This window comes from Cibotium barometz, chromosome 37 (assembly GCF_041138505.1).
Source record: "Cibotium barometz isolate CiBa-2024 chromosome 37, ASM4113850v1, whole genome shotgun sequence".
In the NCBI taxonomy this organism is placed as follows: Eukaryota; Viridiplantae; Streptophyta; class Polypodiopsida; order Cyatheales; family Cibotiaceae; genus Cibotium; species Cibotium barometz.
The window spans coordinates 17,439,967-17,498,949 of NC_141082.1; the positions used below are offsets into that span (position 1 = coordinate 17,439,967).

The 58,983-nt window shown below is 42.3% G+C and overlaps 1 protein-coding gene across 2 annotated transcripts; it reads right to left on the reverse strand.

The window, feature by feature from the left end:
• Window positions 1–22,798: 22,798 nt before the first annotated feature.
• On the reverse strand, window positions 22,799–47,776 carry LOC147617015 (K+-H+ exchange-like protein). 2 transcript variants are annotated; one of them, XM_086776642.1, is made up of 9 exons: window positions 47,395–47,776; window positions 47,190–47,254; window positions 46,594–46,692; window positions 46,350–46,397; window positions 45,327–45,396; window positions 38,981–39,052; window positions 26,037–26,150; window positions 23,453–23,598; window positions 22,799–23,344 (listed from the first exon to the last, which is right to left on the reverse strand). In XM_086776642.1, exons 1-9 carry the CDS (start codon window positions 47,593–47,595, stop codon window positions 23,341–23,343), a joined length of 819 nt encoding a protein of 272 aa, XP_086632768.1. In that variant the 5' UTR covers window positions 47,596–47,776; the 3' UTR covers window positions 22,799–23,340. The 2 variants fall into 2 exon arrangements, with proteins under 2 accessions (XP_086632768.1, XP_086632769.1); XM_086776643.1 differs by having other exon boundaries at window positions 47,190–47,264; window positions 47,395–47,531.
• Between the last annotated feature and the right edge of the window lie 11,207 nt (window positions 47,777–58,983).

The window sequence follows — 58,983 nt, forward strand, 5'->3', positions numbered from 1 at the left end:
TGACCTATTTGTAAATGACTGTTTTATGTAAAGAATGCTAGGGAAGCATTTTGACCGTCTTGTGATTAAGGTCGTGGAGACCTAACTGATAAAGTTGCAACTGCTACTGTGAGACGGAGAGTCAATGGAGGACGTCTCACGTAGCAAGGTTGGCCGAGGTCTTGACCAGCCTTGGTTTGATTAAAATGGTGAGCTTCTGGTACAGTGGATGAGGGACCAAGGAAGCGGTCTATGAGTGAAGCGCTAGGTGACCTGCGAAGGATCCTAGAGGGTACCGACCATACAGTGCTCGAGCTCTGGGTCATCGAAGATACCCACAAGTACGTCGGGGAAGATATTGGAACAAGGAGTAAGAGTTGTTTTCTGAATTCGGGTGTGGATCTAGTTGATTGACCTTGCTGGTGCTCAACGGATGAGTCCATGACGCTTTTATATGGATCTGTTGGTTGATCTTGCTGATCTTCCACGGAGATTCCATTTTGTTATGTGAATATATTGCTGGTTACTATGAGCTAGGAACTATCGAAAAGGCCCCTGAGTGAACAGGTGGTGAGCGTTCTGGTGTTGCCAATGATGCCATAAGTAAGTGGTGTGACTAGTTTTATGTTTGCATGAACATCCGCCTAGGGGGCCTGGGAACTCTTTTCCCTGGTACTCGGGACAAAACCTAACCAAATTCCTAATTGGATCCCATCACTACAGTGGTTGGGTGGTTGGCTAACCCATGGGACTGGATGGGGTTAGGCTGGACTGATGGATCCGTAAATCGAGACTCAATTCCTGTTTAGTTCGATAGATGAAGTAAATTCCGGACAAAAATTGTTCTATGGAAAAGAATCAACGGCTGTGCCTCTCAATGAGGAAAAAAGCGTTGGTCTCTATGATCCAAGTGAGGATCAACCGAGAAGCGAAATATGTCAAAAATTTATCAAGAAGCACTAAAAAGTTATAATTGTGTGATAAAATTCATACAATTTGATATTCAAACTAAAATTCGTAGATTGGTAATTGGGTCTTCAGATGGAAGTACCGCAATTGTATGGAATCCCTGACTTGCTTGAGGCCTAGACATGATGGTATTTACCTTATAGTTCCAAGAACCATGACTACCCGTATATACTGAGGATATAACTGCAGCTCTTTACTGGCAGTATATACGAGTAAATCTAAGACTTGAAATTATAAGCATTAATGCTATCCAGATGATGAATTCGAATGTGGTTGATATGATTTTTAAATTCTGGTTGAGAACTGATGAGTTGATTTGGATTTTGATTGAAAAATGATGATTCCTGAAATTAAGTTGAAATGTAGTAAGCTGAGCAAAACCACAATGAGGATGAATGGGACGAGTCCTTGTGATGATGTTCATAACTGGAATGACATTAATGACTTCAGCAAATCACTATGAGATTAGTGGATTGTGCTGGCAGGTTACTACTGTTAACTTTTGATCATCAATGGATCAAGTTAAGGGATGATAAATTAAAAATCTGAAAAATTGAAATCCCCATGGAGGACTGTTCACATGGAAAAATTCAGTCTGATGGACCATTATTGTGTTAAAGATATGAATGAGATATTCTGAATGAATTGTTATCTGATAATGCGTTCTATATGAGTATCTTTACCCCATGATTATGTGGGAAGCTGACCTGTATGAATCAGAAATCGGATTGAATCATAAATAAAGAAACTTAACAAGAATTTTCCTATTGATAGGAACATGGATCGAGGTCCTCATGGTAGAAATGTTAACCCCCAACTCGATGAAGAAGAGCTCGACCTGGATGTTCGTAAAACTCTTCATAGTTCGCAGCTTGGTCCCTTTAAGGGTGAAGGGGAACAGTTAGGTGAAGTTGTAGAAAAGTGGATTGAGGCCATGGAGGAATATTTTGATGTAACTGGCTACAATGGGAGAAGCAAGATGGCTCTCGCCAGGTTAAAGATTGTGGAAACGGCTAGGGTTGTGTGGAGGAATCACTACGAGACAAACCATCTCGACCGAAATACCCAAACCTGGACCAATGTCAAGGCTTACCTCAGAAAGAGGTTTTGTCCCCCAGGCTTTCTTGAAACTAAGATGAATGAGTTCTTGGAACTAAAGCAGGAAAACCGGACAATTGAAGAGTACCATCAGGCTTTTGCCCTTCTCCTTAAATATTCCCCTCAATTGGATGAAGAGCAGCTGATGACCAGGTTCATTCGGGGGGAATGAACGAGCCATTGGATACTCTAGTCAAGAATGCCAAACCTATCTCAATGGCGCGAAGGAGTAAGAATGGCGAAGGATTTTGCCAAAGCCTTTGATGTCAAAGTCCCGCCAAAGCCAGCATCGTCACCTTTCCAGAAGGTGATTCCAACCTTCCTCCGCCTAAGAGATATCAAGGTCAAACCCAGGACATAGGAAGTTCCAGAATGGAAGAAATGTCCTTTTCCTGAAACTCAATCCCCTGGATTTCAACTTCAGAAGTTCCACCCTTGAACAAGAGAGTGAAATGCTATAACTGTCAAGGAATTGGATATCGCAGTATGGATTGCCCAACTCCTTTTGGATCAAGGTTTCAGGGCAAGGAAATCAGGGATCAAGATTCCAGACTCCAGCCCCTTTCGTCAAGAGTAATCAGGGTTCTATCTGCCAAAATCAGGGAAATCCCAGAGGTAGACCCTCTATCCAACCTGGAGTTTCAATCCAAAGTAATGCAAGACCTCCACCTCAGAATAGGGGAAGTCAAAGAGAGTTATTCCCAAATCGGCCGTCCACTTCCAAGGCAGTAACGCTGGAAGGGATTGAAGAAGAAGAAGATGATGAAAGAGATCATACTCCACCTGCGAGATGAGGGCATCTCGCGTTTTTTAAGTGGGGTAGAATGTAAGATTCCTCCCCAGCCTCTCAGGATGTCCTGTATCTTTCCCTATAGTCAAATCCCTCTTCAGAAATATAAAAGATGTTGTTTCTACCTGTTTTGGCCTAGAGAGAGAAAATATTCTAGAGAGAGGTTATTCAGATTTTGGATATTTTTAGATGGAAAAATATCTCTTCATATTTAAATAAGTTCCCCTGAAACAGAAGTTCAAAAAGATTTTCAGAAGGTGCATTCGAAATATATTATAATCTGTTCAAGAGGCCTTATCCTAGGGGTCAAGATTTTTTTGAAATTTTACATTAAGGTTCCTATGGACCAATAAGATTCATCCAAATGTAGGGAGGAGATAAATGGAAGAATAAAAGGAAAATCCCCCAAAAATGAGTAAATACTCATATAAGATGAAGAGTTGACTAAGGACAAGGTTAATAGTTTAAAAAAAAAGAGAGATATTTAGAAGAAATGATGCATTTTTGACACCTCAGTATGGGGGAATTCCCCTCATGAAGGAGGTGCCTATTTCACTTGTGTGGGAGAGTTTTAAACTCCCAAATAATGAGATATTTTTATCTCTCCTCTCTCATGTTTCAACTAGATCCAAAAAGTGAGCTAAATTGACCTAAAATGGTCAAAAATTGACCAAACTGATCTGGAAAATTCTAGAATCAGTTTGCTTGGTTAGAGGCTCACTTTTTCCTATAAATAGAAGCCTCCCCCTTTGTTGAAGCTTAATAGTGTTTTTTGCACCGTTATCCTGCTTCTCTCACCAAGAGCCAAAAACTGTGAATTTACTCATAATTCATTAGTTTTTGACTCAAACCATCAAGCCAAAGGAAAGCTCTCAAATTCTCCTTGTAAGTTGGAGATTCTTCTCTTTTCTATTTCATTTTATGGTTTTTTATGATTTTTGTCTTCTCTAAAATGATTATAATGTTATGCTTCATTAAAAAAGGCATTCCCCTCTCTTCTTTAGTAAATCCAACCATTCTTTATCCTAGATGAATGATTAATGGATAAAATCAAGTTTTTCATAATGTTTCTCTTTGATAAGTAGAAAATGTTTACATTAGAATGATTTAAATACTCTTGGTGAACTTCTAATTAATTTTAGAGAATTAAAATTAAAAAATGGTCAGCCATACAAAGGAGGTTATGGCGAAATTTTCTAAAATTGTGAAAAATAAGTTTTACTTTTTTTATTCAAAAAGAGTAATTCCCATCGTATATGTATTCTTAAAGTGTTAATTTTCATCCTAGGTATAAGAAAATGCATACTAAAAATAATTTATTAAAAAAGTGTTATCTTCTTTAGAATTAAATTCTATGCATAGAAGGAAGCAAATTGAAATTGTTATTTTGATTATTAAAAGTGTGATTTTCATCATAAATGATTTTTATGCATAAATGGATGCATAAAAGAAATTCTTTTATATTAAAAGAGTGATTTTCATCATAAATGATTTGTATGCATAAACATATGCATAAAAGATATTTTTTTTATATTAAAAGTGTGATTTTCATCATAAATGATTTTTATGCATAAATGGATGATATTTTTTTATATTAAAAGAGTGATTTTCATCATAAATAATTTCTATGCATAAAAGATATTTTTTTATATTAAAAGTGTGATTTTTATCATAAATGATTTTTATGCATAAATGGATGCATAAAAGAAATTCTTTTATATTAAAAGAGTGATTTTCATCATAATTGATTTGTAGCATAAACATATGCTTAAAAGATATTTTTTATATTAAAAGTGTGATTTTTATCATAAATGATTTTTATGCATAAATGGATGCATAAAAGAAATTCTTTTATATTATTAAAAGAGTGATTTTCATCATAAATGATTTGTATGCATAAAAGATTTTTTTTTATATTAAAAGTTTGATTTTCATTATAAATGGATTTTATGCATAAATTAGATGCATAAGAGAAATTCTTTTATTCTAAAAGTGTAGTTCCTACTAAATTGGATTTATGCATGGAAAGATGCATAAAGAATTTATTTTAATCCAAAAGTGTTATTCTCATCAATTTTGATTTTATGCATAGAATGATGCATAAAGAAATCTATTTTTATTTTGAAAGAGTTATTTTCATCAATTTTGATTTTATGCATAAATAGATGCATAAAGAATTTTATTTTTAATTCAAAAGAGTTATTTTCATCAATTTTGATTTTATGCATAAATAGATGCATAAAGAATTTTACTTTTAATCCAAAAGAGTTATTCTTATCAATTTTGATTTTATGTATACAAAGATGCATAAAAGAATTATTTTATTTCGAAAGTATTATTTTCATTGAAATTGAAATTATGCATAGATAGATGCATAAAAGATTTATTTTTATTTTGAAAGTGTTATTCTCATTAAAATGGAATTTATGCATAGTAAAATGCATAAAAGGTTTATTTTTAATTCAAAAGTGTTATTTTCCTTAAAATTGAATTTATGCCTAAATAGATGCATAAAAGGATTTTTATAAAAGTGTTATTCCTACTAAAGTTGTCTTTATGCCTAATTAGATGCGTAAAGAATCTTTATATCAAAAAATTAGAATTCTCTTACATTCTATAAATAGATGTGATGAGATGTGATAGGAATCAGATAGATGTAAATGGATGGATGGAAGTGATACGAATCAGATAAATGAAAATGGATGTGATGTCCTATGAATTAGGATGTGAATGAATGGTATAGGATCTGAAGGAATGTGATGGCATGTGAATCGTGATATGAATGAATGATAAGGGATGTGAATGAATGACGGCATATGAATGCGGATGTGGAAGTGGATGTATGAATGTAGATGTGGATGTGGATGTATGAATGTGGATGTGTATGTATGAATGCGGATGTGGAAGTGGATGTATGAATGTGGATATGAAAATGGATGTGTGGATGTATGAATGTAGATGTGGATTTGGATGTGGATGTGGATGTGGATGTATGAATGTGGATGTGGATGTATGGATGTGGATATGGATGTGTATGTATGAATGCGGATGTGGAAGTGGATGTATGAATATGGATGTGGAAAAGGATGTGTGAATGTATGAATGTGAATGTGGATGTGGATGTATGAATGAGAATGGGGATGTGGATGTGGATATGGATGTGGATGTGGATGTGAAGGTGGATGTGGATATGGATGTGGATGTGAAAATGGATGTATGGATGTGGATGTGGATGTGGAAATGGATGTATGGATGTGGATGTGGATGTACGAATGTGGATGTGGATGTACAAATGTGGATGTATATGTGGAATAATGAATGCAAATGTGTATGTGAAATGATGTGACGTCGAAATGAGTGAATGGATGAGATGTGATGACATGTGAATTGGGATGTGAATAAATGATATGTGATGTGAATGAATCTGATGTGATGAGATGGAAAATGATGTGATTGGATGAGAATGAGCACACATATGAATGGAATGTGGAATAAGTAATGTGGATTGATGAGGAATAATGTGGAAAGACGAGAGTTCATTATAGAAACTGTATTTATGACCTGTTTGTAAATGACTGTTTTATGTCGAGAATGCTGGGGAAGCATTTTGACCATCTTATGATTAAGGTCGTGGAGACCTAACTACTAATAAAGTTGCAACTGCTGTGACGGAGAGTCAATGGAGGACGTCTCGCGTAGCAAGGTCCATCGAGGTCTTGACCAGCCTCGGTTTGATTAAAATGGTAAGCTTCTAGTACAGTGGATGAGGGACCAAGGAAGCGGCCTATGAGTGAAGCGCTAGGTGACCTGCGAAGGATCCTAGAGGGTGCTGACCATACGGTGCTCGGGCTCTGGGTCACCGAAGATACCCACAAGTACGTCGGGGAAGATATTGGAACAAGGAGTAAGAGTTGTTTTCTGAATTCGGGTGTGGATCTAGTTGATTGACCTTGCTGGTCCTCAACGGATGAGTCCATGACTCTTTTATATGGATCTGTTGGTTGATCTTGCTGATCTTCCACGTAGATTCCATTTTGTTATGTGAATATATTGCCGGTTACTATGAGCTAGGAACTATCGAAAAGGCCCCTGAGTGAACAGGTGGTGAGCGTTCTGGTTGCTAATGATGCCATAAGTACACCGATGAAGGAATGATTGGAAATAAGGATTCAACTAGAGATTTTGAGGATTGCGATCAGTGACACAATGGTTTCATTAAAGGATTGTTTTAAAGATAGCTAATGCTGAGAAAAAAAAAGGCAATTTCATATTGGGTGTGTATAAGTGGTGTGACTAGTTTTATGTTTGCATGAACATCCGGCTAGGGGTCCTGGGAACTCTTTTCCCTGGTACCCGGGACAAAACCTAACCAAATTCCTAATTGGATCCCATCACTACAGTGGTTGGGTGGTTGGCTAACCCATGGGACTGGATGGGGTTAGGCTGGACTGATGGATCTGTAAATCGAGACTCAATTCCTGTTTAGTTCGATAGATGAAGTAAATTCCGGATAAAATTTGTTCTATGGAAAAGAATCAACGGTTGTGCCCTCAATGACGAAAAAAGCGTTGGTCTCTATGATCCAAGTACAGTCTTTTTCCTTGATCTGACTATGGGACTTACGGGTTCGGTCAGATGAGCTCAGTTAGTTAAGGCTTTTGACTACGTTAGAGAAAAGTTATCATGGTGGAATCGCCCGTGCTTTTTGGGCAAAGGGAGTTTTTTCGGGTTCGGTTTTGGAAAAACCGATGGATTAGTCTCTTGTTCGGATATCCGAGGGCGAGGCCCCGAGTGTGGGACCCTGCCCCGCGCAAGAAGTGCTACTTCCGCTGCTAGCACCCTTGAATTTGTTGCGCGGTGGGGACAGGGATCTTACAGTAATAATCCCTTGGTTGGAAAGTTGTTTGTAATGCCTGTAGTACAATGGAAGAGGAGATGATCTTAGGACGATCCTGGATCTGTGCCAACAAGTGCAATATCCAATGGGAAGACAAAACAACATCACTAACGATCAGTGAAAAAGTCATTTCCATACCATTATGGACCTTGGCAAATCAAGGCAAACAAATAACTGCAGAAGCGGTACTTTAGAAAATAGAATCTACACCACTGTGTTCAAATTGCCTACACAAAGCCCAACATACAAGAGTACATATAAATGGGTACCCAAGATTCACCCAAAGGGTCGACCTGAGAGAAAGGAACCAATGAATGATGAACATTCTCATGAGAGAACCCAGTTCAAAAGGCAACCATTGACACCACCTACAAAGTGGTAGAAGGTCAAGAACTTGCAGAAGCCTCATGACTGCCCATCAACAGTGGATGCGAAAGGACCTACTGTACGAGCACAAGGCTACTATCAAGGCAATACAACAAGATGGCTACCCAAAGAAAATCTATGACAGATGCCACAACATATTTGAAACAATATACAAAAGAGGGTAAGAGCTTTCAGCATCAACTCCCCACCAAAAGGACAATCCCTACACCTGCACTTGTGTGGAGAAGGAAGCGAATTCAACAACCTGAGTTGAGAATGACTCAAGCAACAACAATACCCACAGTAAATATAGAATTGAACAATATGTGTGAAGGAAAAAGCAAGGGTGTCCCCAGTATAAGCTATACACAACCAGACACCGCAACAAAAATATTTAATTGGGTGGAAGGAACACTAAAAATCTCGCAAATAGAATTAAAAAGAGTTCATCAAAAAATACCTAGAAGTACCAGAGAAAACCCTTGGTTTCCATGGTAAAATTAAAAGAAAAAGAAAAGCAATGCATTATCATGTGCATGCGAGTGTGTTTGAGATTTTATAAACTTCGCGTGAAACAGCAGAAAAATACTTCACGCCGTGAAGTACCCAAAATGTTTCACGATGTGAACTATTTTTGGTGTTTCACGCCGTGAAGAACCCTAAACTGTTTCACGACGTGAACCTTTTTTAATGTTTCATGCTGTGAAAAAGTGCAAAGAAGTTCACACCGTGAAAACAGTAAGAACTGTAGAACCAATCACAAAATGACACATGGATTGATCATTTAACGTCGTCGCCCTCTCTGACGACTATGCTATAAAATCGATTTGCTTTCTTGATTTCGTCATTTTCACTGGTGATTTTGGGTTTTCTTTCATCAATTCCTTGCGCGCTTTCGACTCCTTGCTCCCGACATCGCCTTCTCGACCTCTCAAGGTGGGAGCTATACCTTTCCTTTCCTTCTTTTTGGTTCTTTGTTTTTTGTTGTTGTTTCTTTTGAATGTGTATACTTTTTGACCGGTGTTGAAATTGTATCTCTTGAAAACATAAAATGCAAATGTAAAAACATAAGATATCAACCTTCCAAGAAAAATCTGCATGAATACATAAGGTGTAGAAAATGAAAAATCTAGCCTCATTGTCACACGAAAAATTGGTAAAGTTTGCAACTTCATGGGAGACCTTCACGTCCCCAAACTTCACAAAAGACCTTCACGTTCACGCATCACATTCACGTCTGCTGCTTCACGGAGAAACCTTTCACGCCTTCAAATTCACACCTTCTACTATATGGGAAGGCCCTCACGAACCTTTCCCTAACATACTAACACTAATTAACACACCAAAAAAAAAGGTGGCTTCCACCAGTCATTCGACTGACAATATATGGTTGCACAGATGTCTATGTCAGAATCTGAGTCCCGGGAGCAACCACCTCCAACATAAACTAGCAGTGCCATAGGTGCCCAGAGTGCCAGGAAGTTGAGGACCAACTTCTTGGGCCCTTATGCCCAGTCCTTCCAGGGAACTCTCATCTCAGAAAATGGGTCACTACACCACATAGGAAAGTCACGCTGTAGTGCCACAGTAATAAGGAGTGCCTCCATCTATTGGAAGATGTGGAAGTAAAGGATAAGCTGGAAAAAGTCAGCCTCGGTAGAATGGCTACAGTGCTACTACCCAGAGGAATCGACACAGACCTCGGCGCAGAATATCTCTGTACATATGACAACAAGTAAACAAAGAGAGGAAAAATTACAAAGGCAGATGGTACCACAGAAGAGCTGCTCATAATAGAAGACCTCATCAGAGACACTTTACAGCTCCCGCAACGGCAGTCAAGGCCCACACAGACACACAATAGATACAATGCCAAGGAGATGCTAAAGAGAGATTCTTATAACTCCAATGGGGCGGCAGAGTACGAGAACATCAAGGATGAAGCCACAGAGAAAGCTTGCAGAGCAATGTCGTTGATGATGCAAATCAAACCAATTAACAAGTATAATAGGGTCAGCCTTAATAGGATTACCAAAGCTCATGAAGAGAAGGAGGACAATTGGGCCTTTTTTATGCACAAAGAAACAAAAAATTATCTCAAGGCACAGCAGTCCAAGGTCAGCAACCCATACCTGTTAACACAAATACTTAACCATGTGGCACAGTGGCCAGTGAAAGATGAACTAGAGGAAATCCTGTCTCGCTAGCCCTAATCCCCAGTCAACCTACCGAATCTACTGGAAGGGTGGATGAGGGACAAGCAGTGTTAATGGAGACAGAACAGCTCATAAAGTCAATCAAGAAAGATCAAAAGAAGAAGACTGACAAAAGGATGAGAGGGCTACGTGGATGTCACCACAGAATCTCAGCAATTGGAAGCGGTTGTGGCATCAGAGATCAAGACATACCAAGAGGCTCTCCAAGAAAAACTACAAATCCTACTATGCAGGAACAACACCAACAGCTCTCCCCTCCAATGAGCCCTGCACAACTAATATTCAAAGACCTCTCCTTGCTCAAGGATTGACAACTAGTGGAGATACACACAGAGGAAGCTGAAGAACAAACACAAAAAGATCATACCTTGGAAGGACCAGCACACGAGGAGGCATCAGTTGCACAACAAGAATTGGAGAAGCCAACAGAATCTAGTAAGAGGCCACACTCCCCAGAGACGTCCATGCCAAGCAAACAAAGACGATTGGATGAAGATGAGCCACTGCCACATCTTGGTTCTTTCAAGGAGGTGGATTCTCAACAATTCCTCTAGGATACATTGGAAGGCCTCGACACACTCCTCCATCATCCCCTTACAAGAATAAGTGTGACCACTAGTACCAACTGAGAGGAACAGGAACAAAAGGTATGGTGTTGCCATTTGTTGACAACACACATGTTGCACGACAGGAATGCCAACCTATGGAAGTAGCTACAAGAGACCAATGCACGAACACAAAGTGTGAAAGATACTTTGGCGGCAGCAGCAGAAACTCATAGAGTTTACAGGCTGCAAAAGAACAGGAAACAAGATACAGTGCATTGGAGAGCAATAACTTAGTTTTGAGTCAAACCATTGTACAAAAAAAAATGAGAATGATGACTTGAATGCAAGGCTGGGGCAAGCAACAGAGCAGATACAAAAGGAGATAGCTCACACACAGAGCCTAACAACTAGGCATGCCAAGGAAATGCTAGAGCACCGGGAGAGCGCAAAGCGTAATGAGAATATGCTTCGACAACAAATAGAGCTCCTCACAGCCAACCTCAAAGAAGAACAAGAAAGAGTATAAGGACTGCAACAGAAACGAGAGCAGGTTAACAAAGCGCATGCAAAAAAACTCAAGGCTCTCAATGAAATAATCATCACCAACCAAAAAGAGGCACAAAGAAGCCAACCAAAAAGAGGCACAAAGAAGCCAAGAGACAATATCACAACTAGAAAACCAATTACAGATTGCACAAATATTGGCAACACAACAGGTAACTCAAATTATTGAAGCCAATCAAAGAGAAGCTACTCCCAGAAGAGCACAAGAAGTGGCAACAAGAAGATTCGAAGCGTTGGATGTTGAACGAATGATCAGAGAAACATCCATTTCTATACAGAGCTCAGTGCAACGCTGATATTTGCATGCAAGAACTGGCCCACCAACTGGCCACACACGAAAGGAGTCAAAGACCGGAGCCCACAGATGACTTACGTACCCTCCTTGAGTGCGCCTTGGAATTGGGACAATTGCCATTAACTCCTCGGGCCCCTTCTCAAACTCTTACCTTGTTTTTGTCTACACTAACACTCTCATTACTTTAATATGGCATTAACTTAGCTGAAGATATAGGTTTAGGAGAATTAACCCTTATTAAACAAAATACCAAGCGAGATGCTGACCCAACTATAATTATGGGCATCTTGAGGGGGGATTTGATATTAACTAACCCACAAGATATCTTCTTTTATCCTTTGCATCCAATAGTCCTCAACCTCCGTAGTTGGTGTCGTGTCTTACAAAATTCAAAAATTTTGGACAACAGGGTCGACAAACTTGACTTGTTTTTTCCAAATGACATACTAGCAACACCAGGCAACTACGAGGTTGTGGCTAATACTTATCAATGGATAATCAGGCACGGGTGGTTAGAAGTATATAATACTCACCAACATTTAAATCTTTGTGAGTCTACCTTCTTATATCACCCAGTGGGCATCCTTAAGCTATATACTAATATCCATAAGCATTTAGAAGCTATGCTTACCAACAACGTAAGCAATAATTTTGATGCAACTCACATAAATTACCCAGATGTGGATAACGAAGAAATCCCTGAAATTCAAACCTTTTTCCAAGCTCATAAACCTAGCCACCCACCCCCTAGTTCGGGTCACGGGTGAGGATGAGGGTCCATCTTCTTTTTTCAAAAACACCTACCCTGTGTATACTAATATCGCCAGTAGGCTTCTTGATCCCTATCCAAGAACGCCTCCTACTACTTCTTCACAAGCTAGATGTATCTACTCTCCCTTCTTGCCACCAGAATTAGAATTTCCCACTAACACTCTCGCCCCCCAGGAGATATTGGCACACCTATTCCATCTCCACCAAGGCAACCTCAGGAGGTACGTAATCTGCCTTGAGTTGATAATGTTACGCCTTACACTGACAATAATGTTTTGGATTCCGTGACAACTGTAGAATATGAAAAGTGCATACAACAAGGCAATCCAATGTTAAAGCCAAAACTTATAATCACGGCACTGATGCAGATTACCCCGTTTGATCCTACTAGCAAGATTCTTCCAGAGGCATATTCTACAGTCACCCCCACACGGCAACATTATGTGCCGTACCCTCTTCGAGCCACTCGTCCATAATCAGAGGAATTACTACCATTGGCTAGAGAGGGAACATTATGGGCCAATGTCGCAAAACACACAAGGCTGGCAAACCCCCATCTCTCAGACTTGTTGGAAATTTGCGTGGTCACTTTCATGATCAGTTATTGTTACAGAAGATGGAGGAGGAAACATCCAATGAGGTGGATACACCACCATCCACACGACCAAAGGCTTCCTCATACTATGAAGTCCATTCAAACACTGGATGAATGAGTATCATTCAAGATGGCTTGGACCAATGGAAGATAATGTTCCCATTTGGACTGCTGGTCATAACAATATGACTTGAGAACATCAAAGGCCAACTGGTTATAGTGGATGGAATGCACTAGACAACTGTAACTTGGTTCCAAAATTCTTGAATAATGCCCTCCAAAAATGCGAGGTGAACTCGGAATCCCTGTCTGATGTGATGGTGCTAGGCAAACCACAAATGGGGTACCAATGCTTGAGAAAAAGGTGGGTTACATCCTCAACTATGGTCATATACTTGCACAAGATGAAGATGTAGAGCTTACTAAAGCAATCCACAATGGTAAAACACTAAGTGTTTTACGAGATCCGGTGGATGCTGGTGGTAGAGGCCCTATAAAGTCCATAAAAATGTTGATGACAAGTCTATCGGGGATAGCCAAAGGTTGAAGTAACCTAGCCTTCTTCGTATGTGGAACCTTAACTTTTTGACAAATCTTACAGGTTTAAACATGTGAATAACATCAAGCCTCATTTTTGGCCAATAAAAGGACCATTCCAATTTCTTGAGGGTACTGTTGATACCTGTATGTCCTCCAACTAAGGAGGCATCATGGAGAAGAGCTGCTCGCCTTTCCCAAATGACACAGAGGTGGTTTTTGTAAAATAACCAATCACTCTACACTGATGAGTAGTGGATAGGCTCAAAGGTGAGGGCCGAACTATATTGAGTACTAAACTTGAGGGAATGGACATACTGATCTTTCATGCTATCTAAGTCTTTCCCAGTGATTTCAAGAATGGTAGACTCATGAATGGTTTGGACATTGGCCTTTCAACTAAAAGCATCTGTGTGATTGGGTTATGCTTACCACCACGGATATACTCGACCTGCAAAGTAAAAATAGCATGGTAATAGCACTCCACTCCATACAATAATAATAGAGTGCTATTAAACGAGGTAATATAGCAAATGACTGCTATAAAAAGCAAAGTGGGTAAGTTGTAGTAAGAGAACTATGTATCCTCAAGCAAGCAAGCAAGTTCAAGATAAAAGTGAGCATCTTTTTGTGATGGAGCATATACTTAGTTCCATGACTACAGATGCATAGAATCTTGGAGACGTAGAGTATGTTGATTCAAGTACTTCTAACCACATGACTAGTCATGAAGAGTGGTTTAGAAGTTTGCAAAAACGAAAAAAACCAAGGTATGTGGAAACATGTAATAATAATGCATCCTATTGTGCATGTTGGTAAGGCGCCATTGTCTATGCATGATGGAAAAATAAAGTACCTGGTTAATGTACTTCCCAAGGTAGAAAAATGTACCTGGTTAATAAAGATACATTTTTCTACCTTGGGATCCAATTTACTTCTCACCTCATCTAGCACATATATATATGTAACGCGCCCAAACACTTGAAGTGTGGCAAATTTGGTACATGTATATATGCAATTTGAAGTGTGCCAAATTTGATTTGTTGCTAGTAAATTTTTGTTTAAGCATAATGCCATGAACTACTCTACTGGGGGTTCTGTTCATAATGTAAACTATAACTACTATTACTTCAACCTAAAAATAATCATACATTTCTTTGTTATTTATCAATGCACAAGTAACTCTTCCAATATGCATGTTCTTTGTTTCTATAACCCCATTTTGATGTGGAATATACATGCACGTAAACTGTCTCTCTATCCCATACTCTCTTAGATAACCATTGAATTTATTGGATCCCAAGGTAGAAAAATGTATCTTTATTAGATATTTCCTTAAGTAGAAAGGTTATAGATGCTATAACCCCACTACGCATAAGATACAAGTGAGGAGGGATGTTGTGTTTGATGAGATGAGTAACTGGTACACTCTAGTGAAGGATTCCATTGAGGCTGATATAAATAACAATGTGGCTATATAGCAAATGGAGAGCAGTAATCACATGTGCTTAGTTGACTTAGGGAGTCCTCTCACAGTGGGTCTATTGTTAGATCTTGGTCAAGAAGGTTGAAGCATAATGGTAGGAATTCTGACACGTCATTTGGTGGTACTGCAGGTGTCGAAAATTCAACAAATTTAAAGATATCACGAAAGGGAAAAGAGAAGGTGGATCAACCATTGATAATGCCTTATATTTTAACAAGCCATTTCTTTATTGATTAGGATAGTATCTTAAAACACAACCTTGATGAGAAGTTTGGAATCCCAACTATTGTTATACTTGGTGTATAAAGAGCCAAAGAAGTGTTGAGAACGCCTGGCAATGATCGAGGTGTATGTAAGTCTATACAAGGGCTAGATATCTAATGGACTAGTCAAGATATGATGGGTATAGTATGCATTTATGGGGTCAAAGAAATACGAGGGTTAGATATCTAGTACACTGGTTGAGATATGATGGGTATACTATGCATTTATGGTCAAAGCTTTACAAGAGACAGAGCTCACATATTTTGAGAAGACGCTTAGACATAAGCATTGGGAAGATGTTGTGGATGAAGAGATGGCCGCATTGGATGCAAATGAGATATGGGAGTGGGTGCCTTTACCTAAGGACACGAAGGAAAGTAGATGCAAGTGGGTGTATAAAGTAAAGTAGAACTTTGATTAGTTTATGAGCAGCTACAAGGCAAGATTGGTCAAGGGATATGTATAGACCTCTAGCATTGACTATGAGGAGACTTTTAGTCCCCTACTATTGCTAGGATGGCAATGGAAACTAGGCAACCGTGAGAGCTGTTATTACTATGGGTGCAGCTAAGGGATGGTATTTACATCAAATGGATGTAAATATATTTTTTTTTCTACATGGTTACATGAGGAAGCCTACATGGTGCATCCACCAACCCAGAGCTTGTTTGTAGATTGCATAAAGCCTTGTATGACTTAAATCAGGCACCTACAACATGCTCAAACAAGATAAGAGAGTGCCTTATCGTTATCGGATCTCATATATCTATAGTAAAATTGTCACTATATGTGAAAAAGACTGACAGGATATTACTCCACTAGTCATCTATGTTGATGACTTCATTGTCATAGGGAACAATGATGTTGACATTTATGAGGTGAAGATGCTCCTTAAGAGCGATGAAGAATTTGGGTGAGTTGTGATACTTCTTGGATATAGATGTGATTAGACCACGTGATAGGATTTGGCTTTTGCAAAGGCAATACACTTCGGACATGGTTCAAGTATGAAATGATAGGTTGTAAGATAATCCCAATGCCATTAGAGTATAACACAAAATTAGTTATTTATATAGGTGATCTTTTGGAGGACCCTACTATGTACATGCATACTATAGAGAGTTTAATCTACTTGTCTATCACTAGGCCAAATTTGAGCTATAATGTTGAATTGGTGAGTTAGTTTTTGCAAGCACCAAGGAAGCCACACTTGGATGCAGCTAGGAGAAAACTCAAGTACATAAAGTCCACAGTGTACTATAGACTTTTCTATGAGGCTAAGGTACAAGTGCAGGTACATGTTTATATACTTGGATGTAGCTGGGAGGATACTAAGGTACCTAAAGTCTAAAGTGTACTATGGACTTTTCTGTGAGACTAGAGTACAAGTACAAGTACATGTTTATACAAATGATTGGGCTAGTAGTATCTCAGATAGGAAATCTACTCTAGCAGCTTTATCTTTTCTTTGAAAGTGTTACTATTAGCTGGAGCAGTAAGAAGCAACCCAACGATTTCCTCATCGAGTATAGAGGTTGAGTATAAGGGTGCTGCATAGCTTGGTTGTAGAAGCTACGTAAAGATATGGGTGATTCCATGGATAGGGCTATTTTCATTTATTGTGACAACATAAGCAACATACAGGTGTGGCTAGTAACCTAGTGAATCATGCTAGGATGAAGAAAATTGAGGTGTCATCATTTTATGAGGACAAAGGTTCTAGCAAGTGATGTGGATTTGGTATATATTAGTAGAGAGGATCAGACAACTGACATCATCACAAAGACATTGGGTACGAAGAGCCTGTATAGATTGAGGAGCTTACTTGGAGGTACACGGTATGGAGTTGAGATCAAGGGGAGGTGTTGAGATATCAAGCTCAACAAGTGTGGATATGGGTGTGACACGCTAGGATGACAGCTCCATACTTATGCTACTAGCATGGTTGGTGAGATTATAGGTGATATGCTACTAATGGTAGGTTGTGTGTGACAACCATTTTGGTTCACTAGAGTTATGGAATAGTTATCGAGTTCACATTATGGATCGACCTTATGTGTTATAATAGGAGATCATTTTCCCTTATAGTCAGGTTCAATTATGGATCGTCAACCTTATGTGTTTTATTAAGAGATCACTTTCCCTTATAGTATGTACTCTTATCTTTATATTATAGTTATAGGTTATGGCTACAGAGAGAAGAGAATAGAAGAAAATTCAACCATCTATCTCTCTTATGTGCTTGTCTACTCTTGCATGCTTGTCTACTCTTCTATGTGTTTGTTTGCAAAAGGAGCTCAAGCTCACACTCTCCCCCACATTCTCAATTATCCTGACCCCTATTTCGCTCATCTAACCTTCTAGATTTGTGAACATCTTAAGGCACTATGGATTGACCTTATGTGTTATAATAGGATATCACTTTCCCTTATAGTATGCACTCTTATCTTTATATTATAGTTATAGAGAGAAGAGAATAGAAGAAAAAACAGCCATCTATCTCTCTTATGTGCTTGTCTACTCTTCTGTGTGTTTGTTTGCAAGGAGATCAAGCTCACACTCTCCCCCCGCATTCTCAATTATCTTGAGCCCTGTTTTGCTCCTCTAACGTTCTAGATCTGTGAACATCTTAAGGCACATCCTCAATGCACAAAGGTTCCTACTTCATCTAAAAGTTACATGTACCAAATAAGAAATGGCTCTCTCTTTTTGTGGTGCACACCCTTGATGCCTAGAGGTTCTGCCTCATCCGAAAGATATATGTACCACTCACAAAATGGCTTACCCTTTTGTGGCACATCGTGCTCTTATTCTTTATCGTTAAAATCCATCTTCAGATAGAAAATTGTTTAGGATGCCCCCCTCCATTATGTGGAGCATGTGGAGGTTATGTGGCTTACCCTTTTGTGGCACATCTTTATATAGAAAATTGTTTGGGATGCCCTCCTCCATTGTGGAGAATGTGGAGGTTATGTGGCTTACCCTTTTGTGGCACATCATGATCTTGTTCTTCATCTTTATAATCCTATAGGAAATTATTTGGGATGCCCTCCTCCATTATGTGGAGTATGTGGAGGTTATGTTGCTTTAGTGATTTCCTTGTTGCATGATGAATAAGGAAGCTCTTCCTCCATGCGATGTAGTTGTTTTTAGAAGACCACATCATTGCGGCTCATTGTGATCTTCTTTGTATAAGATTCATAGAGCCGATATCCCTTTGACTTCATGCTATAACCGAAAACGATGCACCCACCAAGAAGATGCATTTCTAGCTTTTGGCATCTAATTTGGTTCTTTGAGATTTAAGAACATGTACATAACATTCACACCCAAAAAAAATAGCTAAAAGTTCTTACCCAAGTAAGCCTGTGTTGGGGAGTCATCTCTTTGATGGCCTTTGTTGCATTCTTGTAATGAAGTCATCTCTTACACCCAAATCTTGTGAAAAATAGGAAGAACCTCAAAGTTTAATAGTACTCATCTTTCCATAGAGATAATCATCATGTACAAGGTCAAGAGGAGCCTAAAAGCTTTTTCCTTGAAATTGACCTCTTATGCAAAGGGTTTTTATTGTTAATTATATCCATCACACATCACACAAGCTTTGTACATTCGAACTATCAAAAATTGGTGGTAAATACTCAACTAGCTTACCTTTATGCATGTCTAAAAGAGTTTGCATACTAAGATGCCCATATCTCTCATGCTAAAGTTTGCTACTACCCAAATTGGTCTAGATTGCAAATGCTCATACAAGTTTTTCTTTGAATGCCCTTTGCAATGATCTTGTCATCTCTATCAAGAATGTGTAAAAGTAAATCCAAAAATGACATTATCATCTCCATCAAGAATGACTACACCATTCTTGTTAATAAAGTGAATCTAAAAGTCACAGTCTATGATGACTCGGATAGAAAGTAGGTTCATCTTCATAGCTAGAACATTTGAAAGACTTTTTATACAATCTTCTTCAGTTATAAGTGAAACTAAAAGTCACAGTTTGTGATGGCTAAGATAGAAAGTAGGTTCATCTTCATAGCTAGAAAATTTGAAAAGCTTTTTATACAACCTCCTTTAGTTTTAAGTGAAATGGTACCTAAGCCTTTGATTAGGCATAACCACCAAACTACCACTATGATGTCATAGTACCTAATCCTTCTTTAGTTATAAGTGAAATAGCACATAAACCTTTGATTGGGCACCACCACCAAACTGCCACTATGATGGCATCTCCACAGGCTCTAGGGAGGAATACTAATCATGTGCCTAGAAGCCCCACTATTAATAATCCATGAATCATCATGTACTGTAACATTAGCTATCTTACTTACACACTTCTTCAATGGCAACAAATAGCTCTATTTATGTGTAGCAGCATGATTGGATTCTTCTTCCTTGTTCATTAGAGTGCCATTCTTGGCATCATCTGCACACTTTTTTTTGCATTTCTTCATTCCTTGGCCATGTGCCCTTTCTTTAGAGTAAAGCATTTTAACCTTTTTCTTCTCATTTAAAGAGTTAGAATCCTTACCCTTTTGTCTTTATGCTAGTGAAGAAAGCTTGGTTGACCCCACCATTGTGATAATGTGTTATGAGAAAGAGCACAAATTATTATTTTTGGAAGGCATACATAATTTTTGGACAAGCTTTATACATATGTGCTAGCCTGTGCACATCCATTTATTTAAGCATAGACCTGCAAATATTTATTTTGTAAAGCTTAAAAGCTTTTTCCCTAGCCCCAAGTAATTTAATATTTAAGAGCTCTTTATTTTGGGTAAAGAGAGCATCCTGCAAGAAAAAGCGCAACTTTTGTACTACAAAAATGAGGATCCCTATCTAAGAATTTGTGAAAATGATTTCTCAAGCAAAATAATTATTCAACCATTCAACTTAAGCTATTACAACAAATTCAACATAAATAAAGCTCTAAAATTAACACATAAAAAATACTTAGCTCTTGCATAATACAAACATTAGGTGCAATCTTCTCCTCGCACGTGTGTGCCCTATTCCCCACACGTAAGTATTTAAGCATTCAATTGCCAATAATAGGTCATAATTTCTAAAAATAAAAAAGTTATGCTTTTTCTTGCACGACGCTCTCTTTAGCCAAAAAAGAGAGCTCTTAAATATTGAATTACTTGGGGCTAAAGGAAAATCTTTTAAGCTTTATAAAATAAATATTTATAGGTCCATGCTTCAAGTCTAAGCTTGTATAAATAAATAAATAGATTTACACAAGCTAGCACATATATATATAACTTATCCAAAAATTATGAATGCCTTCTAAAAATAATAATTTGTGTGCTTTCGCTTCAATCTTCCAAGTCCATAGATATACAAACTATCACCACACACATTCATCGAGCATAAGTACTCAAGGAATCACCCTGCCATACAAACCAACTATAACAAAGATAGGAAGCCGCCGCAAGCATACATCAATGTATATATTATTATTTGAAATGGCATCACCCACGATATTAACATAATTTGGCATGACATAAAGACAAGCCAAGCGTCCCTGAATTATCTAAGAGGGTAGAATAATATTTTTAAGAGAGTTTAAAATATATTCTCATAACAGATTCATGCAAAGAATTAAAGGTAATGTTAACCATTTCCTTGTTAGAAATGATCTCATCAATGTTGGAAAGTTATTCTCTAAGTTTTGCAACTTGGTTAAGTGTTCATTCATGGACTTCTCCTTTTTTGAAAAGCAACACGTGCATCATTTTTAGACCCTGATACATAGTTTCTAAAGTTTCCCAAGTAAGTTTAGGAGTTTTGCAAGAACGGATATGAAAAATAATAGACCACAAAGTAATTAATGATAAAGCATATGCATAATTAGAATCTCATCTTCTTTGCTCAGTAGTAATTTGAGGGACATGTGTTTGGGTTTATTGGCCCTGAACCCTTTAAGAAGTGCCAGGAGAAATTGTGCCAGGATGAGGCTCGTCTCACCAATGGAGAAAACACCCTACATCGATGAAACACCATTCCTCGACATGATATGATCTAACATCACACCGTGCTTTGACACTTTTCTCGATTCAAAGAGATCATATAGAGCCAATATCTTAGAAATACTTTTCTAAGACAATCCAAATATTATTTCCACCAAAGAGATGCCACAACTAGGTTGTCCATAAAAAAATCCAAAAACTCTCCAAGGTAATCTTTAAATGCTACACGCATCAAAAAAATGGCTCGAATCGGTTAAGCCAAAAGGCATAATTTTGTACACAAATGTACCCCTGGTTTGCAGGGTCAATTGACAACGCTCTTATCAAACAAAATTGGCAATGCTCTCTTATCAAGCAAAATTGTACCTGCTACAAGCAAGACAAAAGAAGCTCATAGGAAATATCAATTTACAAGCATTTTTCTCAAAGAACATTTGCTTTCTCTCAATAGATGTCACATAATGCAATACAACATATGCACACGTGCATACACCATACTGTTATGAAGGATACATAATATAGGTGAGTTTTTTTGTTCTTTTAGTCCCATTTAGTTTGTTTCTTGTCTTCTAATTTTAGGAAGATTATAATGGCATGCACAAAACAGCAGCAGTCACCTTTTCTCCCTTGGTTTACAAGATTGACCTCACCATTGGTGGCTTCAAAGTCTATTCCTTAAAGATGTAGACAATTGAGTCATACATCAACAAATACAATTACCACAGAAAATGCACTTACTCCCACCTACCTTCTTCATGCTCTCTAATACAGACATCAATTAGAACCATATAATGCCACATGACACATCAAAATACAACTTCCTTGGCATACTGATTTTCTCTTTGTAAAACATTCATAAAGGCGTTTTCTTACAATATGCATGAATGCTTAATGGAATGGTGGCTCAAATGCTGCCTTACATGAGTCCTAGAGCAATTCCCAATAATAACACTCCTCGGCAACATTGTGTTCAGCTTGAAAGTGAGCTTGTAAGTGAGCCATGACACAAGTTGATGCCATGACTTAAGACTTATGGTTGCTTGATGAAGTTTCAACTATGATTTGATAGACATGGCACCATCACACAGACATCAAAATTACCACTCAGGCCAATTTGATGGACGCCGGGGTGTGTGTGTGTGTGTGTGTGTGTGTGTGTGTTCATCATCATGGGCTATCCACTCCGGCCAAGAGTCCTTTTAAAAAAAGCACTTGATCATAGATGATCAAGAGCAAGACGCCTTTGAATAAAAGCTAGAAAATCATTACTTCAGTGCACAAAGGAGCTTTTGGCATTCATTAATAATTCCTTCCACATTTCGTGCTTTAAATCATTATTTTTATAGCAAAAAGCAGTGCAGAGACAGCCATGACCATCAAAATCGTATACACATGATCACAATATTGCCTTTTAATCTTGTGCTTGGGATTGGAAGGGTTATATCAGAAGCTGCAAACTAAATGATGGCAGGGCCTTTTCAAGAATGCAATGTTTAACAAGTGGATATTAAAAGTCAAGAAAACAAAATTGCTCTGTAAGACCAGATGCCAAGACTCTCCGTATGCTGTGTCTGCACTCACTGTGAATATAAGAAGCCTTCACTTCTAAGAAACCAACCCCTAGCCACTCATTCTAACAACTACACTAAACCTGTACTCTCTGTAGGAGCAGTAACCACTCAGACCAAAAAGGCCATCAAGAGGTTCATGCATCCGTTTATGCATCAAAAATAAACATTAGTCCATGAGTTTGTTTTCCTCTAGTCTACTTCTGATTGGAAAAAATAGCACACTTTTAAAGGTGCTGGTACCACAATGTTTCCAATGAGGGAGAAATTGCCAGATGAAAGACTTGAAAAATGGCTATGTATGGACTTCCTGAAAATGTCCAATGCCATGGTTCACCTCCTTTGTTGGTATAGGTACAGGACAACAAAAATACTCCACTGCTCTAAGACTGATACAATTTTCATTATGAATCATGTAGCCATCTTCATCTATCAAAGAAAAAATCAATTTTAAGTAATTCAATTGTGTGAAAACTACACAAATGCACCAAAAAGGGGAGAGAGAGAGAGAGAGAGAGAGAGAGAGAGAGAGAGAACCTTTCAAAGTCTCGCCACTTCAACGTCTGAGGATAATCCAGGTGATAGTGCTGACAGATGGTAGACATCGATGAATCACTTAAAGATTGTGTCCGATCTTGCTCAGGATACACCATGCTCTCCAGGGTTTTGCAGGGAGAGAGAACCTTCAGCCACATGGCGACCTTATTTTAACTACTCCATATCGTGATGCTTTTCACAGCCTCAGCAATCAACACACACCAAATAAAAAAACTTGCTATGTCACGACAGGTACGATGGTCTAGCAATAGAGGCACCAAGAAAATTAAGGACTGCCCCATCTGGCATTGAAGAGACCTTTATACAGGCCCACGCAATTAAGAGAATGCTCTGCTGATTAGCCCACACCCCAGCCCCGACCACTCATTCCCCAAAGATGCCAGTTTGTCCATCCTGAAGTTGAGTTCTACATTGAGTGCCACCTTGTCCTCCCTGCGGCCAAAATTGTCAGCTGCCCCATCTCCTACAATCACCTTTTTGGCCACCCAACACTCTTATGACTGCGAACAGTACTACTGCATCCTCCTAGAAGCAGATGCAATCTCTCTGGTATAGTTATGATTCTAGAGAGAGGGAGGGATACCTCTGTGGCTGATCACTCTCAGAGGGAGGTTACATATGAGGTAGCAGGGGAAAGAACCACACTGGGGCCTGTTACACCATGTGCTCATCCCTGCCTCAGACAGGAAGGGCTTGGAGCGCCAGATACACAAAAAAGCTACCCTCCATTCCTGCATAGCACTGGAGCTGGAGCCTCCCACATTGGTCACAAAATTGTGAATGAGGTCATCTAAATGGCACGGAAAGACTCTGCAAGACCTCCATGATCTCGTCATACCGCGCCCCAGACCTTTCATCTCCCATCAGGAATCCTATCGCGTGGAAGTAGCCCAAACTGTGCTGGGCAGCTGTCTCAACTCAATGGCTGTGATTTGCTGATACTTCAAGGGAGTGCCAGGTCTGTGCCATCCTCGTAGCATCATGTTGGGCCTGTCTCCATCAAACAAGCAACCACACCCCAGGTGATATTGTGGGTGCTTATGCAGTTCTGTGCAAAGAGATGCAGGATTCTCCGCCATACCTGCTGTAACTGGGCAGTTGGGGGGGGGAGGGGAGCTGTAAGTCTGCTGAGATAGTATTGGGTATTTCGGAGGGAGTGGGTGTGAACACCCTCTATGGGTGTGAACAGCCCTTATTAAAGTCTAGGCCAGAAGATAAGGCTTGATGCTGCAGAGTATCATTTGAGTTGTGTAACATCTCTCTCTTGTGTGCTATCACACCTCTCTCTCTTTCTCTCTCCTACCCTCTCTATCTCCTCTGTGCACCATTGTCATGGCTTGGACTTCATCTCTCTCCTTTAATCTTCATCTCTCCACACACACACACATAGTATGAGCTCTGATCCTATGAATACCAACAGATAAGGCCTCTAAGCTAACCAATGCTGTTGGGGCTAGGGAGTATATATATATATATATATATATAAGGTCAGAAAAATCTGAACTTACAAATTGAGAGATTTGAGAAAGAAATAATAGTGAAGGACAAAGACAAAGACAAAGACAAAGCCAAAGCATTTGAAAGATAAAAAATAAATAAACTAACAAACCTAGCTACTAAGGAGAGGAAATCAAAAGATAATATCAAACGAAGACTTTTAATTAAGACATTAACCAAAAAAAAACAAAAAACAAAAACAAACAAACAAAAAACAAGAAACAAGAAAACAAGAAAACAAAACAAAACAATTACATGAATGAAAGAAACTTTAAAAAATTAAAAATTAAAAATTAAAAAAACACACACAAAAGCATACACACACTTCTTCTTAATAAGAACTTAAACCTTTTGAGCTGAGATACTAAACAACAACACAAAATAGCAAAACAGAGAACTATAAACTCTAGACCTAAAGCACTTAAGAGCCAGAACCAAACCTTAAGCTAAACTTTAAAAAAGACTTCGACTCAAAAGTGCAACCATTAACTCCAATGTATGTCCGAACATGAAGTGTAGGTTCATTCATGCATAGCATGGACAATAAGCTATGACATCCCTACTCACATCATCAGTGCCCAAGAGTAGGTACAGGTTTATATAAGGTTAGTCCAAAAGAACATGCTTTATAAAACCAGCGAACTGAGTTTCTATCACTCTCCGGAGGTGATGGGCAATGAATCTGGATAGTGATGCCTAAGGTAAGCCACGCAGGCAACAAAGGAACAGCCAATAAGGGAAGGGAGTGTTGAAAGTCTCTCTGGTTCCACTCCCTCAGCCCAGTATAGTCCTGCCAGGGGTTGCTTCTCCCAAATCCAGTGTCTGCTCTGCTGTAATCTGGGAGAAGAACAGTTAAGAGGAGGCAGGAAGACAATGACAAGCTGGGCTGATGAGGACAGAAAGGAGAAAGAGACAGTCGACGAGCGCACAGCAGGGGCATAGCTGATAACAAGGAAAATGGAGGGGGGGTTGGGTCAGCCAATCACATGTCTGGTTCAGTACAAAACCCTCAAAAACAGTTTTTTAGCATAAAACTTGTGCTTTGATTCAAAACTCAAGTCAATACCAGTGTGTGTTGACAGCTTTTTGATGTTGACAAGTCTTTGTCTTCTGAGCTTTTCACCTCGGATTGCACCGAGCTGGAGTCATCACTTACAAACTGAAGAAGCTTTCTGCTACCCTGCAAAAGAAAACCAAGAAGTTTCAATGACAGTTATCCATTACTGAGCAAGATTGCTTGTCTATGACTTTACACCACACAGAATTGGCCATGTCTACAGAACCAAGCATGTCTGCCATAAATTCATTCCCTCCATCTTCCTTAGCTCCCCTCCATGCCTTTTATTCTCCGTCAGCTGGTTTCCTGCACTGGTCTCATGCATGGCACTCGTACAATTCAGATTCCTTATGCACTTCTGTGAAACCTCAAGGTGACCACCCAAGGACACCATCGAGGAGAATGCATACATAAAGGTGGTTTTCATAGCTAGCATGTCAAATGCACCCACTGCACTAGGGTGCCACATGGCCATACTCGTAGAGAGAACTGCACAGTAACCTTTTGGGTTTAATAATGAGCACTTAGCATTTTGTGAGCCCTAGTCTAGGGACTAGTCGCCAGTTGACATCAGGTTAGGCCTTTGGACAAACAGTCCGTGCAAAATACCACAGTTTTGTAACCCACTTGGAGTTGAGTGTGTACTGATGTATGGCAACCTATTAGGCCAAGTGATGGGCACCAGACATCTCTCTAGATCAGTCAAGAGGCAAAGCGCTCATATCAGGAAGCCACACATCCCATTTAGTGCATCCCATTTCGATGGCACAGAACCCTCCCCCTGAACAGGTCAAGCAATACCGGATGACTCATTTTAATCTTCCATTGCCAAGACACCATATGAAGAGGCTTTTGAGAGACCGCTCCAATCTTTGATGACGCGGGAGATTTCATGTGTGCCAGAGGTTAAGACATACCAAGAGGGCATAGAATTGGTCAAGACCGGAGAGAGAGAGAGAGAGAGAGAGAGAGAGAGAGAGAGAGAGAGGTGCTCAAGGTGGTAAAACTGAGCTGGCCGAGAGACAGAGAGAGAGAGAGATCTGCTGGCATGTGCGATTGCTGTGTGATTGCTGCGTGACTGCATCTGTAATCTCCAGCATCACTCGCCTTTCGATTCTTTTCTCTGTTCATACCCTACTAAGTGTGTATGTGTGTGTCTGTGAGAGAGAGAGAGAGAGAGAGAGAGAGAGAGAGAGAGAGAGAGAGAGGGGGGGGGGGGAAGGGTTTCTCTCTGTTTGTTTCTTGCTGCATGGCTATGACAAGCAAAGCAGGCATCGCCTCTGGCTCTACGCACCTGTGAATCAGGCGCTTTTCGATCTGTCCAGCACACTGCTATTCACGGTACCTACAGGGTTTGCAGCTACTAAATTAGGGTTTGCAGGTGCTGAATTAGGGTTTTCAGGTGCTGAATTAGGGTTTGAGAGAACGGGTTTTCTTTGCTTTTGTACATGGATTTGGATGACCCGGCTGCTACTGTTGGTGGCATGGCTGCCAATAGCCTTAACATGGATCTTATTGAGGAGATGATCGAGAAGGATGTGGGTTATGCTTCAGATGCCTCGGAGCAACAAAAACGTCAAAGGCTTGATGTTGATGCAAGCTACACTCCGGTGAATGTTGGAGAGAATGCAGAGGAAAGTTCTCAGGTACCTTCTCCGGAGTTTGCACGTTTGCTGCAGATCACTGGTGAGCTTCTGCAAGAATATGTGAAGGCAAATAGCGTGCAAATGGCTGCAGTAGATAATGGTGGTGTGGCTGATGTATGCATGGAGACTCCTTTGTTGCTACAACAGCTAGCAGATTTTCATGATCGTGCTGCTATCTTCTTCTTTACTGGGCGTATTCCGTTGTTGCCTCATCTTAGAGCATGGTTGGGCCGCTTGGTGTCGCCTGAGGCACTTGAGGAGATTTATGATGGTCCGAGAGGCTTTTATGAAATACTTTTTCGCACTTCGGAAGCCCGTAGGGCAGTCTTGGAGCAGGTGCCACTCTTTTTGGATGGGCAGTTGGTTCATGTGGTTCCGTGGAAGCCTATGGCAGAGTACCAAGATATGTTGCGCCAGGCTTGCCCAGTTTGGGTTGAAGTGAAACAATTCCCACCAATGTTTTGGCGTGTTTTACCAGGTCTCATGCGAGGTATCGGTGATGTCTTGGTGGTGCCTCGAATGACATCTAGAAACCGAAATCGTCTATGCATGTTGTGGGATACTGGGAGACCTGGGCCGACACATTTGCGTGTCGATATGGCTGGGCTGCAACCTTTAATGTATGAATTGAGGTGGGATACATTTGTTTGCCACTGTTTCAAATGTGGTGAGATGGGCCACTTTGTCTCCGAATGTCCTAAGAAAGAACAAGTTGTTGCTACCAAGGATATCGTTGATGGGCAGTTGCCCGTGGAAGATGAGCATGATGCTCCTTTACATGATGCCCAGCACATGGATGTACATGTGGATGTTCAGAATGAGGTTGAGCAGACATGGGTGGAAGTACGTGGTAAAAAGACACGATTTGTTGCCCCGCGGGGGGATTTCTCAGATGTTGTTTGGCGGGGGCCTTTGCGTACTCATCAGGGGCCCTTACATACATATGCTCGTTGCCCTTTGGGTTCAGGTGCCCAGCAACAGACCGGGATTGAGAGGCCGAGAGGCCAACTTTCTCAGGATACAGGGGCTCTTGGGGTGGATAGAGTAGAACGCTATCCTATTAGAAGTCGCCTAACAAAAGAAGCACAACAACAATTGCCTCTTGTGTTTGGTTCGAAGGGTGAGGTCATCTCGCCATGGGATGGTCATTACCCTTCGGCACGTGCTCGGGAACTCCAAGGGCAGTCTGAGATCACAAATACCATGTCTAAAAATGCAATGCTTCAAAAGGTTCGTGATTTGGCAGATTGTCCTGGGCCTAGTACACGGCCTTGCTGATTCCTTTTCTGGGAAGGCTTATGAAAATTGTACAATGGAATGTAAAGGGTATTTCTTCGCGCCAAAAGCAGTTCAGGCTTTGGCGTACAACTTCTTGTCATGGTTGGGATGTTTTGTGTGCAGTTGAACATAAGCAGCATAAGTTGGCTGGCAAAGCCTATGTATATAAGGGGTTTCATGTTTTCTACAGCGGACATCCTGCTTCGCAGTCAGGTGTTATGTTTGCTGTTCGTTCGCAGTTTCAGCCTTCTCTTGTGATTCAAGATGTTCATGGAAGATTTCTAGTGATACAGATTGTTTGGGATGATACGCCTTTATGGTTGTTAGGGGTGTATGCTCCAAATAATGCTCGTGCACGCCGTTTGCTGTGGAATGACTTGTGTGCTCTTTCAATCTCTCATCCTGGCTTTGTGATGGGAGACTTTAATATGTGTGTCTCCAAGGAGCAAGCCACGTCGCCTCATTCTGTAATGGATGGCCCGGAGAGAATGGCGTGGGAAGCTTTTGCAGCTAAAACAAGACATGTGGTCTTGGTTGCATCCAGATGAAAGGGGTTACACTTATGCCTCACAACAGTTTCGGGGCACTTATGCTAGATTGGATAGGATGTATATTTTACATCAAGATCTCTTTTTGCCAGAGGTTCTTACTATGATGGTTGATCAGCAACAGGTTTTCTTGGATCATTGGCCGCTTGTGTTTGAAATGGTCTATCATCCTGTGGATGCATATAAAGGCTTGTTGGGACGCTTGCCTTTGCGCTTAAATCACACTTTTTTGGAGCATGAAGTTTTTGATGTTTATATGCGTCAGTTGATACGACATTTCTCCACAAGAGTATCCATGGCTGATTATCATGCTTGGCCAGTGTTCCTTACCAACACTCGGAAATTAGCGCGGCATTATGGTCTTGCTAATGCCTCTATACAAAAACAGCATGTGGCTCTTCTTGAGTCGCTTTTAAAGGGCTTGCAGGCGTTCATGTTTACTGACTCTATGGATGCTGAAGTTGTGGATGCGATAGAATGGCTGAAAAAGGAGCTATCTAGGGTGCAAGAAGCACAATATGTTCGCTTTAAACTACTTGCACGTCTTGATGCTTTGCGGGATGCTAACTGTCAATCTCATCGCTTCTATGATAAGTTGCATCAAAAACATATGCGTGAGAATATTGTTAGGCTGATGGATGCCGAAGGCAACCTTGTTACTCAACCTTCTGAGGTTATTCAGCATTGCATCAGGTTTTATGAAGATTTGCTTGCCCCTCGAGAGGATGTCTCGCCAGCTGTCCTGGCTGCAAGGGAGTCATTGTTTGCTGAAGTACGATATCAAGTTGACCCTGATGTGGCGGTTCAGCTTGATGCTCCTGTTACTCAAGGGGAAGTGGAAGCTGTTCTCTCCAAACTTCCCATGGAAAAGAGTCCTGGTTGGGATGGTTTGACAAATGAGTTTTTTCGAAAATATGCTAATCAGCTTGCAGAGCCTTTGACGCTTATTTGTCAAAGGGTTTGGGATGAGGGATATATGCCTGCCGATTGGAAGTTGGGCATACTTCGTTTGTTGCCCAAAGTCCCTTCGCCTACTTCTTTGGCTCAATGGCGCCCAATCTCACTTATGGGTATTATGTATAAAATCCTTTTGCCAATCGCTTGCAGAAGGTGCTCCCTACTCTTATTCATCCATATCAATATGGATTTGTGCATGGCAGGAATATTTTGCATAATATTCTTAATGTTCAAATTGGAGTGGATTATGCCAAGGCAAAGAAGCAAGAGATTGTGATGGTGCAGCTGGATCTTGAAAAAGCTTTTGATCATCTCAGCTGGTCTTTCCTTTCTCAGTTAATGACAGCCATGGGCTTTGGTCCCAAAATGGCTAATTTGGTGCATTTACTTGGCTCTGGCTCTATCACGCGGATTACGCTCAATGGAGGACTTTCGGATGGTATTTCTCTCACCCGTTCTCTCCGGCAGGACTGTCCTCTTAGCCCTCTTTTCTTTGCCATTGCCACTCATCCTATGTTATCTTGCCTAGATGCTATGGCATCGCATGGTGAAGTGGTTGGTTTGCATCTCCCTCATGGCAAACAATTGGTTGCTCAAGCCCTTGCGGATGACACTTTTATGTTTCTCAGGGCCGAAAAAGCCAATATAGATCGAGCAATGGAAGCTTGGAATAATTTTGCATTGGCTTCTGAAAATAAATTCAACAAAATCAGCCCTCATTGTATGCACAGAATTTGATCTTGAGGCATTAGGGTGGCAAGGCCGTGTGGTACATACGGGAGACACTGTTCGTCATCTTGGGTATCCGGTGGGTGTGGATGTGGACCCCCAAGCGCTTCTTGCTTGGATTTCTGCTCGGATCTCGGATAAATTTGTGTATTGGAAAGCTCAAGGGTGGCCTATGCACATGAGGGTTAAGGTAGCTCCATCACATCGTTGTCTCATTTGCCCTCTCCGTACTCAGCATTTTACTCCTCTTTGATCACCAATGGCAGGCTCAGCACCATCACATGGGAGGAGCTTGTGCCTATGGTCTTGGACCAAGAAGAGCGTTTTACGAACCCTCCACAGGACGGAGGTTCTGAGGCCTTGACTGGCCAGCGGGGTCAAAAGGCCATAATAACAATAAGGACAAAGGGAAGTCTTCATCAGAGAAGTCTTTTGAGAAGAAGCCCAATTCAGACCGTGAGAAACTGAAGGCCGAGCGGACCCGTAACGATTGTGGCGAGAAAGGCCACTATTGGAGAAAGTGTCCCAAGAGGAATACCGAGAAGAGTGTTGATTCTTCAGCTTCAGCTACAAAGACTCCAGCCTTTGTGCACAGCCTTTGTGCACTTGGAGATTTTGGACAAAGATGCTTCATCTTCTTCGAGCGACGAGACAGTTGGCTTTACCGCCAGGGATACTCAGGAGTGGATTCGCTTTCCAGGACCAAATGGTGGATGGCTTGCCAGATGTTGGCAACATGCAAGGACAACGTAGTTCATGCATTCGTGGTAAGTAGCACAGGGAATCTTTTTCGAAGCAGGCTTCCAAGCAGCCTTCGTCGAAACCTTTGGAGTTGGTACACGCTGACTTTTGTGGACCTATGCAGACCCCATCCTTGGGAGGTTCTTTGTATTTTATGCTGCTGCTTGATGATTGTAGCAGATTCACATGGGTTTATTTCCTTTCCCAGAAGGACCAAGCTTTTGCTCGGTTCAAGGAGTGGCATGTGATGGTGGAGAAAGAGTCTGGATTGCAAATAAAGACTCTTCGGGCTGACAAAGGAAGAGAGTTTTCTTCCAATGCATTTGTGCAGTTTTGTGCAGAACATGGCATCAAGAGGGAGCTGGCCTATACAGGTTCACCTTCAGAGAATGGAGTGGTTGAGCGAAAGAACCGGATTGTGGTGGACATGGCGAGGACGATGTTGAAGCATTGTGATCTTCCTCGTCCACTTTGGGGAGAGGCTATGGCTACAACTATCCATATCCTCAACCAATCTCCGACGACTTCAATACCAAAGATGACTCCTTTGAGGCTTATTTTGACAGGAAACCAGATGTCTCCCATTTCCGTGTGTTTGGGAGTGATGCCTATGTTCACATTCCAAAGAAGCAGAGAGGGAAGCGTGACTCGAAGTCCCAGAAGCTTGTCTTTGTGGGATATAACTCTCTTTCCAAAGGATACAAGTTGTATGATCCGGAACAGAACGAGGTTGTTGTCAGCAGAGATGATGTTTTTAATGAGCATGTTCCAGCTTCCACTGTTGATGAGCCGCCACTTCTTGGAGAACCAGATGAGTCTAATGATGATTCCCAATCTATTGTTCCAACTGGACAGCCTCAGTCAGTTATAGAGGTTGAGCCCACAGCTGAAGATGAGCCCCTGCAGCAACAGGAGGCTCCGCGTTCTGTTGGAGTACCCAAGTGGTGTTAAGACACCCTTCGGGAGTCGGGTGTTACAGAGCTTCCCTCCGAGTGGACCACAGAGGACATACCTCCAAGATCGCATAGAATTCGTGAGACAATTGCAGGAGGAGATGTATGTTGAGCAACCTCCAGGCTTTGAGGTTCCACGATCAAAGGGGATGGTTTACAAGTTGCGGAAGGCCTTGTATGGTCTTGGAATCAGAAGATTGATTCCTTCCTTCTACGAACTAGATTTCAGAGATCAGTTGCAAATCCTAACTTGTATCTCTTTCGAGAACGCGGCTTGGTCACGTTGATCATCCTTTATGTGGATGACCTCATTCTCACTGGCAATCATGTGGAGCACATTGCAGTGACGAAGGTTGCCTTGTCAAAGGAGTTTGAGATGACCGACTGAGGCTTACTCCACTTCTTCTTGGGATTGGAGATCAGGCAGACCTAGAGGGGGTTCTTTGGCTCTCAGCAGCGGTATGTTCATGAGTTGCTTGAGACCTTTGGGATGGAGAACTACAAGCCTATCACGTCACTGATGGACCCGAACACGAAGCTTACAGTGAATGATCCTTGTGAGCCGCTTGATGCCTCTCTATATTGGAAGCTGGTTAGTTCATTGATCTGGTTGCTGAACACCAGATTGGACTTGAGCTTTCTTGTGGGGCTGTTGAGCTTGTTCATGCAGACACCTTTGAAGTCTCATTGGGATGCAGGATTGTGGATCTTGCGGTATCTGCAGGGTACAGACTCTTCTACGACACTGGAGGGGAAACGAAGAACCAAGTCCAACTCCAAGGTTGGAGTGACTCAGATTGGGGAGTAGATCCAGACATGAGGAGATCTACATCAGGCTACTGATTTACCCTCGGCTCAGGAGTTATATCATGGAACAGCAATAGGCAGCCAACTATTGCCTTGTCATCTACGGAGGCAGAGTACCGAGGTGCTTGTGGTGCTACTTGCGAGGTTGTGGCTGCGGAGTTTGCTTGGCGAGATTGGGTTTCCACAAGAGCCCACGATCATCCAGTGCGATAACCAGAGCTGTATCGCTATTTCTCAGAACCCAGTCTTCCATGCCCGGACCAAGCACATAGAGATACAATATCACTTTGTTCATGAGAAGGTTTTGGCTGGTGACATCTTGCTTGTTTATTGTTCAACAGAGGACAATGTGGCGGACCTCTTCACGAAGTCTCTACCTCAAGCTATGCTCCAGCAGCACTCCAACTCACTAGGGTTGGTTCCACATCCACGAGCTGAGAGGGGGTGTTAGCAATCATCTCCTGTCTGTACATTACACCAAGGCCTCTGTTGTGGGTGTGCTCGCCCATTTTTGGTGTTCCCCCATTTTTCCTCGCTTTCCATGTATTTTTCCCATTTTTTGCTAGGTGTAGGAGACTGTTTTTTGCCTGTTAGCTATATCTGTTGCTGGCCGATTGCACTGTGCTACACGACCTGACCTACAGCACTGGCCGACTGTGTTTCACCTAGTTGACTAGATCTTTTGCTGTTTGTGAGCAAGTCTGGCTGCTGTCGGCCTATTTTGGGCTGGCCGACCAGCAGCCTAGGGCTATATAAAATAGCCCCTGCCCCCCACACTTGTCATTGTACCATTCTGGGATTTTCTAGTATATCTGCGTTTTACTCTCTACAGTAGTTGTCTTCATTTCCATTGTGCATTCTGACACTGTCACCTTCTTGATGGCTATGATGATCTCGGGAACTCGCATGGACTCTAGAATTGTTTGTAGCTCTGCATGCTCGAACAATTGTACCTCTTGGTTGACTTCGACCTGCAAATCCGACACGGTTTCTAGTGCCTCTTTGGTATCCCTTTGTCCTTCATCTTCTATTGTGGTACTCTTGTCCTCTTCCTTGGTCTTTACCACACTTGCTTCTACTAGAGTACTTTGACTCATCATGGCGATAAGCTTCTTTATTTTTTTCCAATACTCTTCTTCACGTCTTTCATCGTCTTTTCTTCTTTACCTTGCTTCTTTACATTGTTCCCTTCTTTAACTTGCTTCTTCTTCACATTGTTCGCTCTGGCGATCTTGTTCTTCACGCTTGTTCGTAAATCTTTTCCCTTTCCTGGGATTGCCGTTCGAACATTGCCCAACTAGCTTCACTTTGCCTTTTCATCAAAGCGAAAATATCCTCTATGGTTGCCATGAAGAAATGCTTCCTATTTTTTTTACTATAATCAACCCCGAAATGCTTGCTATTTTTTTTTACTATAATCAACCCCGAAACCCTAAACCTAGGCTTCTACATGCATCCTAGACACCCTAGAACCATGCTAGACTGAAATCTAGACTTTCTAGTACTATACTATGCTGACAATGAGCAAAAAGCTGATGCAAAAAGGCTGATTTGATGCAAAAACGCAAATCCTAATTTTGCTTACAAACCCTAAAACGCAAATCCTAATTTGCTAATTTACATGCAAACCCTAGCATTGATGAAAAACTTTTCCTAGGAACAACCTAAACATGCTCTGATACCAATGTAACATGACTACTATGCCGACGCGTGCTTAATGATGATTAATGCAAAGCAATAAAGATTAACACTAATCACATGCTCATGACATAGAGAAGTAGAAAGAAGGAGAAGAGAGAGACTCTTTACCTAACCTACTCCTACTATATATTACGAATGAATGAGTAATTACAATGATTGTCATAGATCCAATGTAGATCTAGACTATGAATGCTATGAATGAACTTATGTTTACTATCCTCCACTGTGTGTTAATGGAAAACGTTGATTTGGAGATATACTTGGCTGATCCAAATTGTTAAGACTTCATGTCCTTGGTCTTGGCTCTGCAATCTCTGTCTTTGAATGATTATAAATGACCCATGACCTGCCTTGACATAGTAAAGTGATAGCAAGTTGTAATCAGGTCAGTTTTCACTTTTCAGACCATAAAAAGTCATCAAAAATGTCATAAAATGAGTTCATATTGTGCCCATAATGTCTCAACCATTGGTGTACATCCTGGGCACCCCCGGGCACCTATAGGGCCACCAAAATGGCTCCAAACTGTGCATATACGACCTCTAACTTTGCCCTTAAGGTGGCTATAAGGAATAATCATGTCTACGTTGCACCAGATTAAGGTATGCACGTGTCATGTTCCCTTTTTATGGCCCTTGATTGTGGGCTGGCCACCCTTATTTTTTCCCTTTTTTCTCGTTTTTTCCAAGTCGGGTCCCTGATGACCAGTCGGCCAGCCCCATACCTATATATAGGTGGGCACTCCCATTCATATGTTCATTCATTATTGTGTGTGGTTCATGTGTTGACACACCTAGCCCCTTTTGAATCCTTCACTTATGAGCCTACAATGTCTCTTGCTCAGGATTGTTCATTGTAGTATATTCAGCCCTTTGGCTTCATATCTCTCTATCTCTTGCACTCTCAGTTCAGCACATTCTAGTGCTTCCTTTGCTTTTGCTCTGTGCACACTCTATCAGGATGATGTCCCGGATCTTCCAACCTTTCCTTGGGATATTCATCATTGTCTTCTTGGATGATATCTTGGTCTTTAGCAAGACTAAAGATGAGCATGGGGGAGACGGCCTTGCGGTTGAATGATGCCCATAATTTGCGGCTTCACCTCAAAAACTGGAGTTTTTCATGATCAAAATTTCTTTTTTGGGACACGTCATCTCCTAGGACAGAATCTCAATGGAGCCGGAGAAGTTCGAGGCCATTGTTTTGTGGCCCATGCCAGAAAATGTACACAAGCTTCTTAGATTTCTTGGCCTTAGTCTTTTATCGGCATTTTGTGGTGTATTATGCCACGGAGACCAATCCTCTGACAGACGCTACAAAGGAGGATCGGTATTTTGTTGGACTCTAATTGAGCAAGCCTGTTTTGAGAAGCTCAAAGTAATTATGTCATATGCTCCTGTTCTCCAGTTATCGGATTTGGATGAGCCCTTCAATGTTGACAGCACCATGGGCACCCGGTTGCCTATGAGAGCTGAAAGCTCTGTGGTGCTGAGTTGTATTACACACATGACCAAAAGCTAGAAGCTACTTGCAGTGGTGCGCACCCTTCGGAAGTGGCACCACTATTTGATTGGTTCGGAGTTCCGGATCTGCACGGATCACCAGTCTCTCAAATATTTGTTGACACAGTCCTAGCAGGACTTGCCTCCCCGCCAATTATGGTGGTGGCATTTTCTCTCACTTCACCTTTCAAATTGATTATTTGCCTAGTAAGGAGAATGCGGTAGCTGATGCCTTGAGTCGAAGACCACATCCGGTGCCATTCGAGATGGGTGGTCGTACTACAAGGATCTACTTTGTGTCATCAAGGGCAGTGATTTCCACCAAGTGCTTCTACACGAGACACATGATGTTCCCATTTCAAGACATCGTGGTGAGGGGCCGATATTAGAGAGGTTATCTCGTCTTTTCTTTGGCCACGTATACACCAAGATGTTCATCAGTATGTACGGTTCTGCCAAGTCTGTCAAAAGTCAAAGCCAGACATCAGAACAGCTACCGATAAGCTTCACCCATTGCCAGTTCCAAAGTTGCCATGGGAGGACATTTCTATGGACTTTAGTTGGATTGTCAAAGAGCCAAAGGTTCCAGAATGATTGGCTTCTTACAGTTGCTGATCAATTCGGTAGACCCACCTTATTCCTTGCAAGTCAGATGCGGATGCTCATGAGGTGGTTAGGTTTTTCATCCGAGAGGGGTTCCGCTTACATGAACTTCCAAAGAGGATCGTCTCAGACAGGGAACCAAAATTCATTGGATGTTTTTGGAGGGCCTTGTTCTATGGTTTGGGACAAAGTTACAGTTCAGTACCGCCTTTCATCCCCAAACAGATGGCTAGACCAAGAGCATGAACAAGACTGATCACAATGCTGCGGTGTTATTGTCTGAAGCATCAAACTCTTTGGGAGGAGCACGCCATCAGTGTCACTCTTTTTCTTTAGTTGACAGCTCAGTGTGGCCTTGATATAGGCTCTTAGATGGCCATGATGGTAGGCTGGCTAAATGCAAAAGATACAGCACAAAGTGGGAGTCCCAGCCGTACTGCCTACGAAACTGTCAGCAAGTTTGGCACATGCCTCTTCACACACAACCGCAAGAACACTCATTTCATTACATGTGAAGCAGTAGCCTGAGCCATATAGAGTCAAGCCCCTCTCTTCAGTACTAGGAAGATGGCACCGACATAGCACTTTGCCTGGACATACATCAGATCACAGTGGTAGGCGCCAACACATAGCCTCAATAGCCTCTAACTTCCTCAGATCCAACCACCCCTCAAAATTCTCAATAGAAGACAATTAGCAGCCTCACACGGGCATGTATAGCCAACAAGCAGAGAGACTATAGTAACCTACCTACAAAATCCATCGACACCATCTGGATGGATTTCATTCACATGCTTTGTGGCTGCTGGGAGCCCCTTCAAGGTAGCTCCAAGGCTGTGCACTAATGGAGCTCTTTTTTTGCACATCTGGATACATAGATGGGATCACGTGGTGCTATAGGTCTACTACGTACCTAGTGCTAATCCTCAAGATTAGTGGCCTAATCCGGTAAGGTTAAGAGAGCCCTGGGATTAGGAGAAAGCAATCTAATACAGGCGGCTAAGGTTATTACTAGTAAATCCATGTGTATTGGCTATTTATAACAGTTTGGTTATTTATAGTAGCAGTGAGCACTATATAAGTGAAACATGGGTTATTGTTGTCATAACCTCACTATTGGTCAAAGTTGGGCCAAGACACCGGCTACACGTGTGGCAGAGCATAGATCAGCATGCCGAAGGATTGGCATGGATCTATGGGAGTCAGACCTTAGTCGGGGGTGGTTCAATGCATAGAACCTACGGTGGGGAGGTGAGCTAGCCCGCACCCCTCTTAGTGGGTTTGTACTAATCACTTGTGTCTCGTGTTTTGTAACAACATGGTCGCATTCACACTTTTGCATTCATGTGATCATAGCACAGAGAAGACCTAAAATAGATGATTAATTGCCTTACAATTCAATTATAAGGAAAATAACAGCTTTAAAAAATAATGCACAATCTGAACCAATGGAAAACGTAGACATATAAAATAGAAGAGTAAAGTAACCTGGAGAGCTTGCCAATTCGCATATGCCCGAAACAAATTCCAGAACAACGGTGCATTCGGAACAGGAACGATCTAGCAGGAAACCCACACAACCTTGATTTGAATGCTATTGAGCAAGTATAAGCATGACAACTGCTGTACCTCAGCCAACTTGAGAATTAATTAAAAACTTACTCTTTGAAGAAACTTTTAAGCATTACAAAATCTGTCTTTATATCAATAACAAAAAATGTATAGACAAAATAGGGGATTAAGCATGATTAAGCAATGTCCACATGTTGTGCACTATCAGGCTGCTGATCAACATCATGTTGACTATCAAAGCCCCGTGGGGGAGGTCCCGAATTCAGTTCTTGCAACCTGCCAGTTGCTACGACATTTTATGGGTGGGTGGGCGTGAATCTCTCCAAAAAGAAGGCAGCTATTTAGAGGCAAAATTCTGTCTAACACACACAAGTCAGCCACCCCACAAAAGTGTCATACAAGTTACTTCACATGTTCGCACTAAGCAACAGTGCCTTCGGTTACTTCACAGGTATGCAACACGCTTGGGCGGATGAAGCCAGAATGCGACAATTCTTGGAGTTGGCGGTCCAACTCCGATTCCATTGCCTTGGAAAGGCGATACGGAAAATTGCTCGGGGGTTCCGAGCCTGGGAGGAGGTCAATCTTGTGGTCCTCCGGTCTGGATGGGGGGAGCTGGGGAGGAAGACTGTCCCGAAGAAAAATCTTTTGGAACTTTTCATGGAGAGCCGAGTACTTCTTGGAAGCATTGGCCACTGTCTGGGCTCTCTGGATGTAAATCATCGCACAATGTGCGCCTTTCCTCACTGCTCGCTTAGCCTGCAAGTGGCTTATGAGCGGAAAGTTCGGAATTCCTGGCTCACACTTAATGGTCACTAGGGCGTTTAACACATTTTGATTGATCTGAAACGTGTGTTTATCCCACTTGACATCAGGAAGGAACTTGTGAAACCACTGAATGCCCAAAATTATGTCTGCTCCTACAAGAGGAGCAACCATAAAATCACGCACAAATTCTATGCCCTGAATAACTAACCTAGCAACTAGAGCTTCATACTTGACACTCGTTGTCATGCCTGCGCTAAAACCCTCAACCTGTTTATCCACCGAAGTCAAGAGGAAACGGGCACGCCTAGCGGCCTGTTCCGTGACCACATCTTCCGTGCTGCCGCTGTCAAGCAAGACAACGACTCTCTGGCCACCTATACAGCCAAAGGACTTGAGCAATTCGTTGCGCTCATACTCCTGGTCATGGGCGCCCTTCTGCTTATCTTCGAGCTCCCGGCTAATAATTGCTCCAACTGAAGCACCGGGATTTGAAGAACTAGGGGCAGCCACTGGGGTCCGTGTGGGAGTTGAGCTCACCACGGAAGCTGTGGAGGCAGCAGCGGCGAGCTTTGAAGGCTTCTTAGGACACTCCCAAGAAGTATGTCCTTTTGTATGACAAAAAAAACACTTGTACTGAGAAAGCTCCTCAGCACTCAACTTGCCACCTGTCTTGCCTGCCTCCGCTTTTTGGTCTAGAGTAAGCTTAGACGCATTGTTCGAGTTCTTGGAGCCAGAGGCTCCCAGGCTCTGTCCTGGGGAAGACCCCGTCTGGTTCTGGCCTTTGCCTCCCGAGGCGGTAGCCTTGGGAGAAGCCGTCTGAGAAGTCTTGGGCTTGCCACCATTATGCTTCATTTCTGCACTCTGCGCAAGCGAGAGTGCGTCTTCGAAGGTGACTGACCTAAATATACGCACCTCCCATTGGATTTGCATGTCAAGGCCATACAAAAACTGCCTTTAGTAAGCTTCAAACTGATGCAACCATGAATAAAGAGTTGAGGGGTCGAGTTTACCATTATACTTACTGAAGTTTCTCGGGAAAATGATTCGAGGGCACCGCCGGTGTCAATCTGGTATCCAAAGCTGCTAGGTAACGCTCGTGTTCCACGCGTCGCATGGCTTCGTCTTCTCGTTGTCGGATCTCCAATGCACGCATATGCAACTCAAGCAAAGAGCTCGGCTGCGGTCGTGACCCCGCAAGAGCGTCCCTGTGCCGAGGATCTGGAATCTGGGATACGGAAGGAGAGGGAGAAGGAGATGGAAACCGCGACGCTGGAGAACGGGTACGTTCTTCCAGAGCCTCAATTTGCGCCTTCTGCTCTTCCAACTTGGTCGTCTGGTCTGCAATTGCTCACATCATCTGCTGTAACATCTCTGCAACACTCAAGCCTGGTGCCCTAGCTGGGCTGCCTGGTGCACTCTGGTCCCATGGTTCTTAGTCTCTCTCGTCGTCAAAGCTCGCCATAGCAGGAAAACGCACTTCCTTTCCAGAGCGCAATCTGACCATCCACTGTGTGTGGGAGATGTCCGGAGGGTTTCTGGAGGATAAAAACCAACCGTCCTTCCGAGGGACAAGAATCACTCCGAAAGGGGGTAGGCTCTAATACCTCTGTAACATGCGGAAGCTTCAAGGGAGATCGGTAACTTCAATGCTCAAAAATCAGCACTCTTTTTGCGACGGAATTAACACACAAAAACTGAATGAAGATGTGTAGAAAATAGAGAGAGAGAGGGAGAGAGGAGAGGACACAGTATTGGGTCCCAAATACACTCTGTAGGGCCCCCACCACAGATGGTGTATTTGCTTTATTAGAATGATGTAAATCTGAAAAGAAAATACAGAAATCTTGACCTTTCTTGGCTGAGAAATCTCTACCCTTGACCTGCAGTCCTCCACCCCTTTGCTTTAGCAACTTCTTGGCTATCCTAGCCCTGTTTTGCTTGAGCACTTGGTGAATTGTGAGATGACACAAATGAATTGTGGCTCTCCTATTTATACTACTCCAGAATGACCAGTCGACCAGCTACACTGCAGTCGGCTGTCATAAATCAACCCACAACTGGAAAAATCAGCATATAATGCCAATAAATGCTGCGCATGCTTTCATATATGGCTGGGCATTAGGCGCATGAGCACAAAGGGCTAGGGCAGTGACTGCCCACTGTTCTGAAGCCTGGGCAGCCTGTATATGCTGCCCCCATACTTGCCCTACAATCCCCTACGGCTGGATAACCAATTGGTTATCCTTGCAAGAGCCCTGGGACTGTCCTAGAGCACTCCTATGGCCCTCCCATGGCTGGTGGGTACAGCCAGGGCCTTCCTGGCCCTCATGGGGGTGGTTTACCCTATCCCCATGCCCACACAAGGACTTGGGGTAGCCCCTTTTCCTAAATGCAAACCCTAATTGTCTACTCAATGATCTGGCATCCAGTACCATACCAGATACACAGAATCACTGACATCATTCCAGAGGGAGACTCACAACGCGGACTGGCACTGTTTCCTGTGCAGGACAGTGCACACCTGACCTTGGACTCCTGTGCAGGACAATGCACACCTGACCTCGGACGACTGGGATGGATCCCTGGCTGACTCGTCCCGGGCTAGGCTCACATGGGACCAGTTTACCATCCCAGGTCCTGCACCTTTTGTACAGATATGTCTACGTGGCATCCAAGTGCGGGATGCACGTGACATCCCCTTCTCATTAACTTGACGGATGTCATGTGCATCAGCAATGCCATGGACCTTCTCAAGACTAAATCCAGAAGGGGCAAGCAGATAAAGACCATGAACCAGAATGATCAGAGCTTCAGGTGCCTCATCTGAAGTGGACGTGGAGCAGGACAAGTGGGATCCAGATAAGTGCAGTAGGCTGGCTGCAGAATTGAGTCGGCTGCAGGACCAAAGGAGGTGTCGGTTGTCCATAACAGGGTCGGCTGAACCAGCAGATAGGGGGGCAGCAGCATGCGCAGGAGGATATCTAGTCGGCTGTCTTAAAAAGGCATTTATGAAGTATGAACTGGCCGACCAGCAGTCGGCCAGTTCCCCATGCAGTCCAAGGGGCTATAAATAGCCCCCTTGCTCTTTGTATTAGTCATTCTCTCCCACTAGGGGAGTGGATCCTTAGAGGTCCCATAGGGGACAATTTTAGGGTTTATAACCTTTTTATGAAGGCAGCCCATGGCTGTACAGATATGTACCCTTTTTGTACAATAGATATACTGAATTTCCAGCACTTCTCACTCTCTCTCTCTACTCTCTCTCTACCTGCGTTTTTGCATCAGATGGTGCGTTTTGCATCAGAAGGTTTTCAAGAGTGTTTAGGGCTGAAAGAAGACTACCCAGAGCTTCCGCGCGTTACAACGGAAGCTGCATAGCCTCCAAATAATCCGTCAATAACGCCGGAAAGTCTTCGAAAAACTCTTTGTCAAGCCATACCACTTCATGGGTCCCTCGGTCCTGAAACTTCGTGAAGAACTGTCTTTGTCTTCGGCCTGAGCCATGCTTGAAACAATGCAGAAGGATCTGTTCTGGAACCATAACTTCTGCTTCATCAACAATATCTGGTTCCACCTCGTCTTTAACTTCTGAAGGGGTTGCACCTACATATGGCTTTAACCAACTGACGTGAAATACATCGTGCATAGTCAAGGTTGTTAGAGGCATCAGAGGCGTTTGGTACGAGGCGGGTATGGTACGCGCCTCGAAAGACTCGTATTTTTTAGAGACGTTAGAGGCGTGTTAGAGGCGTATGTATATTATATATATATATATATATATATATATATATATATATATATATATATATATATATAAAATGATAGATAGATAGATTATTAGAGAGAGAGAGAGAGAGAGAGAGAGAGAGAGAGAAGGTATATATATATAAAATGATAGATAGATAGATTATTAGAGAGAGAGAGAGAGAGAGAGAGAGAGAGAGAGAGAGAGAGAGAAGGTATCACCTGGGTGTGTGTGAGAGGGGGAGAGAGTAAGTGTGAGAGAGAGTGAGAGAGTGTGTGTGAGAGGGGATGCCTTGAGCAAGGTTTAAGCCTTAAGGGAGGGAGAGAGAGTGTGTATGAGAGAGGGAGAGACGAGAGAGAGAGAGTGTGCGAGTCTTGAGAGCTTAGAGGGGCCCTTATAGCCCCCGTCTAGAGACTCAAACGGACGAAAACAGGTAGAAACCAGCAAAACCAGAAAATGGTCCAAAAAAAGAAATCAACTATGCCGAGATGCCTCAAACGAAGCCTCGAACGCCTCGGAAGACTTGTACGCCTCGAACGCCTCTAACGGTTAGAGGCGTGCCTCATAACAACTATGTGCATAGTCCAACTCGTGAGAACAAGTTAACTTTTCTCTCTTGTGAGAACAAGCCTCTCTTGCACTCCTGTATGATGCAAGCCTCTTCCCCAAAGTTGGGGCCTGATGAGATTTGTATTACAATAAAGCACCATGTCACCTTGTGACAAAAAGGATGACCGTTAGCTTCTCTACAAGTGACTAAGAAATTGAATGTTTTGGCATGCAGTTTATTTACTACGCAATCACACTAAAAATACACCTAGCTCCCCCAATTCATCTCAGCTTAGCCATCGAATCAAGCAAGACACAGCTAGGGAGGTCTTTTGGCAACCTCTTTGGGTGAGCCATTAGTCGAAAAGGTATTTTTCTGTTTAAGGTTGAATGCACGTAGAATCTTGGCAATTGTACCCTCTCAGGAAACATGGGTAGAGGTCTCTCTTTATTATAATCCAAACGTACAAAAGAATCGGTGGAGTCTTGCCCAATGCAAATACGCAAAGGAATCGGCAGGACCTTGCCCAAGTGGTAAGCTCACCTCCCACCAACCTACCCAAGAGATTGTGAGTGAATACCCCAACACCTCTTTGAAAAGAAAAAGCACACAATGGAGATACCCGCTCAAAGAAATGTGATCTTTCTCAACTCCTAATTGATGTCGCAATCTCTTCATGTGACAGCTGGGCAGAATTTTCAACTTCTTTTTTAGAGAGGTAAGTATTCTATTATTAAATAAACATATAAACATAAACCTGGTTATATTGCCATACAGTTACATCCACCATGACAAATAGGCAGAATTTTCTACTTCTAGGCCAAGCTTAATGTATAGTGGCATTTCTAACCCACACGGCCTTCCCCAACTTGTTAACCAGCATTTCCAACACCATTCTCAACGGCACTTGAAAGTGTTGGCTGGCAAGTTGGGATAAAAAGGCCCCAACAGGGTCGGCAACTGCTCCTCTCTGGCAAAAATTGAGAATGGGATTTGGAACCTTGCCAACCATGACAATGGCTGAATCTTTTCGGGGGTAAACCCATGTACAAAAATGCAAATCAAAAAGAGTACAAGAGAACAGGTGACCTTGTGACAAAAAACCACAATTGCATTCACCATAACGCACACCATTGCATAAACAAAATTTTCAGGGAAAAAACATACTGAGTTTGCAAAAAGTCAGTCCTTGTACCTACCCCAAACAATATTGTGAATGGAAGCAATGCAAAAGAGCCATACATATATCTCGCATGAACTTGAGCTCCACTGAAATGAATAAAAGGCACCAAAAATTTTCACGATCCGATTACACATAAATTAAAAATTCACAGAGCCAAATTCTGTAAAAGATAAAAGCATCAGCTTATAAATTGATAACACTTTGGCAGACACGATAGCATAAACCTTGCCTCTTCATAAACAAAGCAATAATTACATTCACATCAGCACCCAAGCATATAAGTTTCAAAGGAGTCCCAACTGGAATTGAGTTGAGGTTGCAACATTGTCTACTTCTATATAAGTGTCCCCCAGCTCCACTTCCCTGTTTCCTCATCATCAGTAGTCCTCCACTATTCGGCATCCCAATCCTCCTCCAGCATTCAGTCCCCTGCTTCCACTTTCAACTACAGATTTCCAGGTGGCTTGTCTACATGATGCACTTCTATTTTCTGTTTCGAGTATCTTATTTGAAGATGATGTAGGGTTGGCCACATACAATATGTAAATCTAGACTTCTGGTGGTACTAATACATTCAAGAAAAAAATCTTATGAAATTAAGAAAAATGCCGTTATATGCTAAATAGGTCTGATCATGACACTTCAGTCAAGTGCCATACTCAAATTGACCCCTTCTGCTCAGGGTGTCCTGAGCTGCAATATTCAAAGTTGAGTGCTAGCTGTAATGTTGTATCAGTTTGTTTGCATCCTAGATACAGGGTTCTAACACCATCTATGGAGATTCTTTGAAAATGCAAGGCCGCATTTAAGAAAATCCTTGGCGATACCTTAAGAAAGCCTGGTGCTATCTGTCAACTGCCACTGCTGCAGATGTTTGGATACCCTTGCATCAGACAAGCAAGCTTGTTGATGGGGGAAAAGTAATAACTGAACTGTTCGTGCATAGAGTGTGCTGCTATACCACCACGTGGTAAGATGGAAAACCATCCAAATTTTGGTAACACACATCAAGCTTGTTACATTACAAAGCAGAATTTACCTCATTGCAATATGTCGAACTCTTCGCCGCACCAGCCTCGGATTTAAGCTGCAAATGACAGCAAGTCATTGACAATAACAAGCAACTCCAGAAGGCAAGTATATATGATAGATATTCCCAATTGATGGCACGGCTTACTACTTGTACATACATCTGTAGCCTTTTAGGTCTTCCTTTGATCAAATACACACCGACCTCAATTGAAAAGTCATGAACCTAACCTTTGATCAAATACCATACCTACCTCGATGGAAAGGTTATTTCCAGACTGGCAGCATCCTTTGGCAAAGACTTTAAAAAAGTCTCAGAAGGTTTGATTTGTGCAAGCAGTTTCTCTCCCATACTGCACACACAACAGAAGCAAATGATCAGACCTTAGTACCTCCCTTCCACATATGGAGGTCAAATTGACCAATAAATCCACGTATTTTCTTGCTACTCAAACGAAACTCCGCCTCCCAGCACTGAGGACATCAGTGAATGGTGGCACCAGTCCATGCATTCATACCATAGTTGCATGGAACGGGAATAGGAATGGGAAGAACCAGTACTGGATACAGAAGGACAAAATCATGAGTAAATAAGAACGGGGATAGGGAACGGAAATGTGAACGGCAGGAAATGCGAAACAGCATTTCTGTGTTTCATAACAGCCGTTTCCTGCAGCTATGATTCATACCAGCATCCTCTTGGCTCGCCAGTAGCAATATAGGGATGCATCTCTTCATCATTTACGCCCCCCCCCCCCCCCACCCACCCACCCACCCACCCACCCAAAACCACCAAAAAAAAACAAAAAAAAAAGGAGAAATGGAGACAAAGACGTGAATAAATAATCACCTATGCATTCGGTTGCGCATGCTACCCTTCGGCGCTTCACGTAGAGCCACCCATTTCTGCTCCATCTGCATGATTCTAAGTCCGGATCTTTCATGCAAGATGTTTACAGATGCAATGTAGCAAGAAAAGGGCGAGAAATGGAAAAAATCAAAAGAAATTTTGTAAAAATAAGCGGGAAATGTCAGGAAAAATCGGTGGAAACTACCTTGTCCGACAAATAGTGAGTAAGCGGTCCAAAGCTCTGCACTAAGCTCTTGCCCTGCAAAGCATTTTCACAGACGTTTGCCCAGACTTGTCGGAGAGGGGGGTCAGCGCGGGACATTCCGGCAGCGTCCGTCGCAGTGGCCGCCAAACCAAAGGCCCATCGGCGGCCTTGCACAGGAAAGACCACGATACGCCTTGCCATGAGAAGCTAAAAACGGAGAGATCCTTTCGAAAAGCTAGGGGTGGGGCGCAAAAAGACAGCTCCAAGCCAACCACCTATCAGCAGAAAATTTGGCCGCCATAGCTTAGCAGGCCGCCGACGTTGTGTCGATGCCACGGCGTCGGTGCTAGAGAGAGAGAGGAGAGAGAGGAGAGAGAGGATCCACAAAGAGAGAGAGAGAGAGAGAGAGAGAGGGGAAGAAGAAGAAGAAAAAAAGGAGATGAGAGGGAAAAAGAAGATAGAGAGGGAGAGAGTCAAAATGGAGATTCTTTGTTGTGTAAAATCTCCCCAAAACCTTTAATTTTTTTAAAATAAGGCCACCAAGCAAGTATGCAATAGTGCTAGCATGGGGAGAGAGAGACACAGAGAGAGAGAGAGAGAGAGAGGGAAAGAAGAAGAAGAAGAAAATGAGATGAGAGAGAAAAAGAAGATAGAGAGGGAGAGAGTCAAAATGGAGATTCTTTGTTGTGTAAAATCTCCCCAAAACCTTTAATTTTTTTAAAATAAGGCCACCAAGCAAGTATGCAAGTGTTAAGGGTTTTCATGCGCTTGCCTTGCCTTTGTGTTTGTCATGAGGATTTCCCAAGTCCAACCGAGCTCAACACTTAGGGCTCTTCAAACTCGCCCACTCACTAATCCTAGGATGAGAAAGTTGCAAAGAGAATACTAGCCTATTGCATGAATGGATAGTCCTTTACAAACATGAGAAAATTGACTTATATGCTTCATAAGTCATTTCTCACACTAGGTTGCCCAAGAGTAAGTGACTCGAGGATGCATCTCGTAGATTTAGCTTTTTTTCTAGATTTGGCCTTAATTACTGTTAATCTCATTTTGGATTAACAAGTATGCTTCTCCAATTTAGGACATTAATAAGTGTCATGAAAAGGCACTATAAAAGTTGTACATTATGAGATATTGGCCACCCAAGGCCTGGTGAGTTAAGTAAGTTTTGAGCGCCCAAGTGTGAATAAGAGCTAAATGTATATAAGGCGTTTTCTCATAATGAAAATATACAATCCCCCTTTGTGCTATATTGAGAGCTCTTCTTTGTGTCTTGAGAGAGATTGAGAGAGCATTCTAGCATTTGTACCTCTTCTATGCTTGTATGTTTCATGCTTGTGTGGGAGAGTGAGAGAGAGTGATTGCCTTATGCGACAGTGTGAGCGACTCTACAGTGACATCGTGGAGGTGGAGCTTGGAGGTTTGGGGCTTAATAAGTAAGCTTGGAGGCCTCAAGGGACTCAAGTTCGAAGCATTGATAAGTGCCCTACGATAGTTGTGTTCTATTGCTCTTCCTTTAGGTGAATGCATTGAGTTCCCTCTTGGAGGTGTGGTAGCCCATAACATTTTTGGCACCATTGTCAGGGAAACACCTTTGTTTCTTCCTTCCTCTTGGAGTTTCAGCTCCCATTGCATAAGATTCATGATTGCCTTTGCATTCTGGTAATACATTGTGTAGGAAATGAATGGATAAGATTTGTGTGGAAGTAAAAAAATCATGAGAAATTGGTTGTGTTTGTTATGTATGTGTGTGGTGGAGTGATCTTGGAAGAGAGCTTCACTGTTTTTGTAGTTAATTTTGATATTTGCATCACTGGAATCATCAAAGTGAATGAGCAGGTTGGTGTTTTGTTTTTCCTTCTTTTCAAAAATTCACGAAAATCCAAAAAATAAGGAGCCATTGACTGTGCCTTGAACTTGTATTACACTCCTTAGGTGTGGCACAATCATTTTGGAAACTATTGGATAAGTATTTTGCACCCAAAATCACATTAGTCGACGCGAGAAGTTCCCACGTGAAACTGCAGAAAAATGTTCACGTTGTGAACCATTTTCTGTAACTTCACGCCGTGAACCACTCCCGACGCCAACGCCACAATTCACGAGATTACCTTGCCAAAATAGGTAGCCTTATCCTAACACATCTGACACCACGAGGTCTGACAAAATTAAGAATCGTGAATGTGCAAAAAATCGTTCACAACGTGAACTATTTCAGAACTTTTCATGGCGTGAACCATTTTTTGTTCACGATATGAAATCATATCTCTTAACGGCATGAACTTTTTCTGCAATCTCACGCCTTAATCAAATCAAACTCCCAAAACTTGGTATAATCAGATTAAGGCTAAGGAAGTCTTGAAAATTTTGACACCCATAACAAGGTAACATGGAATTCTAATCCCAAAAGCAAAATATTTTAAACACGTGAAAGTGTAAAAAATCATTCATGGCAGTGGTATCATTGATATCGCCCGAGGATTTTTGGGTCTCCAAACTAGACATGACAAAGAAGCGCAATCTACGACAAGCATGGGTCCATCAACTAGTGCTAGACTTGGTCCAAGGCAAGAAGTGCCCATCCAAACGTCAAATTCGAGGCTGTCAAACACCGGCACCCCTCGAATGAGATGGGACATGGAAAGTGCCGCCATGACGGGTCAAGTATTCTTCCCAACCTCAGAGGAAGTAAAGTTGGATCTAAAAAGGATCAAGGTGAAACAATAGTTACAAGAGTTGAGCTTAAGAAAACAGGAGCTCGATACTCGAAGGACGAGAGCTGAACAAAAGGAGATAGGAAGTTTAAACTTACTCCAATCACGGGGTAAGGAGCCGGAAATAGTCATGGGAAGAAGTGGGAGAAATTCCAAACTTAGAACCCATAAATGAAGAGCCCTGAGCTGAGGAAGGGTTTGTAACCCTAGAAGAAGAGGATAATCTACTAAGAGCTACAAGTGAAGTGGAGGACCGTCTGTACACCAAAAAGGACATCGAGCAGATGATCAATCATCCTACATACCTACTAGGAAATGGAACTTTTGATTCTGCAAAGGCGTACAGAGGCAACTAATGATGAGCCATTCCAAGGTGCAGTGGTGGCAGGACCATCCCATGGACCGAAGATACGTAGAAGAGCCAACACAGGAAGAGGACGAGGTCTAGGTGGGGGGGAGCAATTCCTCAAAAACCAAGGGTGGATCCAACCATTAATCTTAATGTAGCCACAAGGACGGATCTGTTGAATATGGCCATAGAAATGGGCCGAGGAATGGTCAAGGAACTAGGCACTGCTCTAGAATCCCGACCCTCTCAAATGAAGCCACATATCATTTCCAAGCTCATCCAAAATTCTCTGAGGACGGGGATTCTATTCAACATGTAGAGATTTTTGAATCCACATGCAAACCTGCGGGCCTGTTAGTGATGTGACAATGATTCATGCTTTCTCACTGACCCTAGAAGGGGAAGCGCATCAGTGGTTCCGAACCCTCAAACTCGAGGATAAGGTTAACTTCACACGACTCAAGAATGTGTTTGTGCCCAGTTTTGCCAGAAGTGGTGACAAATGGAGCCCTATGGCACAGCTGCATAATATCAAACAAAAGAAAATAGAGTCGATGAGAGACTATGTGTCTCGATTAAAGCACTTAAATTCAAGGTACAAACTACGGGAGAGGTTAACTTTCAGTTATTATCTTGCTTTCGGAGAGAAGTTAGAGACCACAAGATGCATGATTATCTGGTACTAGCCCTACCAGCCACTCTAGATGCATGTTGCAAACTAGCAATTGAATATGAAGATAATATGCTAGTATTGCTGCAACCAAAAGATGTCAGAATATATTCAGTAGGCAGCAACGACTTCGCGTGTTTCGAGTCACCAAGAGATTGGAACTCGGAGGAGCAAGCAAGTCAGAAACATGACCGTGGACGAGCTCAGTAACGCAATACTAGAGAAATTGAAGATAAAGGAGGGAAGAGAAACATCTAGGCATGGGCATAACCATCTTTACCCCCGTAGGGAATTGGTGTGGTGCTCCATGTGCAGATTGAATCACACTACCACCGAATGTCCACAGTTAAGAGAAAGGCCACTACTCTATTGTGCACACTGTGTAAAATTAGGGAATCATGACACTTCAATGTGTAGATATCCAAGGTTCCAAATAGTTGCACAGCTGCGGGCACCTAGAGCTCCATTGGCCTTACCAGCACCACCTGGACAAATCACTGTAGTTGTAGGACAATCCAACTCTTCCTATTTGCCTCTAGTGGGATGTTTCGGGTACAGGACACTTCACCACCACAACCACCACAGGCTAAAATCAACCAAGTATTAATTGAAGAGCCATCAGAAGATATGGTACGTGAAGTGGAACTTAGTGGAGAATACTATGAGGAAGGTATGGAGGTCACACCTGAATTCTATGTCCTACAGAACAACACGCCAGTACCTGTGTTTTAAACCATGGTGTAGTGGAAGGATAAGGACATGAACTCAAACATGAGGAGAGGACCACTACAATGTTTTGGCTGTGGTGGGCCGCATCGAATCGCTGAGTGCCCAAACAAGAATGGGGTTCATATGCACCAATGACATGCTAGTACTCACTTGTACTAAATGTGGTATTGATCATTTGATCAAGGATTGTCTATACCATGCAAGTGGTTTGACTTCCACTTCTAATCAGGCCACCATCCGAACCATTAGTGTGCAGCCTAAAAATATCACACCACTCAATGTCCTGACACGAGCCCAGGCCCCATTGGGAGACAAGGGGAAGAACCGAGCAGATGCGACCATTTCCAGAACTAGCCACAAGAGAAGAGTGAAAAAAGTGGGTAAGGGTGACACCAGGGTCACAATCCAAGATGGATCCGAAGATGATATGATCGACACACCGGATCCACCCAATCGAGAGAAGAAGGGGATCAAGCGATCAACCACAAAGAGCCTGACCTAGAGGAGCAAAGGGAGAGACCATCAACCCTTAAAAAAGGAGTCGTCGGTGAGTATCCAAATGCAGAAGAGGAGATAAGGAAGCTCGAAGACACCAGGCCCTTAGTAGAAGAATGTCAATGGCCTGAAGCCAAGCTAAGGGATATCCAGGTCAGGGATACAATGTATCCAAGAAACGAGCCAACAAGGGAAAGAGAATTGGGCATACCTACTCCAATTCCAGAAGAAACGAAAGAGGGATCTCAAGCAAACACAATGTCCAGGATGTTTGAGGAAAATGCACAGAGTGAGTCCATCCATTCCTTCCCTAGGTATGAATACGAGACACACACATGGAGGGAACCCTCAATCGCTACTAGAGAACCTAGAGACATAGGAAGCCTCGTGGCTGTACTGTCCACGTCTGTGCAAATGCCATTGGGGCAATTGCTACGCACTTCACCAACCCTATGGACAGACATAAAGGAATGGGTAGAAGGCAGACTAAGGCAGCCAACACTAGAGAAGAGGTTCTGCCACCTCTGGCAAAAAGAACCCTAAAACACACAAGGGAAACCTGAGTCGTCAAGATACCAGTTAATCAATTGGGACGTAATTACGAAAGTGACAACACAAGGGAAACCTGAGTCGTCAAGATACCAGTTAATCAATTGGGACGTAATTACGAAAGTGACAACACAAATGCTACAATCCCAATTCATCCCCTCACGACGGGTTGTACCAGGCACTAGCTATCCTGGATAGTGGGGCGGGGGTTAGCACCATCACAAAATGTTGCTGGGAAAACTAGGGAAAACCCGATCTAAAAGAGTAGATCTAATCATTAAAATGGCAGACGGAACATCGTCAAGACCCATTGGACTTTTGGAGAATGTGAAACTCAATCTCTTTTCATTTCGCTACTATCATACATTTGTGGTAATGGACTTCTTATGCCAACCCAACTCATATGGGGAGACCCTTCATGTGGGAGTCCAAATTGGTGCATGATTGGGCATAAGATCACGTGTATGTGCGTAGGGATTCACAAACTTTAAAGATAGATCTGAGAACGTGGAGAGCACACCCCATGGAAGGGCAGCTGTTCGGTAATGATTCAGCCACAATGGAGCGGACCACATCCATACAAATATGCCAGCCCACGGTGGAAAATTCCAAAGAAGAAGAGGAAACGAAAATGTATGCATCACTTCCTCCTCTGGACTTTAGTGAAAACTGGATACATGTGCTAGCTACCATAGATGTGATGCAACCTAGGGGGACCCAATATGTGGAATCTGGAACTGTTTCTACGACCTTTGTTTGTATGGTTAATTATTGGCAAACCATTGATGAAGAATTAGAAGAGGAGGCCTCTAGCATAGAAGGGACTCTAACATAAGGCCGTACCAATGCTCAATGCCTCAAAAGATGGCGAAAATAGAAATGATATATTGCCCGACAAAATGCCCTATTACGAAGAAAACCCACGGATGTCCAGTGGTGGCTGAGATACCTCAAAGCCACTAAGGTACACGATGAGTTTTCTAAGGATTGGGGTGAGGAATTAAGTAAGATATCACTAGAGGGAAAACATAAGGAGAAAGTCATCCTTTAATAGCCAGAAACACCTAAGCTTACGAAAGCTCAGCGTAAAAAATGAAACAAAGCTCTCACAGAAGCCGAGCGAGAGGCTAGAAAAGTCATGGCTAAAACAAAAAGTGAGGAATGAGGACAAACCAGACTTGCTCTCAGTACCAAACCACTTCAAAACCTACACTGTTGAATGAACGGAAAGTGGTCCGATCGACGGCAAAAAGGGTTAAGGGAAGATGGGCTGTCCACATCATACGATGGCCTGGGTGAAGTCAAGGAAGTTGATATTGTGGGACCAGGGGGAGGAAGCCAGATCGGTAGCAACGGGATACACTCCCTTCCATCTAGCTTATGGTGTTGAGGCAGTAATGCTTATGGAATACCTAGTTCCAAGTTTAAGGATTGTAGTGCAAGAATGTCTGATGGGAGAATACATTAGTTGAAAGGCTAATCGATTTAGAGAAGCTTGATGAGACTAGACTAATTGCATCGCATGGACTCATGGTCGAGAAACTATGTAGAAAGCATTGGTTCGACGAAAACTTGAAACAAAAAGAACTCAAAATGGGGGACCTTGTCCTCATGTATGGTGTAGGAAGCACCAAGAAAAAGAAACTCAAATACAGAGGCCTAGGACCCTTTCGAGTGTCTGAGATCACACCTCAGGGGTCGGTTAGAATTGAGACAATTGACGGCGTACAGATGGAGGGTTATGTCAATGGAAGCAAACTTTAAAAATATTTTGGACCACTAACCCAAGAGATGCTCTTGCAAGAACATCTAACCCAAGAGTTGCTCTTAAAACAACAAAAACAGCTCGCAAAGGAAAAACTCCAGCAAGCTTAAGAAGAGGCTAAGGCAAGGGAGGCCAAAGCCAAAAGCAATTACTCCAGAAGAGAATGTTGTGTGTGAACATGGCTTCCTTGACTCTCCTAGACGAAGAGGAACTGAGCATTGAGCTAGCACAACTCAGGGTGGAACTCTCTACGGCTAAATGCCATGCAACGAGCATTGCACTAATAGATACGGGATTAAGTCATAACCTAATCTCATATGAGACATGGGTAGCCTTAGATAGAGACCGCACCTTGAACCCACCAATGCACAAGTACGCAGTGTGCACTTGATATAACTACGAAAGCTGAGGGATTTTTAATTGTTAACATTTCCATCAGAAATAACTCCTTGGTTGGAAAGGTGGTTGTCATGCCTGTAGGTTCCATGGAAGAGGAAATGATCCTAGCACGATCCTGGATTTGTGCCAGCAAATGTAATATCCAATGGGAGAAGAGGACAACACTGCTGAACGGGGGCGACAATGTCATGTCTGTACCCTTATGGAGCCTGACAAACACATGGAAACATGCCATGATTGAGGAGATAGCAACACCAAGCGCACGATGAATCAACTCATGAAGCAAAAAAAGCATCAATTTCACAACCCTACACAAACAATATCCAAAGTCACAGGGTACACAACAATGGGTGCCCAAGGTTCAACTCAAAAACCAACCCCATAAGGAGGAGAAGGAGGTTAATATGGAAACAATAAGGAGGGTTCAAAAGAGGCCAAAAATTAAAAATGGCCTTTACAAGTAGGTTGTCAGTACTCCAGACAAACCAACACTCCACAAGGCATTTATAAGCAATGGGTTCGAAAGGATTTACTACTAGCACAAGGATACTACCAAGGTAATACGACAGTGTGGGTGCCCAAACCCCACCTAGTGGGGGCCACCATTACAAACTACTCTGAATACAAAGGAAAAGCTAGTAAAAGCATGCGGAACCAACTCCCAACTAAAACCAATGCTCAACTTGCACAAACACTGGTATGGAGGAAGAAGACAACTCAACAAGATGGGTTGAGTATTGCCAAAGCAATACCAGTAACCACTTTGATCAAGGAGCTGGACAAGGACCCTAAAGGGAGAAACAAAGAAGTTTAGCAAAGGGATACGGATAAAAGCCCCAAACCACATGACTTAGTAATAACATTGTTCAGTTGAGTGGAAGGAAGAATCAAACACTTCCACGGAGCTAAAACGCGTGCAGTAACACCTACACCCAGAAGTGCCAAGGTGTCACCTTGGTTCCCATGGTAATAAAAGATGAAGGTATCCATTAGTCACACAATGGATACAAGGTAAAATTGGGTATCATTCACTCCTTTAATGCATGTTTGAATGACTGAGCATGAAGAGAAATAGAAGGTATCAATCTTGCAAACTCATGGTCCGAAATAGTTCATGCCATGAACTAATCTAAAAAGGTTCAAGCCATGAACCAATCTTAAAGGGTTCACGCCGTGAACTAATCCAAAACGGTTCATGCCGTGAACTAGTGCAAAACAGTTCACGCCGTTAACTGGTCCAAAATGCTTCACATCGTGAAACTCACTTCTCATGGGCCAATCGTAAGATGCCATGTGGCATTCTTCATTAAGGTAGCCGCCCACTCCGACGATTGTGCTATAAATTTGAAAATCTTTCCTTTTTCGTCATTTTGCATCATGTGCTCAAATGAAAATAGTCGTCCATCGTGTGCTCCCATAATCAATCTTCTTGCATCGCATCCTCGCTTCTTCGAACTCTCATCAACATTCACACATTGAGGTGGGAGCTTGGATCCTCCCTTGTTTTTCTTTTCTTTTTCATTTTCATCCTTTTCAAACTTTGATTATGATCAACTGAATGTCTTGACAACTTAAAGTCTTGCACATTAAAACCATATGCATTTTCATCACACGATTTTCATGTTTTGCTTTAAACTCTGCTATGCGGATTCATCACTTGCATTAATTAAATCTTTAAGAGAGAGAAAAACATAAATACGTAACTGCCAAAAACCTACAGTTTCACGGAACTACCAAAAACCTGCAAGTTCACGGAACTGAACCTGCAGTTTCATGCTACTAAAACTCATGGGATTCCGTCTCACGGAAATCCCTCTCACAGGATTCCGTCTCATAGAAATCCCCCTCACATTTTTAACTTTCACGTCTTTAACTCTCACAGGATTCCGTCTCACATAAATCCCCCTCACGTTTTTAACTTTCACGTCTTTAGCTCTCACGGGATTCCGTCTCATGAAAATTCCCCTCATGTTTTTAACTTTCACGACTTTAACTCTCACGGGATTCCGTCTCACGGAAATCCCCCTCACATTTTAACTTTCACGTCTTTAACTCTTACGAGATTTCGTCTCGCAAAAATCCCTTTCACGGGTTTACTCCTTCACGACCTGCAGTTTCATGGAACTGCCAAAAACTTGCACCTTCACGCTAAATAATTGACCTCTTCAACTAACACACCTTGTTTATTGCTCCCACCACTAACACCCTTCTCATCTTGATTAACCTTCTTGCCATTCACCAAAAAGAAAAAGGGAATGGTACCTCGCCCACCAGTCTAGAGACTGATTTTCTTTACATGTACAGATGTCGACCTCAGACCCCGAAGCCACAGAGACCCCGCAGTAACATAAGCCAGTGCTACGGGCTCCCAGTGAGTCAGAAGAAGAGGCCGACATGGGGATTAAAGATGAATTACCTAGGCCCATATTCCCAAGCCTTCCATGGTGCCATCATCAGAGCAAGGAGATCCATACGGCCCATGGAAAGGTAGCGCTACAGTACCACAGCCTGGAGTGCCTCCAAATCTTGGAAGAGGCAAAAGTAAAGGAAAAGATGGAGAGAGTGGGCCTCGGCAGAATGGCACAGATTCTTCCCAAGAACATCGAGATGGAGCTTTGTGCCAAGTACATTAAAACTTATGACAAAGCTACCAAGACAAAGCTACCAAGCGGGGTACAGTAACAAAGGCCGATGGCACAACGGGGTAGAGCCTGATCACGGAAGATCTAATTCGTGAGGCTCTACAGCTCCCACCACTAGTCAAGATACACGCCCATGCCTTTGACAAGATGCCCTTGGGATGCTATTCTAAAGAAGAGCTCATATAATTCCAATGGGGTTGAATATGAGAATATCATAGATGAGGCCATGGAGAGGGCATGTAGGGCAATGTCATTAATCATGCAGGTGAAGGCAGTGGATCGCTACAACATGGTACCACTAAACAGAATTGCAAAAGTCCATGAAGAGAAGGAGGTGGACTGGGCATACTACATACACCGGGAGATGGAAAACTACCTCAAAGCCCATCAATCCAAGATATGCAACCCATACCTACTGACACAGGTCCTAAACCATGTGGTGAAGATGATCCTTTCAAAACCTGAACCAACAGAGCAGATGCAGCTGGCACTACTTCTAGAGAGCAACCAGCGCTAAACAGCTGCAAAGATGTAAGAAGGCCAAGCTGTCCTCATGGAAACACAAGCCATAATGAAGGAGATAAAGAAAGGGAGAAAAAGAAAACAGAAAGGAAGATGAGGGGCATTATTCCCGACGTGACTGAGGAATCACAAAAGGATAGAGGCTGAGCTGGCACAAGAGATTAAATCATACCAGGAAGTACTGACATTGCCACTGTCAGTCAGGCCACACAAGAACAAACGCAGCAAATGACTCCTCCTCTCCGAGCCTAGATCAGCTTATATTCAAAAACCTATCCTCCCCCAAGGATTCTACCATGGCAGACACACCTACGGAGATGGATCCAAAGACAACAGCAGAAGCAATGCCGGCTGAAGAATCACAAGAACTTGAGACAACAACATCAATCCTAGTGCAAGATCTAGCATCGCCACTTGATACAGGTAAAAGGCCAAGAGGTGAAGATACATCCAGTCCAAGTAAAAGAAGGCGTCTGGAGGATGAAGAAAGACTACCCTAGCTGTCATTCCTACATAATATAGATTATGAACAGTTAATGCAAGAAACTATGGAAGGCTTGGATGGACTACTAAACCTGCTGCATGCTGGATTGGAAGGGGCCGCAAGCACAAGTGCACCACTATGGGAGTAGGAGCAACAAGTATGGCATTGCCATCTCCTTACTACACACATACTTCATGATCATAACATTGCACTTTGGAAGCAAGTTCAAGAGTCAAACACATAAGTACGCACCTTAAAAGAACACTTG

Bases quoted from the DNA above. Each gene is read 5' to 3' on its own strand.
- LOC147617015 (XM_086776642.1), bottom strand. From the start codon at position 47,595: ATGGCAAGGCGTATCGTGGTCTTTCCTGTGCAAGGCCGCCGATGGGCC. The intron at 47,255-47,394 runs GTAGTTTCCACC...AGAATCATGCAG, and splicing joins CTCACTATTTGTCGGACAAG to ATGGAGCAGAAATGGGTGGC. The intron at 39,053-45,326 runs GTAGGTACAAGG...GTTTCCTGCTAG, and splicing joins CATTCACAATATTGTTTGGG to ATCGTTCCTGTTCCGAATGC.